The sequence below is a fragment of the Convolutriloba macropyga genome, chromosome 14 (genome assembly GCF_964194025.1).
Source record: "Convolutriloba macropyga chromosome 14, txConMacr16.3, whole genome shotgun sequence".
Taxonomy (NCBI): Eukaryota; Metazoa; Xenacoelomorpha; order Acoela; family Convolutidae; genus Convolutriloba; species Convolutriloba macropyga.
The window spans coordinates 33,138,480-33,210,568 of NC_134481.1; the positions used below are offsets into that span (position 1 = coordinate 33,138,480).

Sequence of the window (72,089 nt, forward strand, 5' to 3'; positions counted from 1 at the left end):
TTGTCGTCAGTCGGATTTTTTTAAAAAAAACATTAGAACTTTTTTATATTAATTAAATAACAAAACATTTCAAATCAAAGCTCACTAGTGATAGGTCCTATTGGCTTCCTAATTATCTTGAAATTAATTTCTCTAGTTGACTGCTTGAAAGCTTATGGTCGTTTTGACTTTTAAAATATTTGATTTTTAAATAAAAAATGGCTTATTGAACTTTGCCTCCATTTTTCTCTTAATTTGGTCAACTTGTAGCTTAGTGTCAGCAATCAAAGAGTGCTCATTGATTCTGCTGAATTCAAATTTATTCTTTATTGCGGTTTTACGCCTTAAGTTATGTTGTTCTGGCTTTGATACTACTAGTTTTCACATTTTTTTAAAATTTTTAGGTATTTGCCCATTTTTCATGCTTTTTAGTGTTGTCAACTTATCACGTTATTGTCGGTTCATATATCGCATTTTTTGCGTTCAAAATAACAAACAATTGATAATACTTAAATCCTTAAAGATATAGATTGTGGTTCAAAATATCTATATCAATGACTTTCCAAAACTTAATTATTCCTAATGGACAATAAGCATTAGCAGGACTAGTTCTGTACCAACATTGGTCCGTTACAATCCCAAAATAATTCTGATTGTCGTCAGTCGGATTTTTTTAAAAAAAACATTAGAACTTTTTTATATTAATTAAATAACAAAACATTTCAAATCAAAGCTCACTAGTGATAGGTCCTATTGGCTTCCTAATTATCTTGAAATTAATTTCTCTAGTTGACTGCTTGAAAGCTTATGGTCGTTTTGACTTTTAAAATATTTGATTTTTAAATAAAAAACGGCTTATTGAACTTTGCCTCCATTTTTCTCTTAATTTGGTCAACTTGTAGCTTAGTGTCAGCAAGCAAAGAGTGCTCATTGATTCTGCTGAATTCAAATTTAGTCTTTATTGCGGTTTTACGCCTTAAGTTATGTTGTTCTGGCTTTGATACTACTAGTTTTCACATTTTTTAAAAATTTTTAGGTATTTGCCCATTTTTCATGCTTTTTAGTGTTGTCAACTTATCACGTTATTGTCGGTTCATATATCGCATTTTTTGCGTTCAAAATAACAAACAATTGATAATACTTAAATCCTTAAAGATATAGATTGTGGTTCAAAATATCTATATCAATGACTTTCCAAAACTTAATTATTCCTAATGGACAATAAGCATTAGCAGGACTAGTTCTGTACCAACATTGGTCCGTTACAATCCCAAAAAAATTCTGATTGTCGTCAGTCGGTTTTTTATAAAAAGAACATTAGAACTTTTTTATATTAATTAAATAACAGAACATTTCAAATCAAAGCTCACTAGTGATAGGTCCTATTGGCTTCCTAATTATCTTGAAATTAATTTCTCTAGTTGACTGCTTGAAAGCTTATGGTCGTTTTGACTTTTAAAATATTTGATTTTTAAATAAAAAACGGCTTATTGAACTTTGCCTCCATTTTTCTCTTAATTTGGTCAACTTGTAGCTTAGTGTCAGCAAGCAAAGAGTGCTCATTGATTCTGCTGAATTCAAATTTAGTCTTTATTGCGGTTTTACGCCTTAAGTTATGTTGTTCTGGCTTTGATACTACTAGTTTTCACATTTTTTTTTTAAATTTTTAGGTATTTGCGCATTTTTTATGCTTTTTAGTGTTGTCAACTTATCACGTTATTGTCGGTTCATATATCACATTTTTTGCGTTCAAAATAACAAACAATTGATAATACTTAAATCCTTAAAGATATAGATTGTGGTTCAAAATATCTATATCAATGACTTTCCAAAACTTAATTATTCCTAATGGACAATAAGCATTAGCAGGACTAGTTCTGTACCAACATTGGTCCGTTACAATCCCAAAATAATTCTGATTGTCGTCAGTCGGATTTTTATAAAAAAAAACATTAGAAGTTTTTTATATTAATTAAATAACAGAACATTTCAAATCAAAGCTCACTAGTGATAGGTCCTATTGGCTTCCTAATTATCTTGAAATTAATTTCTCTAGTTGACTGCTTGAAAGCTTATGGTCGTTTTGGCTTTTAAAATATTTGATTTTTAAATAAAAAGTGGCTTATTGAACTTTGCCTCCTTTTTTCTCTTAATTTGGTCAACTTGTAGCTTAGTGTCAGCAATCAAAGAGTGCTCATTGATTCTGCTGAATTCAAATTTAGTCTTTATTGCGGTTTTACGCCTTAAGTTATGTTGTTCTGGCTTTGATACTACTAGTTTTCACATTTTTTTTTATTTTTTAGGTATTTGCCCATTTTTCATGCTTTTTAGTGTTGTCAACTTATCACGTTATTGTCGGTTCATATATCACATTTTTTGCGTTCAAAATAACAAACAATTGATAATACTTAAATCCTTAAAGATATAGATTGTGGTTCAAAATATCTATATCAATGACTTTCCAAAACTTAATTATTCCTAATGGACAAAAAGCATTAGCAGGACTAGTTCTGTACCAACATTGGTCCGTTACAATCCCAAAATAATTCTGATTGTCGTCAGTCGGTTTTTTATAAAAAAAACATTAGAACTTTTTTATATTAATTAAATAACAGAACATTTCAAATCAAAGCTCACTAGTGATAGGTCCTATTGGCTTCCTAATTATCTTGAAATTAATTTCTCTAGTTGACTGCTTGAAAGCTTATGGTCGTTTTGACTTTTAAAATGTTTGATTTTTAATTAAAAAATGGCTTATTGAACTTTGCCTCCATTTTTCTCTTAATTTGGTCAACTTGTAGCTTAGTTTCAGCAACCAAAGAGTGCTCATTGATTCTGCTGAATTCAAATTTAGTCTTTATTGCGGTTTTACGCCTTAAGTTATGTTGTTCTGGCTTTGATACTAATAGTTTTCACTTTTTTTTTAATTTTTAGGTATTTGCCCATTTTTCATGCTTTTTAGTGTTGTCAACTTATCACGTTATTGTCGGTTCATATATCACATTTTTTGCGTTCAAAATAACAAACAATTGATAATACTTAAATCCTTAAAGATATAGGTTGTGGTTCTTTACCGCTTCGACAGTACTTTCTCGAAGAATTTAATTGAATTTTTTAATTTTATCTTTAACTGTCGTTTTTACTTGGTCTTTTTAGTCGTACTTAATTTCCTGTACGATGACCCGGTTTGATTGGCTTTTCCTGGAAGAGTAGATGAGCCCATCTTCTGATATTAGAAGATAGATAATAGCTTTCATGACTTTGAAAACAATTGTTTTCCAAAATGAAAAAAAAAACATTTCAACTTCGCCATTTTATTCCTTTTCTTGTCTGCTTGTTACCTGGTCTCGTTATTTAAAGGTTAAAGATGAAAATAATTTTGACAAGGGAAGGTGTCAAAAGGAATTGGTGTCATAAAATCTAATGTTTTTAAAGAATTCGTTATGACTTTACTGGCTTTGACACGGGTTTTTCACACAAAAAAAGTAAATTAATTTTTGATTTTTGTCATATTTGACGTTCTTTTTGTAGACGTAAGACTTGTTCTGGATAATTGCAGGTCTTGAGGGCTTCCTTGGGAAGAATAAACGAACCCCTTCAATTTTTTTATTTTGTAATTAATGGCTTTCATGTCGTTGGAAACAAACTTTTTTCGATGAAAACAAGTATTACAAAATCTTGCTTTTTTTGTTTTTGGTCTAATTGTTACCTGGTTTCATTAATGATAGGTCACATAATACATTTCAAGGGAAGGTGTAAAAAGAGATTGGTGTCACAAAATCTAACGTTTTAATAGAATTCGTTATGACTTTACTGGCTTCCACAAGGGTTTTTCACAATAAAAAGTAAATGAATTTTTGATTTTTGTCATATTTGACGTTCTTTTTGTAGACGTAGGACATATTCTGGATAATTGCAGGTCTCATGGGCTTTCTTTGGAAGAACGGACGAACGTGTTGAAATTTTTCATTTTGTAATTGATGGCTTTTATTCTTTGGAAATAAATTTTTTTCGGAAAAAAAACAAATATTACATAATAATGCATTTATTTTTTCTTTTCTGTCTAATTGTTGCTTATTTTCATTAAAAGCGGCCACATAATACAATTTTGGTGTTCGACGAAGGTGCAATCGAACATACTTTGGGGGCCAAAGTATGGCTTTACGGCTTCCAAATCGTTTTCTGGCAAGTTTTAATTTATTTTTTTTTGTCTATTTGTTGTTCTTTTTGTAACTACATAAAACATGAATACCAAGAGTTCTTAATTCCCTTCTATAGAAGCATTGGTAATTGTAAACCTATGGTTAATTTTTAGTTAATTCCTATTGGTTTTCATTACTTTGAAATTAATTGTTTTTTTTTTTAAAAAAATGCAGCGAATTTTCTAATTTTAAAGTTTTTGTTCTTTTTTGTCTAATGGTTACCATGCTTTATTATGAACTGGTGAATAACTATTTTCTTCTGATGAATTAAAATTTATTTTTTTTATTTCCAGTTTTATCTGACGCTATTTTGACTTTGTTATTAAGTTTTGTTTTTTAAAACGGACATAAATTTTTTGATGTAATTCAGGGATCTTTTCGTTCATACGCCAGTTTTTTTGAAAATTACCTGAATTTTTGTGTTTTTCCATCTGTTCCTCATCTGGTAGACAATTATACCAAAATTGTGGATGAGCGGGGTCGGAACCTTATGCGCGATCCGCCTTGTTTATTCTGAAAGATCTTTGAAGCGTCTGCACTTTTTACTTCTTCGAACAGAACTTTGCTTGGCTATCCTTTTGACAACATACTCAACTTTTTCACAATTTCTTCTACTTCTCTAGGCTTGTTTTTCTCGTTTCTCATTCTTTTCGACACGCTGTTAAACAGAAACCGCTCAATAAAACAACATAAAATGAAATGAACGAAAGAACAACATCAACGATGTAAACAGGATAAAACCATATTGCTTAATTTTTGATGCCGGCTATTTGAAGTTTGTTCTAATCAGTCGTAGTTGCCATCCCTAAGGATTATTGTTGTTAATACTAGCCTTTTGTATCTTCTCTTTAAAAATCAGGATTATGTCCAACAATAAAATGACATCAAAATAGTTGGCAGTAGTATCGTATATATACAAAAAGATCGGGGGCGGTATATATACAGGAAGATCGGGAAGATCTCCCCTGATCCCTTAGGGGAGATCTTTAGAGATCCTTTCGGCAGAGGGAGATCACTGACACCTCATGGGAGATCTTTTATGTTAAGAAAGTGGTAATTGCGCTGCATGTATTTGTCTGGCGGCTTATTGTTGGTATATATATTTCGCGAGTGTGAGAGAGGGAAGATCCTTCATGTTAGTGGTATTTTCGCTACATGTGTTTGGTCACATCACGGGATTGGCTTTTTGTTTGTTTGTGAAGACTTTCAAAAACAATTTGTTCACTTTGTTGGAATGCTGAAACAAGAAATAGTGATATTAGATTTTGAAGGTTTTCGTTTCAAGTAAACTGATTTTATAAAAAGAGTTATCGCTTTGGTCAAATAGTTATTCGGACTTAATTCGGTTTCTTCCGCCAGTGTCCTACAACTCACTTTCCGCTAGTGACAGGAGATCTCATAAATTTTGACATGGTTTGTCTTGGAACAGCGGTACTTAACTGGTTTCTATTACAAGTTTTTGGCGCCATTAAACTTCGATTTCCGTTAGGGAAATTTTATGCCAAAGGGAAAGAGAAAACAGAATCACTCCGAACTCTCTTGCAGAAAGAGGTAATAGATTTGGAAACTCTTCTTTGTCCAAAAGTTGAAGATATTAAATCGCCAATTGATAATATTACTTGCGCTCTGCACTCTTTCTACCTACCGGAAAAGCAAAAGAGGAAACATTGTGCTAAAAGGAAAGCACAGTTGTATTTATATTGGATCTCTCTGCCATCTAATGAGCCATCGAGTGGAGAAAGCAGCTCCGTCAGTTCTTCAAGTGAATTTATCTCCAAGTTTGACAGTATGCAGTTACATAACGAATGATAATCAGTTGACCTTGACTTTATTAAAAGAAGAGAAAATTGAATCACGGGACACAATATTTTGCGAAAACAACAGATTCTCTGCAACACTAAAGAAATTGAGACGCTGAAGAAAAGTTTTTCATTACTTGAATATTTTCAAATGTACCATGTCGTTACAACAGAAAATGAGAAAACTGAACTAACCCCTTTACCTACGCCCAAATGGCAAGCACCAGTTCAAGTATCTCTGGACGATGACAATCTCCCTGATTAAAATAAAGTGTTGGTCAGTGAAGGCAACGTAGAGAAAATCAAGAGAGGCGTTCGTGGAAGTTTTTTAATTCCCGGCTACCACGTTCCTAAGTCGTCTCTTTTACTCAAATTTTAATAATACCTTTTCTTATCGTAGTGTCTTTAACCAAGCTTGTGTTTTCCCAACTTGATTGTGAAGAATCAACATTTTGGTTTTCATTGCTTTCGTGCGCAGTTGGCTACGCTCTTCCAAATCCAAAGCTTTGAACAAAATAATGTCCACGAGCGATAGGCATTTATGGCTGTTTGTGATCCGTCGTGTTGTGGAAAAACAGAACTTATATTTCAAATGTTATTGAGAAACACTTTCTATCCAAACTTTAGTTCTATTTACTACTTCTATCAACACGAGCAGCCAAAGTTCAGCACAATAGAGCGTAAAGTGAACATTTTTTCACTAAGTTTTCTGGATTCCAATTCATTTCTCAGCTGGAAAATTGTCTGCTTGTGTTTGACGATTCATGTGAAGAAATTTTCAATGTCATAGAATTTTCAAAACTTGCAACTGCCGGACGCCATAGAAACATTAGTGTGATTTATGTTAAGCATAACTTATTTCAACAGAGTAAAAGGTCGCGAACAATTGATCGGAACACAACCCATATCATTTTGTTCAAATCACCTACAGACATACAACAGATCACCTATGTTGGAAAATAGTTGAACAATATAATTTTTTTGAAAGAAAGCTATGAACTTGCGACGAAACAACCTTTTGGACACTTACTCATTTAGTTAAATCCAAAACATCAGACTCTTTGCGCTATTGTTCAAATATTGTACAACCATTTCGAACATTTTTTTATCTAACGTCCTCCAAAGGGTTTATCACTACTTTGAGAGATGAGAGAGAAAGATTTATGTATGCTAAAGCAAATGCTCGAGCTGCCCGAGAGCAATTTGACAAAGTTCCTCAGACAAGCACCAAATAGCTTTATAAACTTTCTCAGTGAGTGCTAAATGTGATCAATGGCAACGTTCCAGTGAACATGCAGTTACTTAAAAATCAGCAGAAATCATTTCAACAGTTATTATCAAAGGAAACAAGTTTGGAGAAAAAGCGAAACGTTTTAGCCAAAAACCCGAACTTATTCGAGCGTTGGGATTGTCGTGCTATATTTACTTGAAGGTCGAATAATGCATGTAGAAGAGTTTTTTGATCCCCAAAAGAATGTTCATTTCAAAAAACCCAACCAAGGAAGAAATATTTGATAATCCAATGTATCAGCAAAAAGCAACTCAGTTAGCACTCCTACAGAGGACTAATCCGAATTTTGAACGAAATAATGAGAAAAAAGTACAAGATGCGGACACTAACACTGATAGGCCGGTCAAGAGAACAAAGAGTAGCGGTGATACAAGAAGTGATGCAGACGATGTAAGAACCGAATCGTATTTTAGTGATGACATTGAAATAGAGTCAATAGTGAAAAAAAGGAGGGATTCAGCATTCGACTCAATAATGTTAGAACTGAAACTAGTGGACAAAAACAAAACCAAAAGAGCTGCACTTATAATAAATATAATTTTCAATTCAAATAGTGTTTCTATTAGTGAAGAGACTATCAATCTGCACATCAACGATGAGCCCTAAGGAGTAGATGTAACAAGAAGCTTTTTGTACAATTTACAACAACCCACAAAAATTGACTTGAGTGAAGATGAAAGGGAAACTGCATCAAGACAACCGAAGCAAAAAACAAAAAAAGGAAGAAGGAAGACAATCTGAATCAAAGGAAAAAAAACGCAAAGCCAAGAGTCGATGAAAGTGAAGAGAAGACAGAGGAAAAGGCGCGTAGAAAGGAGTGGATTATCTATTGACGATGTGCGGAAACTTGACAAGCTCTATTTGAACGGTCCTGCGTCATTTGGAAGCGCAAAGAGATTTCAAAATTTGAGTAAATTATCAATGAAGAAAATTAAAATGTATCTGGAAACGAAACCATCTTTCAGCAAATACCGTTCACGTTGCCTCAGGTTTCCAAGGCTTAAAGATGTTGATAACGACATAAATGAGATCTGGTCCGTAGATCTAGATTATGTTGATAAACTTGCAAAATACAACCGTGGTGTAAAATATCTGCTTGTGGTTGTTGACTGTTTGTCAAGATATCTCAGGGTTGAGCCACTGAAAACGAAATATACCACAGAGACAGCACAGGTCTTCAAAAAGATGATCAAGCGTAAACAACCTGAGAAAGTTTGGGTTGATCATGGTACAGAGTTCCTAGGTGCCTTCAAAGCCCTATGCACTGAACGCCGAATTCATTTATACAGTACTTTCAGTGAGAAAAAGTCTGCTTTTGCGGAAAGAAATACACGCTCTTTGAAAATTACAATCTACAGATTTTTAGAAGAAAAGTGGACTCTTTCATATCTAGATAAATTAGATGCGTTTGTTAAAACAATAACTTCTAGAGTAAATCGAACGATAAAGCTCGCTCCGAACAAAGTCACAAAGAAAGACGTTCCAAGGCTTGTGTCTTTGACTGCAAATTCTCAAAACCCCAAATTCTATATTGGTGATTTTGTGCGCACTGTGAAAAAAGGGCTCTTTCGAGAAGGGCTACAAACAGTCGTTTACTGGCGAGGTATTTGAAATCGCATCTATCCCGACTTTGCATCCTCCCACGTATTCTCTTATTGATGGGGATAAAGAAGTTATCCAGGGTAAATTCTATCAACGCAAACTTCAACTAGTACGAGAGTCTTCTAAAAAATGGGAAGTAAACGATTCGAAGACGAGTTTACGGTACATGTTATTTCTAGCGCTTCGATGGAGATCTTCGATCAAAACACACTAGCTTCGTTCAGAAACTTTTTTAACGATGAAATTCAACTATCTGGCGATTGGAGGGTAGCTCTAAGTGAAATTATTTTTCCGACCAAAATTCAGCATGTTGTGAATGGAGATATGATAGCATATAGTTTTAAGGGTTACGAGGACTCACAAAGAATCTCATCTGATGCCAATGTCATTTCTCGACCTTACAGTGGAGAACAGTTCTCTTTCATGACTGGAAACTTTGACACTGTTGCTCAACTTTTATTTACTATCAAGCGAACAGTTGGACTTCCCAATTTTTTGTTTCGCGAAATCAAGAGTGCTGGAAAATACGAAATAGTTTTTGGTAAAAATGAGGGAATCACTTTTCCTATTGAAGAAATACCCATTATTGTGGGTTTTACAGAAATTCCAGATAAACATGATGTACGTATTGGGTACCAAATGAATACAGCTACATCAAATAAATTAATAAAGAGCGATGAGACGAAGGCTTATTATGGAGAATTCCCTGCTGATCTGTGCGCGGGAAAGCTAATATTCATTTACACAAACATTATCGGGTATCAGTATGTTGGTGATGCTAGGGCACCGTTATAACAAGTAATTGATTCAAAACAACGTGTAAAAACGATAGCGTGTGTGAACTTGAACCAACACATAGATAAGTTTTTTCAAATTTGGACTATAAACAACTACTTTCAAAAACGATTCAATCAATTTCCATAGAGTTACGTACCGAAACAGGTCAATTAGTCCCCTTTTCAGGGACCGGTAAAGTAATATTGACGTTACAGTTCAGAAAATTTGGTGATCAAAACAATGGAATCGTACTATACCAATCAAGCATCTTCGTTGCCTTATTTTTCTGGACACTATAGACAAAGAGGAAGCGGCTTTGGAGCTTTAGCAAGTGACCTAGGTCGAATCGCCTTACCGCTTGCACGAAAATTCATTCTACCCGCAGCAAAACGTGTCGGAAAAGAGCTTCTCTTACAAAGTGTATCAGAGTTAGTGGATGTTATCGCAAAAAAATCCGCAAAGCAGGCGTTGAAAAACACTATTTCGAATACAGTCAAAAAGCAAACAGGAGGATTATTAGCACTGCGAATGACACGACAAGATCGAATGAATCGGAGACGGTCTAAACGTTCTGGTTCAAAAGCTAGAAAAAGTAAAAATATGAGAAAGACAGTCATTTCAAAAAACAAACAGCCAAAAAGAAGTCGGTCGGATTTTTTGCTAGAGTTAAAGATGATCGGTAACATGTTACCAACAGAGGCAAGACATAGTTCCCTGGATTTGTTTGAAAAAACAGCGCTTCTTGTAATTTTGATGGTAGGTTTTGTCAAAAAGTAGTGCCGGTGTACAGCCCTAACGGACCCATGCTCGAAATTGAGGTGGCTGGAGACAGAAATAATTTTATTGACTTACAAAAAATATTCCTGGAAATCAAATGCAAAGTAGTTCAAGGTTCTGAAGCCGATTTGAAATATGACGCTGGAGCAGCAGCAGACGTAACCAAAACAGATGCCCCTTACTTCTGCAATAATGTTTTACATTCGCTCTTTTCTGACTGCACAGTATCTGCCAACTGATTAAAAATTTCAAATGCAAATGGAAATTATGCTCACAAAAGTTTCATTGAAACTGAATTTTCTCATAACAAAGATGCTAAAGCAACTTGGTTGGCATGTCAAGGTTATTCATACGAAGAGAACCCCGGGGCAATTCCGGCAGCTGAAGTTAACAGACGAAAAGCTTTGGTTAGACAATTTGCCGAATGTACTTTTTATGGACAAGTAGCTGTAGATTTTTTTCTTTGCGATCGACATCTTTTGTGTGGTGTGACGCTGCGAGTTTCTTTTCGACGATCAATAGATGATTCTGTCACATAAAGCTGGAAACAAGAGGATGTTTTCAGCAGGGAGCCAATTCGACGTCTAGCTATATGTCTTAACACAAATGAAGCATTTTCAGGAAGCAAACAACTCAAACATTTCCACTTTCGTAAATTCAATCTGGAGCAGATTTGTATTTACCGAAATGGACTTCCTGTTGCTGACAGTCCAATTATAACATCTGATGAAAAACGCTTATATTTCAACACAATGTCAGACTTAGCCTATATTGACAATGGTCATGGAATTAAATTGTCCGAGTACCCGATCCATTTTATTATGGTGTTTGATCTCACTAGCACTCAGCAGGTGTCGCATGATTTTATTCACCCTAAACTCACCAATTGTTCGATTTCAATCGCACTCAAGTTTTCAGCTGCCTTGCCAAGTAATACAGAAATTTTCATTATTGGTGAGAAAGCGAGTACCATTTTCATCGATTCGGCTCGGAAAGTTTCGAAAAATCATATTCTGACAAACTAATGGATAAAGACGAAATAAACAGCCTGATTCAAGCATGTAAACTTCTAAAGTACTAATTTTGTGGTGTCTTTGCAGCTGATAATTTTCCCTTGAAAATATCACAGAACAGATTCATTATTGTGAATGTATCCAGCTCTGATTCTATTGGAACACATTGGACACTTTTGTGTAGGAAGAATGGCAATTATTTTTTTGCTGATCCGCTTGGACAGAAACTAACATCATACAAATGTTTGTACAACAGACTGGCCTCTGCTGCGCTTGATATTCAAACTGTGTATGAATTGCTTAGAAATCAACATATACAAACACAAAACTCCATTTTGTGTGTTTTTTTGTATTTATGTTGCTCATTACATTTGTAACAAAACAAAAATTGTAAAAATGAGGTTTGTTGATTTGATTCGATTTGCTCTTGATATGATGCTTTAACTCACTCTACTGAAACTCTGCTTAATTGAATAAAGTTTTCTTCAAAATTTTATTTTCTCTTCATACACTATGCGTACAAACAAAACATCAGTATCAACAAGCAAATTACCATATCCGCTCAAAAAAATGTCCATTATTTGGCAGAAAGCACCTAAGTGTGGCCCAGACGAGATACTTTTAAGTCTCTTTAGAGATTCACTTGCAAATCTATCGGTTTGAATTTGTCGGTTATTGGACTTTGTAATACAATTTTGCAAAGACTTTTGATGGAGTTGAAACTGCGCTGCTTCTTTGCTGTAGTCGTCGTTGATTGTCGTTATTCAGGTTCACGTGGCTGCTGTTGTTGAGCTTTTGGTTAGCAGCTACGTTAGAGAAGTTTGGCAACAGTTTCTGAATTGAGTGGGAGTCTATGCTCAAATTTTTGTTGTATTCAACCGCCAAAACAAGCTTTTGAAAAATTTCTCCGTTCAGCTCTAGGGTATTTGAGCTGGCAAACAAAATCTTGAATGTGATGTAGAGACAAGGCACTGTATAGCTTTTTTTAACTTTGATTTGTCTGAAGACTTTGTCACGTCTGATGTATCCACCAAAACATGGTGATGGTTAGTTTTCAAAGTGCAAAAGAGGTTTTCAGAATGAGCACACAAAGCAAAATTTTTTACACCATTTAACTTCGGTTTTTCTTCATAAACTGAGAATTTGAACGCCTTCTGAAATTGTTTGAAGTAAACTGGTGATCGTTCAAACATTGCTTCAACCATTGTGATTAATCTGCGGAAGCAATCAAGGATGAGGACGCGGATTCGTATCCAAAATCTTTTTCCGCTAGTTTAGAATTTTTAGCGACTGGTCTTTTAGCAACAGAAGTCTTTTTTCCCCTTCTGACTCTGGCACCGAGTTTTGTATGCTGCCACTTTTTTTTTCATAAGTTTGTCAAATTCCTCTGTTGTAAGGGATATTCTCTGTTCAAATTCATATTCATTGTCTTTTCTGTTAAAAAGTTGCAAAAAGACATACGTCCCGGTGTTTTCATAGGTTTTGAGAGTAGCTCTTATCAACCTCTTTTCTGTTATAGATATATCGAAATAGCAATCACCGTACTCTTTGACTTTGCTTGCAATGAAAGGCATTTGTATCAAATTAGCTTCGAAGTTTATGTTGTAGAACTTAGTCAACTGTTAGCGAAAGGTTAAGTTATTCAAATGTTCACCATTCATTCCAAATCGGTACTGATAAGGGTGTTTCAAGTGATTTATATATATCAATGTCTTCAGAGGTCCGTGTATTTCCCTTATAATTCATATATCGCGGAGTTATATTTAGAACAACACGATGAATTTCCTGGCATAGCCTTGATACGCCCCCCCCCACACACACACGCACACACACACACACAAATACACACTTGTAGTAGTCCCTGACACCACGAGTTTCAAAGAAACTGACTGATAAGAGGGGAATACGTGTTAGGTGTTGTAATTCCCGCGTAATAAGGAACCAAAGTGTGGTTTCAATTACAAGCAACGTGCTCCCCACCTCAGGCGCGCGGCATGCGTGGGTCACACGTCTGTGGTCTACTTATCCAACTTGGTCCAAATTAATGAGAAACAATTAAATTTGAGAAAACAACCTGACAATCAATTAAATTTTGTAAATACATGTGCAGTTTTAAGGCGTGTGCCTAAATCTGTTATAGACAAAGCAATAAAGCACATATGTTTTCAATCGAAATTCCGGGTCAAAATGGTTGGCCTTTGGGTGTGCAGGGGGCAGATAAGAGAGGCCACTGGAACCATTGTTAACTAACATAAACTATATGGGGGTAAATTCCCGCTACATTTTATTTCATTTCAGTTTCGAAACAGCAACTCTTTAAATTTGTTGAAAATCTACTGTCTGAGCAGAAGTCAAAATTTGTGAACTAAATATCCTCTCGCTTAAAATGCCTTCACAACTTTTTCTTGTTCAATTATCAAAAACTTTCAATTTGCTTATCTTCTATTCAAAGCAATCCGAAATTCTTTAACACATTTTTATCTCTTCAAACTTTGCGAATAATTGGAGCGAACAATTGTCTACCAAACTTTTTGCAAAAACTTTGTGGTTTTTATCCAACAAAAAAGAACAAACGAGACAGAGGAGAATTGGACAACGACGCTTGAACACCTTACGATACCCAAAATATTCATTAACTTCATTGCAACCTTGCCGGACAAAAAGGAGAGTTAAGGTTGCGGTCAAAACTTTATCACTTCAGGCGGGTTCATTCCACCTTTGTCGTTAACACATCGTCTTTACCCGTATGACATTGTGACACTGCCAAAAGAAACTCGAACTTTTCTATACAAATACGATTGTGACTGCGTGCCCTTTTTTGAAAACCAGTTGGGAGTAGTTCGAGCCTGCAATGACCTAGCCGATTTATGGGGCCTTCCACACTCTCTCGAGTCACCACCACCAACACGAGGGTGTGTTTCAACGCCAACTTCTGATCCTAGTGCCACTGTGACTCCGGGGAGCTCACCGTCTCTTTTTTCCCCGGTTACAGAGGAGAAAATTGCATGGAATTTCGGTTCACTACCAACTGCAAGTCAGTTGCTGCAGAATTTGTCTGCGACCGACTTCAGAACACCGTTTGGCTCGACGACATCAACAACAATTTTGGAAAACATGCATGAAACAAAGGCAGAAAATGAAAACAGAAGAACAGAAAAAGAAGGTCCATTGGACCCTGTGAAATAACCAAAAATTGTGTTTTATAAAAAGGTTGGGTCAGTTTCTATGATTAATTTGTTTCGATTTTGTAAAGAAGATTGAATATTTCTTGTGTACAAAATAAAAATTTAGTATTAGTTTGGTTTTTGAAAATTGAAAAAAAATTTCGAACGACTGAAGCCAAATAGAAAAAAGTTTTTTTTTTCGAAAACCTGTAAATGTGACTATATTTGCCAAATGAATAAACATGTATAAACATGGTTTTATAGAGCGCAATATGGTCTACAAAATAGGACTCGAACAACTTTATTGAAAAGTGGTGTCTTTGCCCATTTTCAAACCATTTTTGAACAAATTGCTCGAAAAATTGACAAATTTTTGAAGAAAAACGAATAGAAAAACAATGAAAACGAAAAAGTTGGATAATTCTGTAAGGAGACATTTTGCTGAGCACAAAGTGTTCTACAATAAACGTCTTAACAAAAATTTTGGAGGAGCACAATATCCGGGTCACAGAGATCAAAATCTATGTTCAGTCATATATTTTGTCCTCAACTTATCCCCTACAAGTGGAAGACTGATAAGGAAACTACTGAGAAGTATCTCATATGATTGAAAAAACAACACGCTCTAAATTTTCGGTCCCCATAAACTTTTTCATATCTGTGACAGAAAAAAACGTTATTTGTAAAAAAGCAAAAATTTTGTGAAAACTATAAATTTTGAAAAAACTTTTTTCTTTCAGATAAATTGAAAACATGCGATTTTTTAACGTTTTAATGTTATCCCTATGTGTTGCTTATCCCTAAATTTTGAAACTGTTGCTTTAGAAATGCCTCATAAAAATTTTTAGAGGAAAAACACTTTTTTTTCTTAAAAAGGTCAATTTCTCAGACAAATTGAAAAAAATTGATGATGTGGTTGTTTTGCTGAAAGAAACTCAGAATGAGTTTTTCTTGCGGCCTTGTGACAGAAATGAAAGATTATGAAAATCATGGCCAAAAAACCCCGGAAACACGGTTTTTGCAAACACCTGTTTTCTTTCAATTGGAAACATGTGGCTGCCAGATGTTTTAAAAAATCGTGTTGCCGAGGTTTTTTCACAGTTCTGTAAAAACTGGTCTTCATAAAATCTCACGCTGTGATACTTAACTTTGACCATAAGCTAGCTCTTCGCCAAGTATGATTTCCATTATAAATTGCAAAAAAAACAAAAAAAAAATCATTTTTAAAAACATTTTTTCTTACTTTTACAAAATTTTTCAACCCTAAACAGATTCTGCTACTGCCTCCAGTAATCAATGATGAGACTTGTTATACTAAAATTCAAAACTATTTTCAAAAACGTTTTTCTTTCAATGTTTTTGGTTAAAAAACGGTATTAATCAAGTTTTTTTATCTCTAAAAAGAGATATGCAGTTGCACTAGAACACCAATAAAGCTATTTAACCATATAGGGCTTGCTAAAACACGTCCTTGCATAGAAATTACGCATCTATTGCATAGAAGTTACGTATATGATGCCGAATTTTATGGCAAAACATTGGTTTTCGCATTTTAATTCAACTCTGCATAAGACATGATTCTAGCCTTCTTTGGCCAGAATACCAATCAAATATGCAAATGGATTTGCATACAACATGATCGACGCCCTCACTGGCGAATGATGGAATTTGCATAAAACAGGGACTAAATTTGCATAAAATGCTAAACACTCTCATACGGGATTAAAAATGTTGTTTCTAAAGCTTCATCCATGTCCTAAATTAATTAATTGGGCTGTGAACCTTGCACAATGATATTATTCACTCCTGTGTAATCCTTTAGTTATCTAATTGATAAGAAACTTTGTCCCTAGAATTTTCCTTTTGAACATTTTTTCAAATTCAACCAATCAGGACGTTTGTTTTTTTTTAGAATGTTGAAGGTTTGGTTTAGCTCGAACTCAAAACCATTTTTTCTTCAAATTGATACAACTATGAGTTTCTCGTGCAAATTTCGTAACGCCAAATTCACATTTCGCACCAACCGCAATCGTCACCAAAGGAACTTGCATCCAGATGAAGTCGGAGTGCCAGTGTACCGCTGTGAACACTGTGATTTCACTTCAAGAGATCTACGAACTCTTGAACGACATTTTGGAAACCTACATAACCCGTTAGTACAATGTTGTCTCTACTGCTACATTGGCTTCGATTCTGTTGATCCCTTTGCCACACACATGAGAGATCAACATGGACTGCCCTCGAGAACTAGTGAAACAAGCAGAAGACCAACAGAATCCTCCTTTCAAGGAGAACTTCATGTTTTCACTATTGATGGAACAGAGGACGACCAAAATCTCATGGAGTTCATGCTGAACAATAGAGACATCATGACTGACCTTATAAACAGCGAATTTTCGAATGCAGCCATAAAAGTTCAGTTTGTTGTGCCTCTGGATCTCTACAAAGAAAGAAACGAAAATGACAACGAACAACAAGCTATAAAAATCTTTGCTAGCTCTGAAATGACTACAGTGTACTTGGACGGACTCTCAAACGAAGATTTTTTCAAGATGTTGAGTAAGATGTTGAATATTCTCTTCATGTTTTCGTCACAAGGCAGTGGATGGATTCTACGCAAAGTAAACAGACTGGAAATCAAGATAGCCGCCTTTGCCCCCATGCATGCATCGTCATATATAGCTCTACCTGGATTCCTGAACGGATGCCGTTCCTTGCTCAACATACGAAATCATTTTGACCATAACTGCATTGCCACGTATCACATCAAAAATCGAATCAATTTACTGACAGAAGGTCGATCGGGAATTGAAAAGACGAATCCAGATACGTACAAGAATGCGCAACGACAGCCAGTTGGAGACTATCAGATGCCCATGCCCATTAACAGGATCCCATAATTTGAAGACGCCAACGAAGTTCGCGTCGATGTTTTCGGATAAGTGTTTCTTTAATAATATCAATAAAAATCAAATATTCCCGCTAAACGAATCAAAATGTTAAAGCTGTATTGGTCTTCATGAATCTGTTTTGTTTACAGAATCGAGGGAACACGTTTGGTGATGATTTAGGTCTCCAAAAAGCCAAACAAATCCTTCGCAATGGACCTTCTTCTCCTCCACGATGAGAATGTCCATCACTACGTTCTCATCTTGAATCTGGAACGATTTGTCGCATACTTCAAAGGTATAGCGCACCGTGCAGCGCAGCGTATCTGTCGAAATTGTTTTCATTTGTGTACAAACAGAGAAACTTATCAAAACTATGTTAAAACATGCAGTGAACAAGCGGCAGCATAAATTGTTATGCCAAAAGAAAGCAACACTTCCCTACAGTTCCCAAACTGGAAAGCACGCTGGTTTCTTCCTATCGTTCTATACTTTGACACAGAATCTTATCTTGTTCCAATTGCTACAGCACAACCCTCACCTTCTACTTCCTACACAGTTGCAATTGAAAAACATGAACATTGTGGTTATGCTATAGCAGCCATAGAACACGGTAAAGCAAGTACTGTCTGATTTGAACTCAAAAGAGGTGACAACTGTTTGAATGAATTTGTAAAATCTTTGCACGTACTGGCGCGTGACATCTACAACCGAAAACGAGCTTTCTGCGGACCCTACCGAGGATCTGTTCCAACACGTGAAATTAACACAAAATTTTGGATCTGTGAAAACGAAATTAACGATGAGGCTGAGCTTGTTCTTGACCATTGTCACTACGATGGTCATTTTCGAGGGTGGCCGCACCAACTCTGTAACACTCGTCGCAGAACCTCTAATTTTACACCAATGATTGGTCATAATATCAAAAAGTATGATATTCATCATATATGTCCCGCACTAGCAGAGTGTGAGCCGGAAACGAAGTTTGAAGTTATACCTTCTACGGACGAAAACTGTATATCATTCTGTCGGAGTGTTCATAAAAAATTTTGAGTCGAAGGCCAGACAACAAGTACCCACCCATCTTCGAATACATAAGGTTAATTGACTCGTTTAACTTTATGCCCCAATCACTCGAGTCCTTGGTAGCTGGTCTGCCTGACAATCGCTTTGACATTCTACGCTCTAAGTATGAATCTTACTCCAATAGCGATTTTCAAATTCTCTGCCAAAAAGGTTTTTTTTGTTATTCCTACATCACATCAGAGCATGTGTTTGAAGAAAAAGTCTTGTCTCCATCATCGGAACGCAAAAAAATACCTTGCATGGCAGTGAAGTCACTACCAGCGAAACCGACTACAATCAAGCTCAAACAGTGTTTTCAAAATTTGGTTGTCAAAACATCGGCGACTACCATGACCTTTATCTAACCTGTGACACTTTGCTCTTGGCGTGCGTCTTTGAGGCTTTCAAAGATATCTGCTATGACACGTACGGTTTAGATTGCGCACGGTACTATGGAGCATCAAAATTATCAGGAGATGCCTTCCTCAAGGTGTGCAAACCCGATTGGCATTCGCTAACCGAGAGAGAACAACTTGAACTTGTAGAGAACATGATGTGCGGAGGAGTGTCTTCAATCTATGAGCAACGACTCTTTCAAGCAAACAACTGCCATCTGCCGAACCAAGATGCTTCTAAGCCGTCTACATGTGCGTTGATGCTAGACGCAAATAACCTTTACGGCGGCGTAATGCAGAACGATCATTTGCCCTTGAAGGATTTTGCGCTAGATGCTCACATCACGTTCGATGAAGTACTCAAAATTTCGTCAACGGCACAGCATGGATATATCGTTGAAGTTGATATTGATTATCCACCAAAATTTCATGAAGCTCATCCAGATTGCCCTCTGGCGCCATCCAAATTGAAAATCAAACATTCTTGGCTGAGCAGTTACCAGAAAAATTTGAAGGTACAGATGCACTTACCTGGAAACTCATCTGGGCCAAAATTCGTTCAAACGCTGTTGCCTAAAAACCGTTACACGCTACATTATCGGCTTGCACAATTTTACAATTTAATGGGGCTCAAAATCACAAAACTTCATCTGGCATTAAAATTTGAGTAAGCGAACTGGATGCGACCTTACATGTAGCTAAGTACAAGTCTCCGGATTGCTGCCAGTACTGCTTTTGGCAAAAAGTTCTATAAAGGCATGTCTAATTCAGCGTTCGGAGAAACGTGCGAGTTGAAAAGAAACCGTGATCAAGTCTTTATTGTTCAAAATGCTCAAAGTGTGCAACAAAGAGCGCAAAATTTTCTTTTTAAATCGTTCAAAATCTTTGGATTAAGCATGGCTGCGATGACAATTGCAAAAAAAAACGGTTTTATTGGAACAAACCTACTAAAGTTGGGGCATGTGTACTTGATCTGGCCAAATTACACATGTTCCACTTCCATTATACAGTGATGAAGCCAAATTTTGATTGCAAAGTTCTCTACTCGGATACTGATTCACTGCTATATCGAATAAATACAATAGACGTTTATGAAGATATACGCTGAAAAGTTCATATTTTGCAACATTTCGACTTCTCTAATTATCCACCACAGCACCCGCTCTTCTCCAAAGTGAACGAATATATAGTCCTGATGTTTAAGGACGAGTTTGCCAGCGTGCCAGTTGCAATTGGTAAGTTAGTTTTCGTCACACTCACACGTATCAATATACAGCTTGTTAGTTGGGACTGTTCCTAATGTTCAATATTTTAAATTAGATGGCGGGGAAAAGAAATCAGCTATAGGCGTCACAAAATTAGCACAACGACAACTGACGCATGACAGATTCGAAGAAACTCTCTCCTCTGGTCGTTTGATCCGCACGCAAAACCATAAAATAGTTTCTAGCAGCTACCAGCTCCACACAGTAACCATTAATCAAGTGTCGCTCAACGCTTTCGACGATAAAAGATACATTCTTGACAATGGGACCGATACGCTGCCGTTTGGTCACATAAATATAGTCCACGATCATTTCTTCGACGAAGACGACCATTTCGATAATGAATCGTTGAGTTCCTGGTCGTCTGGAGAGTTGCACGAAATTGAATACCAGAAGGAAATTGAAACCACTGTTGAAACGAATACTGACAACGCTAAAATTCCTGTCCCCGGCTTCGTAAGAACCGCCGCAATCACAGAGTCTGATATTGATTCTGATGAAATTGTTGATGAAAATGAAATAGAAGAAGAACGTCCAGTGTATAACCCATTTATTGATTTTGAAGCGATAGAATCAGACTCTTAATTAACAAATCAAAGCGCTATTTTCTATTCAATTTGATGCTTTTGTACGTGTTTAATTCTCTTATCTATAACAGTTTCTATAACAATTCTATTCTATATGTTGTAACGTATAAATTCATCTTTAATTCAAATCTACTTTTCTAGGTTTTGCCACAAATAAGCAAGAAAAGTTGAAACTGGAATGTCTTTCCAATAGCGCAATACCAACAATAAGCCGCCAGAAAAATACATGTAGCACAATTACCACTTTCCTAACATAAAAGATCTCCCCTAAGGGATCAGGGATCCCCCTCTGCCGAACGGATCTCGAAGGGGTCCCCCCGATCTTCCTGTATATATACGATACTACTGTTGGCACTGGAAAAAAATTTTTGTAAAGAAATTAATTTTTTTTCTGTTCACTCAATCCCAATCAGTGTTATGGGAATTAATGGCGGCTACTTTACGGCCAGCTGTCGGCATGTTTTGGGTTGCCATATAGGTACAAACTAATTAATATTATCGCGACAATCAGAAGAGGTCTTGTCATCAAAGCCCCATTCTTACTCAATTCTCTACACTCTCGTTACTCCTATACTAGCATGGCTGTATCCGAAGATGTCTAGCCTTGAAGCCAAAATTTTTGTCACTCCGCTTGTCACTCCAGTTGTCCTCACCTTTAGACCTCCGATGTTTCGCCAAATGTTGTCAGTTTGTTTGAGAAACTACACCTTCTGGACAGATTACCCTCTCTCGACAAAATAACTTTCACTATTTCCATCATGTTATCCTTCTTTACCGGTTTATTGTGTAACTATTTAACAACCTCAGGAGAAAGTAGCCCCGAGTCATAAAATGTTTTACCCACATTGGGAATCCCAATCTTAGTGTTTTTCCACCTCAGAAAAATAAACAACTCACTTTGCATCATTCTCCACATTGCAGCGTTACTCTTACATTGTTGTTCTACTCCCTTAAGTTATTGCCAGGAGTTAATTTATTGGACAACTTCTGTTGCAGGCCACACCGTCGTCGAAGTTGGTGAAGGGGTTAGTTCAAAACCGCTCTCCCTCCCCCTCCCCCTACCCCATTGCATTCTATTGCAACCCTTAAATCAAAATTTTGGCTTCGTGTATTTCCTCTGAAGTGTTTTCATTGCGGCCCATTGAAGGTCAATTTCAAACCATTTTTGAATAAACCAAACTTTACTCATACATGAAATTTTGCTTACGGGATAATCCCGCAAAAGTCCTCCCATCACAGTGCCACTCTCTTATGATTTGACCCTCTTTGATCTGCTGGACATCTCACTCTAATATCATGTACCACTTTTAGACAAAGTACCCTAACTCATACAAAATACGAGGAAGTGACAAGGACAATTGTCCCAGGAAGGCGAGCAACTGGAGGAAGAGCGGATACTGAAGATAGTAGTTTTAGAGCACACATTACAATTCAGTTTTACAGTACAAATTACAATTCAACCCATTATCTGTATTGAAACTGGAGCTAATTAGGTCAGAGTTTTTTTTAATGTTTTTGAGTTAATTGGATGATCGATTTTTGTGGAAACGTATACATGTTAATTTATTCCGTTAATATTTCTTTTAATCCGTTTTTTTAGTGGAATCGACTTCTTTTTTTGAGCGACAGATTACGAGGAGTTTTTGGTAGCTTGTTGAACTGTTCGTTTTGGATGGGGACGTCTGTATGCTGGAACGGGAACGTCCCTGCATCAGTTACTTCGATCAACAATGGTGGTGGTCATTGAGGAGGTGAAAGTAAAAATGGTTTGGCTTAGTGTAGTATCTGTTCTTTTTACAATTCAAACAAATTGAGTTGTATTGGGGCGCCGGTATATTGTTACGACTCGAATAGATGATTGAAAGGTCTTTAGCTATCGAATTTTGGGGATTCTAGTTCCGCTGTATTCTGAATTTTTTGAAATTATTTCCATCTGCGAAAGAGGTAATTTTCTGAGAGCAAACTTTTGGCCCAAAAGAATATAGGTAGCTGTAAACAATTATGACTCGTGTTATCTGTAATATCTTGTCATATTTATTTGGCTGGACAATTGATAGTCACTCTCATAAAAAGACTATAGTTTATTCAGAAAACATTCTGCACAAGGTTATATTCACGCATTTCGATTCACAATTTTGAAATTGGTTGAATCACTTTGTACTCCCTACTAAAGTCCACTACTGTCGAGCCATGCTGTTTGAAAAACCTCGTCAACTTTGAATGTTTATTTGACCTTTTCATTTCAAGTGTGATTTCAAAATTTCATCAGCTTTCATTACGGTTTAAGTTTGTTACTCAAACAAACAATAAAGTACAATGAGTTCATTCAGCTACGTTTTATTTAGTTTTGTACTACTTTTCAAAAGTGAAACAGAGTTACTTGTAATTAAAAATCAAAATGTTAAGAGTAACTTAGTTAATAATCCAGGCCTATTCGCCCCTTCTAGAATTAATCGACTGCCGTATACTACTGCAATAATCAACGGAGTTACAGTTGGAACGCGACCTTTTTTCGTCAGGGTGTCATTACACTACTCAAAGAGGTTTTGCGGAGGAACAGTGATTGATGATCATTGGGTTATCACAGCTGCTACCTGTGTCAATCATCATCGAGGTCAGTATCAAAATCCAGATTGAGGTGCCCCACCCAAGCCAGCCCTGATCAGATCGACTTAGGTCGCGCACGGGGGGGGGGGGGGTGTGAAACGCAAGCCTATGACAGAGTCTTGATTCCACCCTATGGTGTGGATATAGCCTGATCCGGGTCCAGACCTTAGTTGGTAGATCAGAAGGGGCAACTAACGCAAGGTTGATGAGGTCATAAAGACCGAAATGACCTCTGCCTCTGGTGACACTTAGGAGTACACCGTGTGTGTGTTTTTGTGTATTTGTGTGTGTGTGTGTGTGTGTGTGTGTGTGTGTGTGTGTGTGTGTGTGTGTGTGGGGTGTTTGTGTGAAATGAAAAACATAGCAAGCAGGACATGTCCTGAACTACAAGCCAAAGAATTGAATTAACTAATGACTCATTACTTTTCATTAGCAATCGATAGAAATTTGTCACTATTTAGACTAAATGAGACGGCAGCAAAAAAAGAACATTTTGCAAAAACTGAAAAAAACAATTACATTTTTTTTAAACAATTAAGACCTAACTCACGGAAAACAAATGCTTCGTTCCAAAACATTTATTTTGATTAACTAAATCCTGCTACTAACATCTGTACATAAAAAGATTAGGTCATAAGGCAGCAATACATATTTCAAATGCCAGCAAAACTCTAAGTTTAGTTTTAATTTTTAAAAATAAACAGCGTTTACGCCTTAAGGAGCAGTAGCCATGAACAAAAGCGATTAATCCAGATAATTAAAGCGTTTCTAGTAACCGAGCAAAGTGAATGAAGATTGATTACATTTTCTGAAAACACAATTATTATCAATGTCATTGAAAGCATTTGTTTAGATTAGAGATTTTTAATTCGATGAACCGAATTCCCAATACCAACGTTTGAGATCCATAGCCAATGACATTAATTGAAAGGACAACAAAAATCTGTAGATATCAGGTTGACCTAATAAAAATATATATTTCTGCACTGATTCTAAGTGATAAAACTAATATACCAAAAAGGGCAAATAACAAAATTTAATTTCTGTGACCACAAATAGTGTCAAATTGATAGCAAAACATTAAGTACGGCAATGACGTTTAGCAGTTTTAATTAATTGCATTAAATTCGACGTATGCATTAAATTGGAAATCTTTAAAAAGAAAGGTTAAAAACAACAAAGATTGTTCACTCTAAAACCAAATGATTACTCAAACACCTGTTTATACTCCACTTTAAAGGTGGTGGTGGTATTATATAGAACATGCCTCATAACTATTTGGCGTTTCCTTCCCGTCACCACTTTAACATGAACTAAATCATTAATCTAATTTGACGTTTCACTGATGTGAATAAGCATGAAAAAGAATAAATCTCAAAAGCATATCAGGACATGTCCTAGACTCAAATAATTTTCACTGACTAGACAAACACTAAACGCAGAACGGACCAAATTTGAATAGGCAAATCAAACGTCTAAAAACCTTTCAAAATATTGAAGAAAAACCTTAAGTCAAATTGCAGCTTGTGAACAAAAAAAATCAAAATCGAGACAGCCAAGTTTTGTTCAAACAACGTTTTGTTACTATACTTTGAAAATGAAGTCAAATTAATTAACGACAAAAAAATCACAGGATTTTTTGCACTACTGGTTTTTTCCTCTACTCCATATTGTAGTGTGACCGGATTCCGTTCTCCAATTTGTCTTCAAATATCCTGAAAATGTGTGATCAGATCTTAACAAAAAAAGATAGCCGAAAGTTTTCCATATCGTCTCGAAGTAGATCTCTCTTCAGATCACAATTAACTGGTTGCTGAATCAAAACATCACTTCACATTTTTAGTTATCGTTTCAAAACAAAACTTTAAAATTATCATTCTGAGTAAAAATTGACATGGAAAAGTCAAATGTGTTAAGAAATTATAAAATTTTTATGTAATGTCGTCCCCATATGCAACCCCACAGCAATGTTTTGGCAGACAACTAGCCGAAAGACATGACATTGATGAGGTTGAGAGATAAGACAGCAAAATGAACAAAGTTGGAAGATTCGATAACATTCTCTGAAAACAACTATTGTCAATATCATTGAAAGCATTAGCTTAGATTAGAAATTTTTAATGAACCTAATTCCCATTACAAACTTTTGAGATTGGCAGCCAATGAGGTTAACTGAAAGGACAACAACAATCACTAGATTTTAGTTTGAACCAATGAAAATATTGTTTTTCCGCACTGATACTAAGTGATAAGACACCGAATATGTTAAAAAGGGCAAAAATCAAATATTTATTTCTTTTACCACAAATAGTGTCAAAGCTATGAAAAAGCCTCAAATGCGGCAATGATTTCCAGAAGTTTTATGTAGGTGCAAAACAAACATGTATGCATTAATTTGGAAATATTTCATAATAGATACTAAAAACAGAACAAAGCCTGTTCACTCTAAAAACCAAAAGATTTCACAAACTTTTATGTTTAGATCATTTTAAAGATGGTGGTATGAAAAAGAACACGACTCGTATATATTTAACTTTTCGCTCCCTTCATTACTTCACTATGAACAAAATCACTAATCTACTTTGATATTTCGTTTATGTGAATAAGCATAAAAAACTAACAAGTCTCGAAAAGATAGCAGGACTAGTTTTAACAAGGCTCAAAGAATTTTCACTGACTAGACAAATAACTAGACGTAGAATGGATCAAACATGTATCAGGAAAAAAAATCTATCAAAAAATAAAAAAAATCAAAATTTACACTCGAATTGCAGCTTTTGAGCAAGAATCCAAAATCGAAACAGCGAATTTAAGTTCTAACAACCTTTTGTTACCACACTTTAAAATTGAAGTAAAAACAGTTCGCGACAAAAAAATTACCTGAGTTTTTGCACATACCTGCGTTTTTGCTCCCTTTTCTGTTTTTGTATGACCAAATTCACTTCTCCAATTTGTGTTCAAGGATCCTGAAATTGTGTGGTCAGTTGTTAACAAATTAAAATAGCCGAAAGACTCATGAATCAACTTGAATTAGATATTCATTCAGATCCCATCTATCTAATTGCGGAATCAAACATTACTACACGTTTTTAGTTATCGTTTCAAAACAAAACTTTAAAATTATCATTCTGAGTAAAAATTGACATGGAAAAATCAAATCTGTTAAGAAATGATAAAAATTTTATTTAATATCGTCACCATATGAAACCCCACAGCAATGTTTTGGCAGAATACTTGCCAAAAGACATGACATTGATGAGGTTGAGAGCTAAGACAGCAAAGTGAACAAAGTTGGAAGATTCGATAACATTCTCTGAAAACAACTATTGTCAATAACATTGAGAGCATTTGCTTAGATTAGAAATTTTTAATCAACCTAATTTCCATTACAAACTTTTGAGATTGGCAGCCAATGAGGTTAACTGAAAGTACAACAACATTCACTAGGTTTTAGTTTGAACCAATGAAAATTTTTTTTCCGCACTGATACTAAGTGGTAAGACAACGAATATGTTAAAAAGGGCAAAAATCAAATATTTATTTCTTTAAACACAAATAGTGTCAAAGCTATGAAAAAGCCTCAAATGCGGCAATGATTTCCAGAAGTTTTATGTAGGTGCAAAACAAACATGTATGCATTAATTTGGAAATATTTCATAATAGATACTAAAAACAGAACAAAGCCTGTTCACTCTAAAAACCAAAAGATTTCACAAACTTTTATGTCTAGATGATTTTAAAGATGGTGGTATGAAAAAGAACACGACTCGTATATATTTAACTTTTCGCTCCCTTCATTACTTCACTATGAACAAAATCACTAATCTACTTTGATATTTCGTTTATGTGAATAAGCATAAAAAATTAACAAATCTCGAAAAGATAGCAGGACTAGTTTTAACAAGGCTCAAAGAATTTTCACTGACTAGACAAATAACTAGACGTAGAATGGATCAAACATGTATCAGGAAAAAAAATCTATCAAAAAATAAAAAAAATCAAAATTTACACTCGAATTGCAGCTTTTGAGCAAGAATCCAAAATCGAAACAGCGAATTTAAGTTCTAACAACCTTTTGTTACCACACTTTAAAATTGAAGTAAAAACAGTTCGCGACAAAAAAATTACCTGAGTTTTTGCACATACCTGCGTTTTTGCTCCCTTTTCTGTTTTTGTATGACCAAATTCACTTCTCCAATTTGTGTTCAAGGATCCTAAAATTGTGTGGTCAGTTGTTAACAAATTAAAATAGCCGAAAGACTCATGAATCAACTTGAATTAGATATTCATTCAGATCCCATCTATCTAATTGCGGAATCAAACATTACTACACGTTTTTAGTTATCGTTTCAAAACAAAACTTTAAAATTATCATTCTGAGTAAAAATTGACATGGAAAAATCAAATCTGCTAAGAAATGATAAAAATGTTATTTAATGTCGTCACCATATGCAACCCCACATTATTCGCAGTCTGCGTAAAAAACGACATGCAAAAAATCAAAGCAGTTAAAATATGATAAATACTTGTGATATAAGGTCGTCACAATGTGCGACCCCAACACAATGTTTGGTGGAAAACTGACAAAAATAGCATTGATTCAATAAACGATTGCCAATTGCGCGAGTAGACGCTGGGAAATCCGAGAATCGAAAAAGAATAAAAAAATACTAACAAAGTACTCCATGCTGCTTCCCAAAAATTTTTCAGAGAACTCTGCATGTTTTTCTACCCTCGATTTGCGACCGACCCACTCAATGCTAGTCAGAGGCATTCTAAGCAACGGTTTAAAAATACAAGAAACAAAGTGTAAAAAATTACGAAGTTGTATCATTTTTTAGGTTTAAATACCTGCACTATAAAACCTCGTAAGATTAGCTGAAAAACAGAAAAAAAAACTACTTCAAAAAACTCAAAATACTCAGAAATAGGAAAATTTTTTTAAAACAGACTAAATTGAAACAAAATTTGATCAAAGTTACTCCATGTTTTTAACAAACTCAACTCGAAGTCAATATGAATGAAATCAGTAGTCCAGCAAATATGGTAAAGCAACTAAACACAACCAAAGAAAGACCCCAATTGTTGTAAAGAATTAAAGAGGAATGCAAAAAGTGCTAAAATTTGGTAAAAGTGTAAAATGGCATAGTTGCTCAAAATATCATCTTTAAGTCTAATATATGCCTCAGATGGTCACCAAAGGTTCCAAACATACTAAAGCGGCTCTTTATCAAAAAATATTGCTCGCTTAGCAAAAATTTTTAACATTTACACTTATAGCTCTCTCTTAGAACACTGGATGAACAAAAACCACTCCCTCTTTCGCTCTGATTTTCGTTTTGTTCAACAGAATGCACTAAATACTTAAATGGACCGGGGAGTGCACATTGAAACCGCTAGTTATTGTAAAAATCATAGTTAATATACCTATAGCCAAAGTGGTACTACCCAATTGGTGGAAAGCAGCAGACTTGATTTTCAAATTTAGCCTTTCCCAAAATACAGAACTTTTCCCTAACCTCACACCGTTTAGTTTTTCCGAAGTTGAGTGCTAAAAAAATAGAGAAGCTTTCAAAACTTTCTCTACGACAATTTTATTTTGATCTCAAGGACTATCATTTATTTTGATGCGAGGAATCGTCTGAATGTTCTGCACCAATACTGATCTGCGTAAACAACGGCAATTTACGATTGGCAGAGAATTTTGAGCCGCAAAAACTTTAACTTCTGCTGAAGAAAATTCTCAAGCAAATTATGATATCTTCTGAAAATTGTTAAAATTAATGCATTAGTTTTATTCCTTGATTTTTCTATTAGCCAACTGTAAAACTTTTCAATTCGCAAAATTCAGCGCAAAATGTTAAATAATTAAACGTTAACAGCTTTTATGCCAATTGTTGTTTTTTGATCGATATAGATATTTTCGGATGTGCAACGTTTCTTTAAGAAAACTGCCCTTCTGATAAACAGCAGTTGGTTGAACTGAAGAACTTTTTGCTACCCATACATATGAAATGACTTAATTTGAGAACACGCCTATTATTAGACTCCGGTTTAACTTTGTTTAAAAAACGGCTGTGTTTAGTGAGTTTAAAAACTCATCTAGGTAAATATCTGTGCCCATAATTTTTTTGTATGTGAAACGAAGACGGCTAGAGACGTCACCGCACTCGGAGGTTGGTGGAAGAGCAAATCAGCGCTGAATCACTCCAGAGACACTCCGTTTTTTAGGATGACCAGTACTCTGTTCATGACACAATTTATACTGGCCGGTCATTTTTTTAAGTAAAATGGTCTTCATGAAGAATTGTTCAGCTTAACTCCCACCAACAAGGTTTGCTTTATATGAGATTCGATTTTCTGCGTGGGTACTGGTAACATTTGATTTGCGTAACAAGTCGTAACCACTAAGCTAATTGGGCTTTGCTGTAATTGCCTAAAAACTATCTTATGTATAAGTTGTGTGTACTACTTTAGTAATTACCAGTTATAAGCTACACAAGTATGACATTGTTCTGCTCAGACTTAATTTTGGGGTATGAGTATTCTTCAGACTATATAGGACAAATTTAGCTTTGGCGAACTCTTTTTACTCTTGAAATGTGCTTATTTAGCGCTGGAATGCTCTGAGACTCAAGTCTGGGCACTTTTTTTTAAAAAACATTTTACTGAAAGGCTAAAACATGAAGAAGATCTAGTCAAATGGACAACAACTTTGGCGACCCTGAAAAGGCAAAAAACGTCAATGAGGACTTTTGCAGTTCATTGTTTTGTTATCTTCAAAATGTTTGAAAGCGATTGCCATGCGCGACAAATATAGCGCACATCGGATTCAATTTTTTCTAGTAAGTTTGGAAAACTGTGAGAGTATTCACTCTAGAAAGTAAATTGCGATTTCACTGTTGCCTTACCGTACCAATTCAGTGACTTGTTTATATGACTTCATTAGCTGGTCAGACTTGGATGAAGTCTGATTTTAAAATCATCAGACTTGACTGAACACTTTTTCAGCCTTAAGGATATAAAACAACATCGTTGTACGTGGCTTGCACCTTGCATGGTTAGGATCAAAGACCTCTGCGGCATCGTCTGCACAGTGCCACTTCGATCTCCTTCTTTTGAGCCGCTGAATGTCCTGAAAATAGCGAATTTCAAGCTACAACGGAAACAAACAATACTTGCATTTGCAACTGTCCAGTAATGGCTTTCACTTTGCGTCACTTCTGGTTTTTTCAGCGCTCGACGTTGAACTTAGTTCATCTTAATATTCAGTTGTCTGATTTCCGGATATTTTTTACTGTATTGGAACCTGTTTTTGAGAAAGTATATTGAGATAGACTTGTTTTAGTCAAGGACTTTATTGTGGAAACCCGCGATTTCTCATCCCCACTTCAGGTTTCTATCGAACATATTCTTTCTATCAGAAAACTTGTTCTCTCCATCTTTTGTATAATCAAATGGTTATAGATTGAACGCTTATCGTAATCAATTTTGATTGATTTAATTCTTGAAATAGAGTAAATTTAACAAAAACATCTGATTTGATTTTTTTATTTTCTTGTTTTTATTTTATTATATTTGATTTGATTGTTTTGATTTGATTTTATTATTTACAAATTAATAGATATGCGAGTCGAGGATTCAACTGGGATTTAGAGGCGTGGTCCCGTTGATTACGATTGAAAATTGAATGAATTAATTAATTCCTTGTAGTGAAAATATTATCTAAATAAATAGAGAAACAATTAATAAGAAAACATGGGACAGACAAGACACAACAAGAAGGTTCAGCTTAAACTTACCAAAAATGATCGATTCATCGTATTCCATTATATGAGAATCTTTAGAGCATGTCAGCGTATAAGTTGATGAAATAATTTCACCGCGTCTCTGCGCATTTTGTACACAATATTTAGAAGAATTATCGTATGCGGATAAAACACATAAAATATCAGTACCCAAAAAGGGGTTTTTAATAAAATTTGGTTAAAAATACCTGAAGTGTGGTTGTCGAATGTGGTAGAAGAAAAGGTTTTACAGTTTGGAGAAACGAATCATAGCCAAGGACTTCTTTAACAACTCAGAAAAACCCATGAACAACTTTGCTCTGCTCAAGACTGCGATGAAACTGAAGAAGGTGAGGCCATTGTTTTTATGCAGTGAAGAGCCAGAGTTGGGAAGTACTCTTGCAAGTTGTGGAGTTGGATCTATGAACCAGATGACCAATATATTCCCTCATTTGCTAAGAGGCGAGCCTTTTCAACATAATACATAATATCCACCCCTGTGCAAGGAATATGCTCAGGATAATCGGAATTCCTGTTAACTGTTTATTTTGTAACAATTTTGGTAACAAAGTTTTAGTTTTCGATACCAGGTTATATGTGGTTGTCAGGTATGGATTATCAATCAATTTAAGGATATTGGATTTTACTTAGAAAAATGCATTTTTGTTTCTTAAATGTCTTAAACCCATATATATATACCTCGTATATACCTTACAAATTACTTAAAAGTAATATTCTTAACTCCCTTTTCTGGAAATAATTGATCAAAAGATGCGAAAATAAATGTTCAAGTTAAATCTACGGCATGTATTAGGATTTAAAAAACTCACTATGACTATTCCGCGTGAAAATTACGCCTACATATGCTAATTAAACACTGAAAATCGTCTGTAATGCATATGAGTCAAGAGCCTCATGCAAATCCTTTTTAAAATCGTTATGAAGGTTTACAACACATCAATAACAGATTTTTACATTCCTCTGTGGTAACCCAAGATGAAGTCCTCCACCCAAGACCCAAGACAGGTATTCACCAGCCCGACTTGGTTCGTCGAGGACACAACTCAACGGTCTGTTCCATCTCTTCGATCTGGCTACTACGCACAGTTCGATCGCTTCGATCATGCCACTATTCACATTTGGATTTATTGGTTCTGGCCAATACCCACATTTCCATCTCTTCGATCTGGCCTCTACCCAAATTTCGATCTCTTCGATCTAGCCAATACCCATATTTCGATCTGGCCGATGCCCACTCTTCGGTTTGTTTGATCTGGCCACTACCCGCATCTCGATCTGTTCGCTCTAGCCTCTACCACTTTTTGATCTTTTCAATCGGGCCACTATTTGCATTTCGATCTCTTCGATGGGTCCACTATCGGCATTTCAATTTGATCGATCTAGCCACTACGCACATTTTGATCTCTTCGATCTAACCACTGCCCTTTTTTAAATCTCTTCGATGTGGCCGCTACGCACAGTTCGATCGCTTCGATCTGGCAACTATTCACATTGGATCTCTTCGTTCTGGCGTCTACACAAACTCCGATCTCTTTGATCTGGCTACCACCCAATTTTCGATCTCATCGATCTGACCAATGCCTGCTCCCTTGTCTATTCCATCTGGCCAGTGCCACATTTTCACCTGTTTGATATGGCCAATACCCTTTCTTCGGTCTGTTCCTTCAGGTTACTACCCACATTTCAATCTGTTCGACTTGGCCACTACCCTCATGCTGGTCTCTGAGATCTGGCCACTACCCACATTTATATATCCTCGATCTGGCCCATGCCCACTCTTCTAACTGTTCTATTTGGCCCCTACCCACATTTCGAACTGTTCGATACGGCCACTATCCACATTTCGATCTCCTCGATCTGGCCACTACCCACACTTCGATCTCTTCGGTCTGGGCACTACCCAAATTTCGATCTTTCGATCTGGCCAATGCCCACTGTTCGGTCTGTTCCATCTGGCCAATACCCACATTTCGATCTGTTCGATATGGCCACTACACAAACTTCGATCTCTTCAATCTGGCGACTACCTACATTTCGATCTCTTCTATTTGGCCACTAGCCACATTTCGATCTAATCGATCTGGCCGCTACGCACATTTCGATCTCTTCGATCTAGCCACTACCCGCATTTCGGTCTCATCGATCTGGTCAAAGCCCATTGTTCGCTCTGTTCCACCAGGCCACTACCCACAATTCGATCTGTTCGATGTGACCGCTACCCAGATTTTGATCTCTTCGATCTAGCCACTACCCTTATTTCGATCTTATCGATCTGGCCACTTCCCACATTTTGATCTCATTGATCTGGCCACCACCCATATTTCGATCTGTTCGATCTGGCCAATGCCCACTCTTCCATCTCTTCGATCTGGTCACTACCCGCATTTTGATCTGTTCAATCTAGCCACTACAATTTTTCGATCTCTTCAATCTGGCCTCTACCTACATTTCGATCTCTTCGATCTAGCCGTTACCCACATTTCCATCTAATCGATCCGGCCACTACGCGCATTTCGATCTCTTCGATTTAGCCACTACCCGCATTTCGGTCTCATCGATCTGGCCAATGCTCACTGTTCGGTCTGTTCCATCTGGCCACTACCCACATTTCGATCTGTTCGAAATGGCCACAACCCAATTTTCGACCTCTCAAATCTGACCACTACCCACATTTCGATCTTTTTGATTTCGCCACTTCACACTTTTTGATCTCATTGATCTGGCCAACACCCAATTTTGGATCTCTTCGATCTGGACAGTATCCACTCTTCGGTCTGTTCTCGGTGGCCACTGACCACATTTCGATCTCTTCGATCTGGCTATTACTCAAACTTGGATCTCTACAATCTGGCCACCGCCTACATTTCCATCTTTTCAATCTGGCCACTACTATATTTCGATCTCTTCGATCTGGCCACTGCCCACATTTCAATCTCTTCGATCTGGCCACAACCCACATTTCGATTTCTTCGATCTGGCCATCACCCGCATTTCAATCTGTTCGATCTAGCCGCTACCACATTTCGATCTCTTCAATGTGGCCACTACCTACATTTCGACCTCTCCTATTCGGCCACTAGCCACATTTCGATCTAATCGATCTGGCCGCTACGCACATTTCGATCTCTTCGATCTAGCCACTACCCGCATTTCGGTCTCATTGATCTGGTCAATGCCCACTTTTCGGTCTGTTCCATCTGGCCACTACCCACATTTCGATCTGTTCTATATGGCCACTACACAAATTTCGATCTCTTCAATCTGACCACTACCCAAATTTCGATCTTTTCGATCTGGCCACTTCCCACATTTTTATCTCATTGATCTGGCCAACACCCAATTTTCGATCTCTTTGATCTGGCCAATGCCCACTGTTCGGTCTGTTCTATATGGCCGCTCCCCACATTTCGATCTGTTCGATATGGTCACTGCCCAAATATCGATCTCTTCAATCTGACGACTACCCACATTTCGACCTTTTCGATCTGGCCACTTCCCACATTTCGGTCTTTTGGATCTGGTCACTACAGCAATTTCAATCTCTTCGATCTGGCCAAAGCCCACTGTTCGCTCTGTTCCATCAGGCCACTACCCACATTTGGATCTGTTCGATGTGGCCACTACCCAGATTTTGATCTCTTCGATCTGGCCACTACCCACATTTCGATCTTATCGATCTGGCCACTTCCCACATTTTGATCTCATTGATCTGGCCACCACCCAATTTTCAATCTGTTCGATCTGGCCAATGCCCACTCTTAGATCTCTTCGATCTGGTCACTACCCGCATTTCGATCTGTTCAATCTAGCCACTACCATTTTTCGGTATCTTAAATCTGGCCTCTACCTACATTTCGATCTCTTCGATAAAGCCACTTTCCACATTTCCATCTAATCGATCCGGCCACTACGCGCATTTCGATCTCTTCGATTTAGCCGCTACCCGCATTTCGGTCTCATCGATCTGGCCAATGCTCAGTGTTGGGTCTGTTCCATCTGGCCACTACCCACATTTCGATCTGTTCGATATGGCCACTACACAAAGTTCGATCTCTTCAATCTGACCACTACCAACATTTCGATCATTTCGATCTGGCCACTTCCCACATTTTGATCTCATTGATTTGGCCAACGCCCAATTTTTGATCTTTTTGATCTGGCCGATGGCCACACTTCGGTCTGTTCTCTGTGGCCACTAAACACATTTCGATCTCTCCGATCTGGCTATTACTCAATTTTGGATCTCTCCAATCTGGCCTCTACCTACATTTCGATGTCTTCGATCTGGCCACTACCCAGATTTCAATCTCTTCAATCTGGCCACTACTCACACTCCGATTTCCTCGATCTGGCCATTACCCGCATTTCGTTCTCATCAATCTGGCCAAAGCCCACTGTTCGCTCTGTTCCATCAGGCCACTACCCACATTTCGATCTGTTCGATGTGGCCACTACCCAGATTTTGATCTCTTCGATCTGGCCACTACCCACATTTGATCTTATCGATCTGGCCACTTCCCACATTTTGATCTCATTGATCTGGCCACCACCCAATTTTCAATCTGTTCGATCTGGCCAATGCCCACTCTTAGATCTCTTCGATCTGGTCACTACCCGCATTTCGATCTGTTCAATCTAGCCACTACCATTTTTCGGTATCTTCAATCTGGGCTCTACCTACATTTCGATCTCTTCGATAAAGCCACTTTCCACATTTCCATCTAATCGATCCGGCCACTACGCGCATTTCAATCTCTTCGATTTAGCCACTACCCGCATTTCGGTCTCATCGATCTGGCCAATGCTCAGTGTTGGGTCTGTTCCATCTGGCCACTACCCACATTTCGATCTGTTCGATATGGCCACTACACAAAGTTCGATCTCTTCAATCTGACCACTACCAACATTTCGATCATTTCGATCTGGCCACTTCCCACATTTTGATCTCATTGATTTGGCCAACACCCAATTTTTGATCTTTTTGATCTGGCCGATGGCCACACTTCGGTCTGTTCTCTGTGGCCACTAAACACATTTCGATCTCTCCGATCTGGCTATTACTCAATTTTGGATCTCTCCAATCTGGCCTCTACCTACATTTCGATGTCTTCGATCTGGCCACTACCCAGATTTCAATCTCTTCAATCTGGCCACTACTCACACTTCGATTTCCTCGATCTGGCCATTACCCGCATTTCGTTCTCATCAATCTGGCCATTGCCCACTTTTCGGTCTGTTCCATGTGGCCACTACCCACATTTCGATGTGTTCGAAATGGCCACTACCCAAATTTCGATCTATTCAATCTGACCACTACCCACATTTCGATCTTTTCGATTTCCCCACTTCCCACTTTTTGATCTCATTGATCTGGCCAACACCCAATTTTTGATCTGTTCGATCTGGCCAATGCCCACTCTTCGATCTCTTCGATCTGTTCACTACCCGCATTTCGATCTGTTCAATCTAGCCACTACCATTTTTCGGTCTCTTCAATCTGGCCTCTACCTACATTTCGATCTCTTCGATATAGACACTTTCCACATTTCCATCTAATCGATCCGGCCACTACGCGCATTTCGATCTCTTCGATTTAGCCACTACCCGCATTTCGGTCTCATCGATCTGGCCAATGCTCAGTGTTGGGTCTGTTCCATCTGGCCACTACCCACATTTCGATCTGTTCGATATGGCCACTACACAAAGTTCGATCTCTTCAATCTGACCACTACCAACATTTCGATCATTTCGATCTGGCCACTTCCCACATTTTGATCTCATTGATCTGGCCAACACCCAACTTTTGATCTCTTTGATCTGGCCGATGGCCACACTTCGGTCTGTTCAATGTGGCCACTACCCAGATTTTGATCTCTTCGATCTGGCCACTACCCACATTTCGATCTCATCGATCTGGCCACTTCCCACATTTTGATCTCATTAGTCTGGCCACCACCCAATTTTCAATCTGTTCGATCTGGCCAATGCCCACTCTTCGATCTCTTCGATCTGGTCGCTACCCGCATTTCGAACTGTTCAATCTAGCCACTACCATTTTTCGGTCTCTTCAATCTGGCCTCTACCTACATTTCGATCTCCTCGATATAGCCACTTTCCACATTTCCATCTAATCGATCAGGCCACTACGCGCATTTCGATCTCTTCGATTTAGCCACTACCCGCATTTCGGTCTCATAGATCTGGCCAATGCTCAGTGTTGGGTCTGTTCCATCTGGCCACTACCCACATTTCCATCTGTTCGATATGGCCACTACACAAAGTTCGATCTCTTCAATCTGACCACTACCAACATTTCGATCATTTCGATCTGGCCACTTCCCACATTTTGATCTCATTGATCTGGCCAACAACCAATTTTTGATCTCTTTGATCTGGCCGATGGCCACACTTCGGTCTGTTCTCTGTGGCCACTAACCACGTTTCGATCTCTCCGATCTGACTATAACTCAATTTTGGATCTCTCCAATCTGGCCTCTACCTACATTTCGATGTCTTCGATCTGGCCACTACCCAGATTTCAATCTCTTCAATCTGGCCACTACTCACACTTCGATTTCCTCGATCTGGCCATTACCCGCATTTCGTTCTCATCGATCTGGCCAATGCCCACTGTTCGGTGTGTTCCATCTGGCCACTACCCACATTTCGATCTGTTCGAAATGGCCACTACCCAAATTTCGATCTCTTCAATCTGACCACTACCCACATTTCGATCTTTTCGATTTCGCCACTTCCCACTTTTTGATCTCATTGATCTGGCCAACACCCAATTTTTGATCTCTTCGATCTGGCCAATGCCCACTCTTTGGTCTGTTCTCGGTGGCCACTGACCACATTTCGATCTCTTCGATCTGGCTATAACTCAAATTTGGATCTCTAAAATCTAGCCACTACCTACATTTCTATCTTTTTAATCTGGCCACTACTATATTTCGATCTCTTCGATCTGGCCACAACCCACACTTCGATTTCTTCGATCTGGCCATCACCCGCATTTCAATCTGTTCGATCTAGCCGCTACCACATTTCGATCTTTTCAATCTGGCCACTACCTACTTTTCGATCTGTTCGATTGGGCCACTACCTACGTTTCGACCTAATCGATCTGGCCACTACCCACATTTCGATCTGTTCGATATGGCCACTACACAAATTTCGATCTCTTCAATCTGACCACTACCGAAATTTCGATCTTTCCGATCTGGCCACTTCCCATATTTTTATCTCATTGATCTGGCCAACACCCATTTTTTGATCTCTTCGATCTGGCTAATGCCCATTGTTCGGTCTGTTCCATCTGGCCACTACCCACATTTCGAACTGTTCGATATGGCCACTACCCAAATTTCGATCTCTTCAATCTGACCACTACCCACATTTCGATCTTTTCGATTTCGCCACTTCCCACATTTTGATCTCATTGATCTTGCCAACACCCAATTTTTGATCTCTTCGATCTGGCCAATGCCCACTCTTTTGTCTGTTCTCGGTGGCCACTGACCACATTTCGATCTCTTCGATCTGGCTATTACTCAAATTTGGATCTCTAAAATCTGGCCACAACCCACATTTCGATCTCTTCGATCTGGCCACTACCCAAACTTCGATTTCTTCGATCTGGCCATCATCCGCATTTCAATCTGTTCGATCTAGCCGCTACCACATTTCGATCTCTTCAATCTGGCCACTAACTACATTTCCATCTTTTCAATCTGGCCACTACCTACGTTTCGACCTAATTGATCTGGCCACTACCCGCAATTCGAACTGTTCGATATGGCCACTACCCAAATATCGATCTCTTCAATCTGACCACTACCCACATTTCGATCTTTTCGATCTGGCCACTTCCCACATTTCTGTCTTTTAGATCTGGCCACTACCCCAATTTCAGTCTCTTCGATCTGGCTAAAGCCCACTGTTCGCTCTGTTCCATCAGGCCACTACCCACATTTGGATCTGTTCGATATGGCCACTACCCAGACTTTGATCTCTTCGATCTGGCCACTACCCACATTTCGATCTTATCGATCTGGCCACTTCCAACAGTTTGATCTCATTGATCTGGCCACCACCCAATTTTTGATCTGTTCGATCTGGCCAATGCCCACTCTTCGATCTCTTCGATCTGGCCACTACCCGCATTTCGATTTGTTCAATCTAGCCGCTACCATATTTCGATCTCTTCAATCTGGCGACTACCTAAATTTCGATCTCTTCGATCTGGCCACTACCCACATTTCCATCTAACTGATCCGGCCACTACGCACACCTAGCCACTACCCGCTTTTCGTTCTCATCGATCTGGCCATTGCCCACTGTTCGGTCTGTTTCATCTGGCCACCACCCACAATTCGATCTGTCCGATATGGCCATTACCCAAATTTCGATCTCTTCAATCTGACCACTACCCACATTTCGATCATTTCGATCTGGCCACTTCCCACATTTTGATCTCATTGATCTGGCCAACACCCAATTTTTGATCTCTTCGATCTGGCCATTGCCCACTCTTCGGTCTGTTCTCTGTGGCCACTAACCACATTTCGATCTCTTCGATATGGCTATTAGTCAAATTTGGATCTCTCTAATCTGGGCACTACCTAAATTTCTATCTTTTCAATCTAGCCACTACCTACTTTTGGATCTCTTTAATCTGGCCACTACCCACATTTCGATCTCTTCGATCTGGCCACTACCCACAATTCGATTTCTTCGATCTGGCCATTACCCGCATTTCAATCTGTTAGATCTAGCCGCTACCACATTTCGATCTCTTCAGTCTGGCCACTACCTACATTTCGATCTTTTCAATCTGGCCACAACCTACTTTTCGATCTGTTCGATTGGGCCACTACCTACGTTTCGACCTAATCGATCTGGCCGCTACGCACATTTCGTGATTGGATACGCTAATATAAATTTAATTGTTAAAACGGAAGGTTGTTCATGGCCATGGTGCTCATGTGTTGTCACATGTAACCCGGAAATTGATAACCGGTTATTATGGCAAAGCAATTGAAGCAAGCAAAGCGCGTCTAACTTCCGCCAGTTAGATTTTTTGCTTGTTACTGCATTTCTGCTATTAATAAGTTGCATTATAATGGCTTGATTTTATTCTAATTTGCTCATGCTATCCCAGTTTCCCCATTCTTTTTAAAGTGTGTTGGGGAGTGGGGGAAAGATTTCTGAAAAGACACAAAAAAAGAAAATGTTTTTTGTCCGCCAGAAAATTTCCTTAATAAGAAAAGGGTGAAAAAATCAAACTGTTATCCGGGCCGAGGTATTTGTCCCCCACCAAACAAAAAACGGGAAAAGATTGTAAAGAGTGTAAAAATCAGATTTTTAACCGTTAGTGCCCCACTAGTAAACAGCCCTAAAAGACTGATGCTGATATATTTAAACGAGCTGGTGGGTGGGTTGTAAAATAAGTGTAAAATCTAAGTTTGCGGTTAGTTACGCTAGCAGATGCACAAGAAAAAAAATTCAGTGAGAGAGATGCCAAAGCAATTCAACGAATGAATTTTAGCTTATGCTATTAAAATACTACCGTTGTCGGCATGACAACGGTCACTGCGTAGCATAAAGCTAATGTCCGCTTCTAAGAAAACTTCTGATTTCCCTATTTTGTTTGAGAGTCAATTTTCAATCAGGAAAACCGGCGAATAATAAAAAATTATTATCATCTTCAATGGCTCTTGAAGTTTGTTAAATCTTCGAATAGGCTGACATTTTACTAAAAAGCAGTTTTCACGGTGTAGTCATGATACCACCTCGATGATCGGAACCGTTTGTCCTTCAAAAAATAATTTAGTATTTTTTTAAACCAAAATCTTCTTTTGTCTTTTACATCTTGAACCATTGGCAAACACTTGGCCAAAATTATCTCAATTTCTTGGTCCTCATTTGAAAAAAAAACACTATCGTAGACACGAGTTCTATAATTTAGTAAATAATACTCCTCACAAAACATCTAAATTACGAATCGCTACACGTAATGAACAAATTGAGTCCAATTATAGCCTCGCCTTCCACATTTGATTTAATAGCTCATCTTATTCATCAGAAAGATATAGTCTCTTACCATAGGTTTTTAATGAAACAAAAACAATCTTTCTCTGAAAAGGATTTTTTGAACACAACAATCTATTGGCAGTTACGTTTGATAGTGTTGTGATTTTGATTTCAGAGCTAATCGGGATTTTCGGTAAAAAAAAGTAAAGAGCTTAAAATCAAAAGAAAAAACGCATTACTTAAATGCGGTTAGAGAAAATGTCGCGCAAGAGAGGACAGAGCACTGCGGATTTGTTCTCCAAGTATAGATGTTGTACCTAACAATGTTTGTCCGAGACGTACTATCTTAGGGCTTAAAGCATTCAGTCATTGCAATCCTCAATCAGCCAAAATTGACTGAAAAAAACACCCACTTTAGCATTTAATTCCCCCACTGAAGTTGGCCGGAACAAATCGAGAATTCAAAGAAGGTCAGGTGTTTTTCAAATTCTTCATTATTGCAGCACAACCAACAGTTTTTAAATTAACTTTCTTATTTTTCGTGGTATTCTTACATATTTATTGCTTTCACACGAGTTTTGACCCAGGCAGGCTTTGCACGCAGTGAAAAGAAAGTAATAAAAGTGGACTAGACAGTGCAATTGTAGTGCATTTCTAAGAGTTTAATTTCCTTAATTTTACACCCTTCCACTCTTTTCTCTGCAAAAATTGATCTAAAGAGTGTAATCATAGGGAATTTTTAGTACTGTAATTTGAGTGGAGTAAACAGTTTAAAGAGTGTGAAGAGTGAAAAAAAAAGTAATTTCCTTGCACGGGCTCTCTAGTTGACTATTTTGCTTTTTGAGTGCTCGATCAATAGGAGGGGACATTCTTGATCCATTACTGTTGCGATCATTGTCGACATATATGATCAAAGGGTCTGCTTCAATGATTCTGAGTCCAGATTGGTCTTTTTATTATGAGCCGCCAAAATGTTTGCAGCAAACGGGAGCCTTATTAATGTGCAGTTCTACTATTTTTATTCTTACCTGACCAAAGTGGGGAGAATAAATACAAACACTTTACATCTGGAAAAATAAAAAAAAGTTGATGAATTGAGATTCACAAACTTCTGATCTGTTGTATTGATAAACACCGTTATGTTGACCAAGTTAATTGTCAATTAATTGTTTTTTTTACGCTTTTTGAGAGTGGAAATCACTTTAAACCCTTATTCTCGCTTAATAACGGTGGAATACGGGTGGACACCTCGGCCCGGGTAGGGAAAAGGAAACTAATCTCCTGTATGTTCAAATTGAATCGAATTTCAGAAAAAAAACAACTTTTGATTTGATCAATTTTTCTTATTGTATTTTCAAACAAAACACAAAAATACAAAAACACAAATTTTTTGTTAATTTTGGCTGTTTGTTGAAATGGCTCTACTAAAGAAACCTACTTCTATGAGTCAGTTTTTGAGAACCCGTACTCAATGGGTTTCGACGTCTGTCCAAAAAGTAACATCTGCACTGAACCCATTACGGAGGGCTCAAGTATTTGTTCAATGGATATCGGAGGCCCGTTATTTACTCTAAAATGTGGATCCAAAGAGGCTTCTTGTTTGTATGGAGTTGCCAGTTATTTCGACTCATTGCCACCTCCAAGTGGTTCAGCTGGTTCTAAGTTGATTTGCAACGGTGGAAGTATATTTGCAAATATTGTGGAGCATTTTGACTGGATAGCTACGACAATTGGGTTTAATTAACCTATAACTGCATTTTGTCCTGCCACGATTATGTATTCTTGTACATTGTTAAATTAATGTTTTCAATGATTTGTGAATTCAAACCTTCAGGTTTTTTTGCAAAAGGAAAAAATAATTTGATTTCTATACGATTATGAGACCCGTGTCGAGGAATGATTCAAAGAACGGGTCGTGCATTATATTTTAATCCAACATACAGATCTATTTTGTTGAAGAAAGCGCTTCAACTGAATAAAGTGAACTTACAATCAGCCTAAAAAAAACTGATGATCCAAAATGTAAAGATTCCGCATTTTAGACCTATCAGAATTCTATAAAGATCCCACTTGAACATCTGGGTCACAAAGTGCAGGTAATTCTTTTGCGTGATGTTATCCTAAGGCGGTTGATTTGTAAAAAAACTAAACTAGCCAACTGCAAGTCTGTTTAAAAGTTTCAAATTGAAAAAGCTCGTCTACTGTTTCAACTTGAGAAGCGAACAAATTCGATGCATTATCGAAAAATTGGCCCAAAATTGTTCTCAAAAAGTTTTCCGAATAGGGTGAATTTTCTAAAATTGGTTTTTGGTGTTATGGTGTTTTTCTCCTAATTGGTTTTTAGGCAACCAAAGACTAACAATCATCTACATAGCTGATTTGGATTAACAACCATAATTTATACAACCACAGCATAACTTTTTGTAGGAGGAAGCTTCTTACTTGAAGCAAAAATAACTGTTAACTTGAGCTAATTTTCTTCAAACATCTCCTCCAAACTAGTATGGTTCCAATTGATTACCATTAATGGAGTTTAAATTTTTAAATAATTTTGTTCCTAAATGGCACCTTTTTCATTTATTTTTTAAACCAAATTCATTAATAACATTTTATTCCGTGTTAATGGTAGGCATACTATATTTCAGTCATGTATCCAAAGCACCAGCAAAATTCATACCCAGGTCTAGGTACAAACTTATGAAAAGGCAGTGCTCTACTAAAATATACTTCAAAAAGACCATACTCGACTCATTTGAGATATGAAAAGATTTCATCAAGACTTTAAGACATGCAGGACTTTAGCTCGACTCAGCCGTTTCACAAAAGACATTAGTTGGACCCAAAATGTTACAAAAAAACTTGAGCTCGACCCAAAAAAAGGGTTGGACTTTTGCTCGACGCAATGTTCGCAAAAAATATAGTACATCTAAGTACTGTTTATGGATCCAAGTCGAGTTTGTCATAACCAATTAGAGTCGAGCAAGGTCTTTTCAGGGGTCAATCATACACAACAAAGTTAAGTTAAGAAGGCTTTTTCATAGGTCCACCATTAGACTTTTCATAACCAACAAAGTCGAGTTAAGGTCTTTCTATGTGTCGATCATTAGTCTATTCATAAGTCTGCATTTTGGCACGAAAATCTTACGTGGCACTTGCGCAGTTGCAAAGTTTTACTTGCGCAGTGTTGCTTGTAATGTAGTCAGCAAATATGTTCTTTCATCTGATGAACAGTTCTGAGGAACCTCAAATCCCTCAATAACCTTCATTGTTTTTATAACAGGTCAAAATTTTGGAAAGGAAAACATTCTTAATAAAGCCACAATTTTGCCATGTCTAAGAGGAGTAGGATCATCAAACTTAGGCTACCTTGTTTCATTCAATCAACAAATATGGTCATGTACTCCAGATGCCATCACTGCTTTATCTTAAGAACTGACCAAATTTTTAAGTCTTTTGGCAGTTTTCCAATTGTTTTTTAAAGTTAGACTGTTCTGGTGCAAAGCTGTTTAGTCTTGCTCCCTTGTTGCTTCTGTATGTACAGAAGCCGAAAAAATGTAAAAAGTTCCGAATTCTCAAAAAGTAGACTTAGGAAAAGATTAATGGCGGGCGCATGAAAGGACCTTGCTCGACTCTAAATTGTTTATGAAAAGACTTTCGCTGGACCCATGAATAGATCTTAGTTGGACAGTAACTAGTGTATAATTATAGTCCATTTTGACCCCCATCACTAGACATTTAAAGTCTTCACGAGTCTACACCTACACTAGAGTAAAAGAATCATGACATTTTTTTTCGTTCGTTATTTTGAACTGGTAGTGTCAACAGCACCCGCACCTTAGATATTGTTAAAAATTCAATTTTAGGTCTCTTTTCTTATCAAAAAATCATCCCACAGAAACCTTGTCTTCCCGCAAACTATTTTCACTCGTTTTCTAGGTTCCATATTTCTTAGTTCAAAGTTTACGACTCACAGCACAAACAATTTTAATGAATTACAATCAGACTCATGTAATGAAATTTTAAGTATGAAGCGCGCAGCTGTCTGAAGTGAAATCGGGCATTATATTAGTGAAAACTTATGAGCTACAACGATGCTGATTCATTGATAAATTAGCTAAAGTCCTTCATATTGAGTGTCTTGTTGAGCCAAAAGCAGTTTAGCCCTCGTTTCAATTTAGCCAAAGTCATTGTTGAAATTAGCCAAAATCTTTAACATACAGTTTTATTTGGAGCCCAAATTAAGTTGGCTCGATACTTTATTTAGCCAAAATCATATTTTTCCGGATTTTTGTGCCGAAAACAGGTTAAATCATTTTTTAAAATATGTTTCAAATGTTTTATTTTCAGAACTGTTTCGAGTCAAAACTAAGTTGAATTGTTTTTCAAATAAACCAAAAATGCGTATTTCGTTTACGATCTATCAAACAGTCTGATCAAAAAAATATTCGCCCAACGTCGATCTACAATTGATCGCAACTTCCAGTCCAATTCGGTAGAGAGGGAAATGGTCATATATAATTTCATCGAACAATTAAAGCTTTAAAAGACCAGAAAAACTGTTTACTTTTCATGGTTTTAGCAATAAGAGCACCTCTCAGTGAATGCAGGATTTTTAAGCGGCCATAAGCAAATAAACTTAGATCATTCAGCAGATTTCGTAATAAATTTGCGTTGAAATGACGTGCACTCGGCCTACAGTCGGCTCTGTGATGTGGGTGCTGATAGAGTACTGAAAGGGTACTGATTCTGGCGTATGACCTGCTTCCTGCTTCCTCTGATGTCGCCTGAAAGTGACTCAGTCTGGCGTACGATCTGCTCAAAAGTGGATAAAAGGGGGTAGCGACCAACCACCCGACTTGTCCCATTTCCCCATGCACTATCCATGTATGGGGAAACGGGCCAAATCGAGCGTGTAATCGGTACCCCCTTTTAACCACTACCACACACACAAATTTAATCATCACAAAACGCAGACATTTTTCATTTTTTAAAAATAAATAAATATAGCCAAATATAATAATTAAATCCTTCTATTAAATTGAATACTTTGTATAACTTAATATGAATTGAATAGAAATATAAACATTACTTAAACTTGCAAACTAAAATTTGAAGACATTTTAAATTCGAAATTTTCACTTATTGGTATCACTCTGTTAATGGTGGCGGCATCTTTGTTAATGGAGGCGGCCATTTTAGCACCTGCACTTTTTCATTTTCATCATTTCTATTTATAGACTGCACAAAATTGTACACATAGTGGTGGATATATCCGCGATGCTAACGTACGAAAGCGGTGAATTAAATTTTTCTGTGTTTTGTGATGAAATATATTTGTGTATGTAGTAGTGGATAGGAGGGAATACCAATTAGACGCGCAATTTGGCCTGTTTTCCCGTACGCGGATAGCGTATGGGGAAACGGGCCAATTCGCGCGTCTAATCGGTACCCCCATTTAACCACTACTACATACACAAATTTATTCATCACAAAACGCAGACATTTTCCTTTTTTTAAAAAAAAATTATACCCAAATATAACAATTTTTACCTCAACTGTTAGATTTTTTAACCTGCTCTTTAAATCCATCACTAGTACGGCTAAATAATCATGAGGTTTTTCTCTACATTTATAACAACGTTCTTTCCTGTGTTTATCTCTACAATTAAGACATTTTGAAACCTTTGTTATATTTTGCAAATTCTTTGTTCTCCCAAGGAAATGGATATCAACAAAAGCAAATAGTGTATCATCTGCAATTTATCTGTCAATTCAAAGAATGAATTTCTCAAACACACTTTAAAAAGCGAACACTAAGAAAAACAAGAGAGCTGATGGATGATGAAGATGAAGACTCTCTTATTGATAAAGTTGAACCTAAAATTGTATCTAAAGCTAAAACCGTAACTACAGCTAAAACTGTGACTAGGGCTAATATTGTAACTGATGATAATATCTAGAATGGAATTAAGTACAAATGTAAAGAATGTAATAAAATATTTAGAAGAAAAGTAGCCCTTAATACCCACTCATAGTCATAATAGAAATTATCTAGAGGATACTGAAGACTATGATATAAACTCTAGTTTGAAAAGGAGAGGATTTTCTATTACTGATAGAACAAGAAATTACCTTGAAGATATAAATGAAGCAATTATTTACTCGCTAGAAGAATATAAAAACTGTTACCAGTTGAAAAAAGTTAAGAGTTTTAAATAAAAGATTACAGTTGATTGTGAGCATAAAAAGAGAACTAAAGAAAAATTTAAAATCAGGAAAACATTTTTCAACGCTTACTATCTTATTAATAGGGCTATATATGGTTACGGTGACTTCAAACAATGGCTAGATTTGGAAGAAGAAGTATATGAAGGTTATGGTTATGTCTTCTAATTTTTTTGGAGTAAGAAGTATTCAGTTGAATATTGAACCAAATAAAGCATCTATTTGTAGCTATATAGATTTACTACCAGATCTAATAATTCTAAATCAATATTAATTATACGCAATTACAAATATAACTGTATACAATTAACTATTACCGCTTGGCTACATCCAGCTAAAGACCACGCAATTCGTGAAAATAATTATGCAAAAAACCTAAATGTACCAAGACAACATGGAAGTGATTTTGTTATATATTTAGAATACAGAAATTATAAAATAATAATTTTTGGTTATACACTCCTTGTGATTATGGTAAAGTAGAGCTATGTAAACCAGCTGTTGACTTTGATAAAAGCAGAAAAGACGTCAGAATATTAGTTTGGGAAAATGGTGAATTAAAACACTGCGCAATATAAAAACATAAAAACATTGATAGACAGACCAAATAACAGTCAATGTTATTTTAATAGCTATATAAATCAAACTATATCATTATTACAGTTGGTCACTATTATTGTAATAGATGTACATATTGTTTTGATTCACAAATTAATTATAATAATCACACATGTAGTCATTAATTTAATCCAGAGGTTGTTTGCTCTAAGAAGAAACATAGTACTTTTATAAATGAACAAAAACGTCAACAAATAAAAAAAAATCATAACTGCCGATAAAGAATGTTATGTTATCAACATCAAAAAACACACTTAGTAATACTTACTAATATGAATTAGCTGAACACATACCAATATGTGTACGCTACATTTGACGAAGCACCGGCGAAGACTTTGCGAATACCGCGAACGAAGTCCCGTTCAATGGAAACTTCAAATACTACTTCAGTCTTGACTGTATCAAAAGATTTGCTTGTATCTAAAGATCTATTAGAAAAACAAAGTGAGAATAATTCCAAGTACAACAAAAAGCTGAAATTTATTAAAGAAGAAAGACTGTATCATGAAACCAATAACACTTGTCATATATGTAGTAAAACTTGTATTAATAAATTAAGAGATCACTGTCATGAAACTGGTAAATATAGAGGGCCAGTATGTAAATTATGTAAAACAAGATATAAACAAGGAAAATTCAATCCCGTTCTATTCCATAATGGCCTCGGCTATGTTTTCAATCTACTATATAGTGAACTTTTTAAACAGAATAATGACAAAAGAAAAGAAGATAACGTCCCACTAGCTGCTGGTAAGTCTAAGATGTTTAGTATTGATTTTCTTAAATTCTTAGATAGCTCTAACTTCTTAGCTATGCCAATAGATGAAATGGCAAAGATATACGGGTGTAAAACTAAAACACAATATCCTTATGATTACTTTAGTTTAGACTCGTGGGGAACAACGAAGAAGTCGTAACAAGAAGTTATCGGCGATCTAAAAATAGAAGACTCTAAATCCTCTCTCTATTAAATTACCAACACAAGAAGAAGTAGGTATTTTTAAAAATAAAAACAGACATAGAACTGGTAAAGATCTAATCATAGAGCATTTACAGAAATATGTGGAAATATTGGACTATTGCTTGAATAAATATGTTGAACTAAGTATGGATGTATTCAAGCCCAGACCTCTTCACTATATTAGTCTCACTGGTTATATTTTTGATTGCTGGTTAATGTCAAGTAGTACTACATTAGATAAATTAAAAATAAAAAAGTGTTAGATGTTTTTATTGCAGCAAAAGAAGGTGGTATTTGCGGTATAAAGGGTGATAGATTGGTCAACAGTAGTGAAAGTATCAAGAACATGTGGTGCCTAGACGCAAACAATCTATATGGTTAGCAATGATGCAAAAGTTATTTTACAAAGACTTCAAGTACCAGGAAAATTGCTTGGGGAACCACCGGCAGAGCCGCTTCGCAGATTATATCACATCTTCAAATAATATATTAAATAGTCTAGATGATAGTGATTATGGTTAATACATAGTTTGTGATATTGATTACAATGATGACTGTAAAGATAAAACAGAGCAACTCTCTCCTATGCCTAATACAAGAAAGATGAATGATAATGAAAAGGGCCGTAGAGAAAGAGAAAAAGGCAGAGTAAGAACACAGAAACTAATCTTAGACCAAAATAAAAAAAATATGATTAAATGGTTCATTATAGAATGTAAAAGTTTTATGTTAAGATCGGTGCAAATGTAACGAAAATATGCAGAATAGTTAAATTCAATCAAGGTCATATATGTGAAGATAATATTGAAATCAATGCAGAAGATTAACAGCTAAAGCTGATACAGATAAGGATGTAAACAAATTAATGGTCAACTCATTACAAGGAAGAATGTGCATGAATCATCTACACTTCCTTCAAAGTACGTTCTTACAAGATGAAAAAAAGGTAATGTAAATTATGGGTAAACGGAGTTTTAAGAAAATAACTAGATATAAGGATTATAGCCAACTTGAATAATACCATGAAAAAAATAGCATATGATTCACCAATATATGCAGGTATTTCAATATTAGAGTTATATAAACTACACATGTATGATGTTTTTTTTATGAAATCTAACACCATCACTAAAGGAATTACAACTACATTACATGGATACTGATAACTTTGTACTGAGTGTCTCTGAAATTAAAGTTTTTGATGTGCATATGGACCTAACCAATCTAGACACACCAGACAAAACCATCGAAAAAGTACCAGGTATACTCAAACATTAATTTGGAAGTAAACCTATAGAGGAATTTGTAACTCTATCGCACAAGACATATAGCTTTAAATATTGTGGTAAGAAAACAACGAGAATGGAATAATGGAATGTAACAATGCTTAGCATGAGGACTAATATAATGCAATAATGTTTGACACAGAGAGAACCGTAGAGGAGCGTAGAATACAAAAAGTGGGAGATAATACGACAACAACAAAAACAAGTAAGACTAGTCTAAACTCTTTCGATGATAAAAGATTTTTTGTAAATAGTAATAAAAACTGTCCTCACGATGAATATCTATATCTAATTAAAAAGGTTTAATAAATAAATTGAAAATTGATACAATATATTTATTTTTAAAACTAGGTCTTGGTTTAGACAAAGACAAATATCCGCTAAGCGGCTCTGCAGATTAGGTAACCCGCTTCGCAGATTAAGATTGATTAATAAAGGATATTAAAGAGTTAACTGTTAATATTGAGCGTGAACGAATCCTAGCTTCTATAACACTATATAATGATTTATCTAACTATTAATATTAATTTTTAACTGAAAATTAACTTTCAGCTTAATACTAATTTTTTTCTGAGTTTTAATTTTTCTTTTAACACTGGTTACAGATTAATACTAATTTTTATCTGAAAACTAGTTATTGTAATAATATTATTTATAGTGTTAACTAAAACTAAAACTAAAACTAAAACCATGCTATACTATAAACATCAAAATGACTTAGCTTGAAACACTTATAGAATAAACTAAACAACAAAAACTCAGCAGAAGAATTAGATTAGATAATAAATTAAAAAGCAAGAATAATATAATGAATTGGAGGAGTTATTTGATCCACTAACTGAAACTTTAAATACTAATAATGACTAGGCTGCAAGTAATCAAACAATAAGAGCCTTAAATTTGCAAAATCAGTCAGATGAACAAACAAGGGCTATCGACGAAGTCGATTCCCGGATCGGTGAAGCTGATTCCTGGATCGGTGAAACATTAATGACCTCTTTTTAAGCATAAATGAAGTCTAATGAAGCCGCTGTGGAAACTCGAGATATACCGCAATTTATAATTGATACAGACACAGCCAATATTATTCTTTTAATGCGTGCTCAATCTAATCTATAATTACAATTACATCTCAAGAATATAGGTAATAGGGAATATGAAATGAATGGTGTTGATATAACTCTAGAGCAGAGTGCATTTTTAGTTAAGGATAGTACATATTAATTTTCTTATGGCTTTATTAATTTTCATACCAATCCAAATATAACACATGAGGACATCGAGGATGAAAAAGATGAAATAAAATTAAATTTTTTTAACGTGTAATTAGATATGACACAGAAACAGGTGATAAGAGAAGCAATGGATGAAAAACACTTGCTTGATTTGAGAAGAAAACGCTATTTAGGTAAAAGTTTTACTAAGGCCTGCAAGCTCTGTGGGTCTCCGACCAGCCAGTCGCGGTTGGGCCTTTGGCCAGCCAATCCGTGGGTTGTAGAACCAACAGATTTGCCCCTTCTCAAACCCGACAAATCAATAGAAAGACGAGAATTACTTATATGAGAAACAAAAGCTGGTCATGATCGATTGTTTGATGAAATGTTAAATATATCAAACAAATATTATCAACGAGTGTTATCAACCTATTAACAAAGAACGAATGAACTTTTGTTTTAATTTTAAATTTTGGTAAATGAGCTACGTCCATGAACAAAGTTCCTGCGAAGCATTTAGGTGAAACCATGACTATGTCCATAAAAAAAACAAAACAGCAACCACAACTATTACTACTACTACTACTGGCTAAAGAAGTATTCAGTCTTCAAAGAAAAAAGTTTAGAAGAGAAAGAAAAATAATACCATTATATAAAGATGGAACTTGGTCAGCCGATTTAATTGATAAGTCATCTTTAAGTAATAATAAAAATAATTATAAGTTTATATTAACTGTTATAGATACATTCACAAAATATGCCTGGGATATACCATTAAAGAATACATCTGATATATCTATAACAAATGGTTTTCAAATAGTATTAGGTGAAATAAGAAAACCAGAAAAGTTATATGTAGATAGAGGTAGCGAGTTTTACAAAACATTCGAACCCTTACAAAAAGAATATAGAACTGAGTTATATTCAACATATAGTAATGTATAGGTTGTATTTATAGAGAAGTTCAACAGAACATCATTAAACATAATTAATAAATCAATACTCATCAATGGTGATGGTATTTGTGTAGTTCATTTGAATGATGCTATCACAACATAAAACAATAAGATTCATTCAACAATTAATATGACACCCTCTGATGCTTCTAATCATCCTGATAAAGTTATATTTATTAAGGAACTTGCTTCGCAGATAATTAATTTTAGTGAACTCAGTTGCACCCAATCAAAACTTAAAGTCATTGATCACGTTAGGAATGCTGACAAACGCAACATTTTCTCTAAGGATGTACATCTATTTGGAATTGAGAATTATTTAAAATTAACAAAGTTTTAAATTCAACTGCCAACATATAAAATAGAAGATATTAATGGTGAAATACTAAAAGATAAATATTATGAACAGCAATTATCAAAGTTTATCTTCGATTGTTAATCTAATAATAATGGTTCAGAAGCTTCAACTAAAGACCTCCGGTCAGCAACCGAAGGTCCGTCCGTGGAAGGACTCTTGGTCTTGGTCCCGTAACGGCTTCGGCAATCTGCGAAGCATGTTCCCTGATGGTGAAACATGACCAAAGGTCAAAAAGCTAGCAAGCTGGATAGACTTCCTGTTATCTACAAAGTAGATTTAATTCTTACTGTAAAAAAATACAAAGATGACAAAAAACAAATTCAATCAGGCTAAACAACAAACAGTAATCAGCTCCGCTGACCGTAGAAATAACGTAACACTAATTAAAGCCCATCAACTAATATTAGAAGATAAAAGTAAGATAAAAGAAGATAAAAGTAAGATAAAAGTAAGGCTTACATCCACCTCTTAATATGAAAATGCAGTTAATGCGGAATTTTGTTTTAATAAATTTTTATCGTCTAATAATAAGACAGATATATAAGATAAAAGAAACCTGAGTTAAGAAAAGTTGAATTTGATGAAGTTACAATTGGTCAACTCAATGCAAACATTATTTGACTACCATTATCTACAACCAATGGAGGTGCTGTATGCATTGATGATCAGACATTTGAACAAATATTTCCTAACTCAAATAATATATCCACGTTAGACAATAAGTTAACTGAAATGTTAACTAATACTGTCCAATTTGGCGACAAAGGTTCCGCGGATACCATTTCTAGTTATAATTAATTAAAACAAGAACTTGATAATTATAAGTTTAATCAGACAATTGCTAATATTCAATTAGGTGATGCATGTGTTGATAGATGGAGAGGTTTAAAAGATAAACACATATTAATGTTAAGGGCTGTTATAAAATATGTAATTGCTATATTACATGAAATTAATTTTGCTGATAACAAGTACAAGCAAGACTAGAGATGCATTATGAATTGAATCAAGAAGATATAATGAATGAAATTGATAGTTATTTTTACTGAAAATGAGTACAGTTACAACAGAGTCTACATTACCATCAGCACCGAGTGAGAGATTACTATATCCAGGTTTGATATCCCTACCAAACCAAAGCTTAAAGTCGTTGATTACGTTAGGAATGCTGACAAACGCAACAAATTTTCTAAAGGATATACATCTAGTTGGAATAGAGAACTATTTAAAATTAACAAAGTTTTAAAAACTCAACCACCAACATATAAAATAGAAGATATTAATGGTGAAATAACAGAAAGTAAAAACTATAAACAGAAATTATTAAAATTTAATTTGGATTTTGAATCTAATAGTAATGTTTCAGAATCCTCAAATATAGACCTCCGGTCAGCTACGAAGTAGATCAATATATTTGCGGGTTCCCGATACAACCCCGGTCATCTGCGATGGGGCTTTGCCCTTGGTTCCCCAAGCAGGTTCTTTGATGGTGAAATATGACCAAAGGTTCATCCGTAAAAGGACCTTGGGTCTTGGTTCCCCAACGGATTCGCCGATCTACGAAGCAGGTTTCCTGATGGTGAAACATGACCGAAGGTCAAAAAACTAGCAAGCTGGATAGACTTCCTGTTATCTAAAAAGTAGATTTAATTCTTACTGTAAACAAATACAAAGATGACAAAACAGATTCAATCAGGCTAAACAACAAAAAGTAGTCAGCTCCACTGGCTGACCGTAGAAATAACGTAACACTAATTAAAGCCCATCATTTATTCTTAGAAGAAAATAATATTATTGATATGGAAAGTTATTACATCATCAAAAACTCACATCCACCTCTTGATATGAAGCTGCAGTTAATACGGACTTTTGTATTAATAATTTGTTATCGTCTAATAATAAGACAGATATATTAGATAAAAGAAAACTGAGTTAAGAAAAGGTGAATTTGATGAAGTTACAATTGGTCAACTCAATGCAAACAATTTTTGACTACCATCATCTACAACCAATGGAGGTGCTGTATGCAGTGATGATCAGACATTTGAATTAGTATCTCCTAACTCAAATAATATATCCACATTAGCCATTAAAATAACTGAAATTAAAACTAGTTTTGTTCGATTTGGCAACAAAGTTTCCCTGGATACCATTTTTGAATGTAATGAATTAAAACAAGAGTTTGATAGTAATAAGTTTAATCAGACAATGACTAATACTCATTTAGGTGATGCATGTGTTGATAGATGGAGAGGTTTAAGAGATAATCACATACTAATGGTAAAGGCTGTTATAAAATATATAATTGCTGTTTTACTTGAAAGTAAACTGGTTGATAAAAAAGAACAATCAAGACTACAGATGCATTATGAATTTAATCAACAAGATATAATGAAAGAAATTGATTGTTAGTTTACTGAATATGAGAGTATTACAAGAGTCTGCTTTATTATCAGCACCGAGTGAGATTACTATATCCGGATTTGACTTCAGTATGAGAGAGACTAATCTGCGAAACGGCAACTCCGGTGGTCCGAGAAGCGGCTGCCGTAAATGAACTGCAGATTAATTAAAAGATTTAAACTAATAATAAATTTAATAATATTATTTATATTGTAAAAGATATTAGAAATTATTGTGAAACTGAAACTAATAACTATCACAAAAAGTTAGAGAATTATAAAACATAGATTAACAAGGCTGAGATTTTGAAATTGCTCTATCATCAATAGCAACAGCAACAAAAAAATCAGTTGCATTAACAGGTATAGAATTACCTTATTCTATACCAACAGCTTTTGCTACAGCAACGGCTTGTGGCTCATTATCAAAAACAAATAACATTATACTAAGAAACAAAAAAAGCATACTGAAATGTATATTTTAAGTAAACAGTTTAGTGCCAAGTTTAATAAACCACATACTAAATCAATAAATCAATGAATGATAATTAAATAGATAATGATGAGTATAAAGACTTAGTTTAAGTATATGAAGATTATAAGAAGAACAAAAAAAATTGAGTATTATTTTAAACTTAAGTTAATTGTGATTAGTAAAACTAATTTATTTATTAAAAATAATATTAGTACTAATATTTACCGATAGTTTAATGTTTTTACTATATCTAGAATTAGATATAGATCTATATCTATAGCTATAGCTTTAGTTATAGATATAGCTTTAGCTATGGCTATAGTTATAAATATAGTTATAGATATAGTTACAGTTATAGCTATAGTTATAGCTATAGTTATAGTTATAGATATAGTTACAGTTATAGTCATAGTTACAGCTATAGCTATATTTATAGTTAAGCTATCTTTTCTTATTACCTAAGTGAAACCGTCTTCTTTTTTGTACTACTCTTATAACTTGACCGATAGTTGCAAATTCAAACAAATCTGGTGTAGCCGCTAAAGCTGCTCTAGGGTTTTTAGTTGCAGCTGCACTTCCTATTTTACTTGCTATTTCTATTTCTCTTATTGGATTATTAGCAACTTTAATTCCAAAGTTAACTGTAGCTTTACCAACACTTCTGCAGAAGTCTTTTACTCCTTCAGCTTCTAATGTTGCATCATTGACAGTCATTGACTTATTTCTTCTACAAGTAGTACAATTACCCTTTATCATTTTAGTGCCTTTTTATGATCCGTGAAAGAGGCTCTGGCCTTGGTTCCTCAACGGTTTTGCCAATAAAACACCCTTAATGTTTTCAGTACCACTTTAGTGTCTACCACCAACACAAAATGGTTTATTTTTGAACTTCTGTAAAAGACTCCTTTCTATATATAAAAATAATGGAAGTTAAAAACTATGATCCTTTTTCAAATAAACCTAGGCTCAAGCCTAGACTTTTGCCTAGGGCTAAGCCTAAACCTAAATCTAGAGGTAAACTTGAAGCTATGGGTTTAAATTTAGAGAATAAAAAGAATTTAGATTTTATTTATGCTATGGGATTTGTTGGGACAACTAGGAAATAGTTTAGTTATAGAGCTAGAGTTAGAGCTAGCGCTAGAGTTAGAGCTAGAACTAGAATTGAAGTTAGAGCTAGAGTTAGAGTTAGAGCTAGAGTTAGAGCTAGAGCTAGAGATAGAGCTAGAGCTATGATAAAATTGACCTATGGTCATTAGTCTCTATGAAACTGTCGGCAAAACCGCCTTGTCTACGACACAATATCAACCATCTTATTACCATCCCTTTTGTCACTAATAACTTTTCTATTTCATACAAATGCATGACATATAATATCTGCAACAGCAACAGCAAATATTAAACTCAGCTGTATCGGTTGTGGACCTATATGATCATTTTGACATCTAGTATCAAATACATATATTCCATAACTACTTTTGAAGGTTCTATGATTTATATAGTTTAAAATTATTAGGTAATCCATTAAAATCCTTATTAAAACTAACAATCTCTTTGAAAGCCTCATCTTAACTATTAGTACTGTAATTAAGATTCATTCTGTTCTTGGGGTAAAACTCACTAACAATCTTACGGTGACATTAAGTAGCATTCATTATATCAAAAATACTTGCATCATCACTTTGCTCATTAACATTATTATTCCCAAAGTCAACTATCATCTATTGAGCTCTTTCCACACCACTTTCCATACCTAGATCAAATAGGAAGTTAGTAGCATTAGGCACATTTTTACAAAATATCTTTCTTGCGTAATAACGAAAATCTACATTAACCTTTTTATTCAATCCTTCCTGTACAAAAATTCTATTGTCATTTCTAGGATCAATACTAGGGATACACCATGATATCTCAGTAATTTATCTTTTACCATCAGTAGCTACTACACCAGGATTAGCATCAACTCTAAATAGAGTTCTATCATAATTATTTCTTTTTAATATTAGTTTAAATCGTAAACCATATTTAATCTTCATTAAATCACTTACAAAACCCATATGTATATGACCGTCGGGAGACTACATTCAGCAGCAAAGTGATCTCTTTTGAGCTGACTATTTCTATTACCTTGATTTCTAACAAAACTACTCTCATATGCATCATTAGTACTAGTTAATAACATATACATCAAAAATTTAAGATGACGATGATCGTAATATTCAATAGTCCTACCACCACTAGTTTCCAGTTTAACTCAACTAAGCAATGCCATCATACCATAAATAAATAGTCTGATATTAACATCATCTGCAAAAACACCACCAGCATTATCTTTTACAGTAAACTCTATCTCTGCATACGAACCGCGTGCATTTAAATGATTTTCTTCTCTATCGATAATTTTATTAATATTAGTAATAACTGTATTCCTTGATGCTAGGTTATCATATTTACTTTTTGATCTTAATCTTGTGTATATCATTATTAAAAGAGTATCAAATTAAAGTCCATTTTTGTAGATAAAATTTTAAGGTAAAGTTATAGTTATAGTTAAAGCTAGTTCTAAAGCTACAGTCAAAGCCATAGTTATAGTTATAGTTAAAGCTTTAGTTAAATTTATAGTTAGAGTTAAAGGTATAGTTAAGTTAAAGCTAGAGTGAGTTAGATAGGGAGCTGGATATAGGGCTAAGCTAAAGCTTAAATTTATCCTACTAAAATGACTAACAGCAACCTTGTACTATGGGAACTACCGAAGATAACTAAAGAGTTAACGAAAACTAAAGATGAACTTACATTTAGCTTTAGAATGACAAAAACAAACGAAGTATTTCCTTTTAATAGCCCTATAGTTAACCCATCAAAGTTAATTTTATTAGATTATCTGTTTTTAATTCGGTGTTAAATATAACTGAAAGAAAAAGTCAGTTCATATATGTCAGTATGATAAGTACTATAACACCAGCATCATATGAATTAACTGACAAAGTAGATATAATACAACGAAAATTAAAACGGAAGTGAAAAAAGGTGTAATTAATTTTGATGTAGAAAACTCAGTAGGATTATAACTAGGATTTGATAAACAAATATATTCAACAGGTATGCATACAGCAAATAAGATTGTTGATATCAAGGGTTTCAATATAATTAATACTTTTTGTAATATTATATCTAGAGGCAAAAAAATGTTAAAGATCGAGATTTATTTAAGCTTTTAGTCTAACAGAACCATCCAGTTATATGATAACTAATATTACTAAAAATACATTATATCAAGGTTTAGCAAAAGAAGGAATAGAATTTAAAGGCTTTTATATAAGAGATGAGCACGGAGGACCAATTCACTTTAATGGAGAAATTTTATAATTTTCTTTACATCTAACATAAAAAAAGATATAGTTTAATCTCTATCTAAGATAATATATATAGATACAGTTTGTTCTCTAACTATAGTATTTAGTTTTAGCCTATAATGATTTCAAATCTCAATTAATTCTTAGATTACAATTATTAGTTTTTTTAGATATATCAACGACAATGTAGTTATAGGGCTGTCTCCACACCTCATTTCATAAACTAATAAAATTTTTATAATTAAGTTCAACATCATTAAAGAAATCTTGATATATAGACATGGGGGCTTTATCTCTTTGTTCAAATAAAATAAAAAGATTACTAGTCTATCTATGATTCTTTCTCTCCAAAGAGAAGAGATTTGGTTAAGATATATCATATTATAATTATTATGTCTACCTCTACAGAAGTATTCATTAGTAAATTATTCTTTTGCTTTAACATCATCAAATATCAAAAGTTTCCTTAACTCTTTTGGTAATTGATCAAGTGAGGGTGAATCTTTTATATCTTTAATGAATTCAACATCTGTTTTTTCATGAATACTTCCGAGATATTCATTTTGATTATTTATAGGATCGATTATGTATACCTTGTCAAAACATAATCTTTTCATAGTTAGATTCCTTATAACCATGTTTTACAGATTTGTTTAGTCTTGATATTACACATCTGATGGTTTTTAGGAAAGATACAATATGAGCTCGACAAGTTTCAACATCTGCAAAGCGGGTTCCCTGATTAGCTAAGCTGTCGTAGATCAACCGAAGGTCGCGGGCGAAGCCTGTTAAGTCTATCCTTATCATTAACATTATCATTATCAATATCATTGACATTGACATTTAGGAAAGATACAATATGAGCTCGCCAGGTTTTATTAACCTCGGCGAAGCGGGTTCTCTGATTAGCTGAGCTGTCGTAGATCGAAGGAAGGTCGCGGGCGAAGCCCGTTAAGTCTATCCTTATCATTAACATTATCATTGTCAATATCATTGACATTGACATTGAAATTGTCATCGGACAAAGCCCGCGGGCGAAGCCCGCTGACATTGACATTTTCCTTGACATTATCATTATCATCGGGCAAAGCCCGCGGGTGAAGCCTGATATCATTATCATAATCATTAATCTTATATTTAATACTACAAACTAAACAAAAACCTCATTATGTATTTCATGATATTTATATTAATTAATTAGAATATTAAGAGCACTCTTGATTTTAAATCAACTATCAATAAGATAGATCATGGATAGACAATATACAACAAAATAAGATTCATCATGTTCTTGTTTTCTCTCATCTGACCCTAGAGCAATTTATTCTTCTAAGAAAAATGTTTTTGTCTCAACACCAAAACTATCAAAATAACAAGTCTCACCACCGTCTCTCCTTATATCAATAACACAATGAGTACCATCAGTTGGATGTAAATTAACAATAATGTTGAAGTTGCTGTCATTAATGCTATCCGGTGTCTGATCTCTGATTAATATTTGAATTGGTTTTAAATTTATATCTCTACCCATATTCCTCGTTTCGATATTACTCGTAGCTTTATTATGAATAATAAAATTTGTATTAAATTCCTCAAAAGTTAAAACAATCATTTTAGATATATATATATATATATATATATATATATATATATATATATATATTTGACTAGGTCTTTGACTAGGTCTTAGACTAGGCCTTAGGCTAGTTCTTAGACTGGGTCTTAGGACTAGATCTTAAACAAAGTCTGTGGCCAGGGGCCGCCATTGAAGCCCGTAGGCTAGGTCTTAGACTAGAGTAAACTAAACTGTTACCCTACAAAAAGTGGTAATATATTTTCGATAAATATTTTGGTGTTTGTTCCTGCCTTTAATATTTATGATAGCGTGCCTGGTAAGAATGATGCATTAGAATAAACTGTTAAAGGACATGAAGAAAAAGAAGTCAAGGAATTTAAATATGAAGAGTCCCCATTACAAACAATTGTTTATGGCGGTACTGGTACTGGCAATACATATTTTGTTAATTAGTATTTGGAGGTTTACAAAGATGAAGAAAGACCCATTATTGTGGTATGTCAAGATAAATCAGATTGGGACGGATATACAACAGTTGGCATTGAAGAGGTTACGGAAAATAGTATGCAAGATTTCAAACATGCTATATTAGTACTTGATGATACGAGTTGTAAAATAAATAAATAAAACAATCATTTTACAAATGGGAGCCACCATAATATTCAAATGATTACCATTTGTCATAAGCCAGCACAAATACATAATACATGTAGACTTAGTGCAGATACTATAATTTTTGCCATATATAAAAACACTCACTGCATTCTTTGACAACCTAAAAAATACTTTTAAATCTAAACATAATTTCAATGACGTGTTCGAAAAAATTTTATCAGCATAAAACCAAGAGATTTTATATTCAGAAAACGAAAAAAGATGAGAATGTGGCAAACCATGGGATTGTACTTAGCCTTGATTTTCAATACAGAATCATAAAATATAACCCTAATAATTTAATAATAACCCTTTAACAAAAGAACCAATTAGAGCTAAATGGTTAAATTGGACATCTAATGGTTTTAGTTTTCTGGGTAGTGGATTAATAAGCTATAATTGTATTGTCGAAGCAACTTTGTCAATCTCACCAAGTAATGGAATAAGGGCTGCTGGTTTAGCGGCTACTGCTGCTAGTCATGCAATAAATAGAACTAAAATGTTAGTTAACAATCTGCGAAGCAGGGTCCCTGAAAGAAATTACGTTTATGTTGAAGACTTAGAAATTATAAGTGCACATAGAGATACTTACGAACAGATTTATGACGCGGACTTGGTTAGGTTATTATCCAAGATAGAGAAGAGTCTCCATATATGGTCCCTAACGTTGACGATGTCCTATTTAAACGATAAGTATATTAATTAATTTACTAAGTGTTTGAATATAGGTGGTGTTGTAGCTATGAGCAAAGAGCTTTCTATATATGGGAAAATTACTACGGCTGATATCAACTATCTATCAAAAATCTATGCAAAAGAGGGAGAACCACTTATAGATAGAAGTCATGAGAAGAATTATTTAAATTCTAGTGCTAACAATTTTATCTCAGAGTTATATAACTCTAAAGTTCGTGTTATGGAATTAATTGAAATTTTTGCCCGTAGTAAATAATGGTTGATAATTGTGTTGAGTGTAATGAAGAAATTGGGGGATATTATTCCATCAAGTGTCATTATGCTGGACTTCATGATGATAAGAAATGTGTGTGTAAATGTGGATATGATGTATTTAATGGTGTTTGTATTAAGAATGGTTGTATTAAGAGTATGACTGAAGACGAGAATGCAGATAAGATCGCAGACGAGATTAATGACTTGGTTAAAGATATAGTTAAAGATAAAACCCATAAGTTTCATAAGGATGAAGATAAAGATAAAGATGAAGATGAAGATTATATTTTTAATAATGGTAAAGAGATCAGACATGAGCCAAGAAGAGCTTGTAATAAATGTAAGGTTAATACACATAGAACAGACTTTGATGTAAATAAGTATACATGTAAGGATTGTAAGGCTGGTAAAGTTGAATGTGAACACTGTAGTTCTATTGTTAATTTTAGCGGTTTGAGGGGTCATATAAAAAGAGTACACCCAAAGGTGGTTTTACCTAGAGGTGGTTATTTTAATAAAGAGCCCGGTTGCTCTTGGAAAGATTATTTTCTATATCTAAACTTGAAGCTAGTGGTATTGATATTGATGACTTAATAGAAATTTCGACAAAAATTAGACATCAGCTCAATAAGCATAAAAAGCATAATAAGCTTGAAATCATGATTTTAGGTAGAGGTCTATGCTTATCTATGCGGGAGTATTTATTCTATTGATTTGTGATAATGTCCTACATATTTCCTATTTTGGATATAAAACAGAAAAAATAAGCAAAACTGTAGAGTTGAGCTCGTATATATAAGTTTGGAAAGATTAAATTTTTGAAAAATAAGAAAAACGTAAAAGTTAACTTTCTTACATATTTATCAACCCTCAATATTACAAAGTCAAACTATACCGCAAATGCGAATTACCGTCACTATCTGCAAATCAGTTTGCCAATTATGCAACGAAAACAACTGAAAAAATTCGCGTGAAATGCTTAAAATAGCTTTAGTTTTTCTCAACCCGAATCTAGCGAATAACCAATTGCAAAATTTCGGAGTTTACAATACTATCGCCAACAAGTATGACTATTGCACTGAAGTCATAGAAATTCTATTGGAAGATTTTTTCGGAAGAAAAGGCGAAATTCATCAATAAATTGCATCAGAATCTTTACGATTGGTTGTCATTCAATCTGTTGTTGGTTCAGAATAATCGACAAACGTTTGCGTGGTTAACCAAATCTCATGACATCGACTGTACAATTCATGAAAAGTTGACGTTATGAATAACTATTCACATTCTGTCGACATCCTTATCTACAGCCAATCTGAGAAGCAATTTTGATATGTAGAGCAGCATAAATTGAGCTTGAAAAACTACCAGAAATTAGTTGAATCTCAGAAAAATGGTGATATTATATTCATTGAAGCATAATTCTTGAGCAGTAAATTACTTGTTTCTGTAAATCATATTATTGATTGTAAGTTTAATTTAACTTTAACTTGTGAAAAAAGAATTAACTTTGATATTCTCAATAATTCCATCTGAGGAACAATAATCCTAATTGATAGAAATTTTGTGCGAAGCACATAGTCAGTTGCTCTTACCGGTTTTAACGAAATCTTAACCTAGTTTGAACATTGGTGTTATTGAAACCAATAGAGAAACTTGCTAACATTGAAGTTAGAAAACATTATTATTATTATTGGATTTAAACATTGCAAATATTACCTAATAACAACCTCTAACTGTAGCAGAATGAATTCTTGCTGCAACATAGCCAAGTTGTAGGCCTACAATTTGTTGGCATTAGAATTCTGAATTTCGGTTTACCAATTGGGTGACTAACAAAACCCGAGCAAATTTTTATTCAGTAGCGGGATATTAATTTTAATGTTATATATATATATATATATATATATATATATATATATATATATATATATATATTATATTTTTATATATAATTCCCGATAAGCTATCATTTTTATCAGTTAAGAAAATTGCAATTCTGTCATACTCCTAGATTGTAGCTGACCTTCTCAACTTCTGCTATGAAAATTGTCAGAAAAATTTTTGTTAACTTGTATAGTTATGCTTTTGTTTGTTTTCCGTTCTTGATTGTGTGTTCAGCGGGTTCGTCAGGTATGCATTTGTTCTCCTTATGAAATATAGTCCATTGAGTTGTAAAATTAGTCAACTCGCTCAGATTTTCAGCAGATAAAGAAGAATTTGATAAAGCTCCAGTTATTAAAGTCTCGTCAAATGAAGAAAATTGTTTAAAATTTTTCGCTACTCTTTTTTGTGAAGTGAAACTCATGATGAATTGCCACAAGGTATCATGTTGAAATAAAGGTCTACTCATATAGAATAACTCTCAAACATTCTTCTTCTGGAATATTCCAACCTCTTTGATAACTTAAAATTTGTTATGCTTTCCCAAGTAATTACCTGTTTTAAAGTAAAAAATAATTAAATCCATCCATTAAATTGAATAATTTGTATAACTTTATAAGAATTGAATAGAAATTTAAATAGAACTTAAACTTACAAAGTAAATTTTAAAGACATTTTATATTCGAAATTTTCAATTGTTTGGTATCATTCTGTTAATGGTGGCGGCATCTTTGTTAATGGAGGCGCCATTTTAGCAAAAAATGCACTTTTTCATTTTCATCATTGCTATTTTTAGACTGTGAAAAACTGTACACGTAGTGGTGGATATATCCGCAATGCTAACGTACGCACGCGGTGAATTATATTATTCTGCGTTTTGTGTTGAAATAAAATTGTGCTTGTAGTAGTGGATAAAAGGGAGTACCAATTTGGCCCGTTTCCACGTACGCGGAGAGCGTGTGGGGAAATGGGACAAGTTGGGTGGCTGGCCGGTACCCCATTTTCACCCATTACTTTTGCTTCTGGTTTACGTAAATAAATCTGTGTGGGAATCAGAAAGCAAGAGAAGAAAAGATGATTGAACGGAGATGACGAGTTGTTTCACATTATTTGTTTATATTTAATTTAAATTTATTTTTACTGGCGAGAGATTAATCAATATTCTTTGCTTTATAATATACTATATTATAGATTTGAATTAGGTTTTACTTATTTTTAAATTGTAAGAAGAATCAATTCTAATGGATTTATTCGTCAGTTTTACTCTGCGACAGAGAAAAGGAATTATCACTATTTAAAAGATAGACCAATGTTCTAGAACTGACTATTGAGGAATGCAACTAAAAATTTTGGAACTATGCGTTGTATCTCGTTTATGTTGGCCATGCCGTGACCTGAAATAAACAATTCAAGCGTTCTGAGTTAATTTTAACACGAAAATTATTATTTTTTTTATTATTTTAACTGGAAAATCTATTTTTTTATTGTCCAACTGTTTTCTTTATTTGAAATCATCAAAATATGTGTTAATATTGCTTCATTTCGTTTTCCTTTTCTCTGGCATTAATGCGATCTGAACCAAAAGAAGTTTGTTGATGAATTATAGATTGCTTAATTTGTTGCATGAAAATTGTTTCAATACCAAAGAGTAGGTTTGTTGCTATGTTTTGAGGCTTATCAGGGTCAGTTTGTAATGCGCTTTTGATAGCAAAAAATCGTATAGGTGACAAAAATCAAACGTCAGGAGGTAATATCCTCTTTTCAAGAATTGTCTTCTCCAGGATTTTTCAGTATACTCAATTCGTTGTGGTTTTGCCACTTGGAAGCTTTGTACAATTAGAAGGCAAATTATTACGTTTTTACTATTATTTTTGAGCTGTGTCATCTTATATGGAGCCAACACACTTTTCAATTTAGAAGTTGAACTATATTAGCGAGATTTTTATCAGAAGCAGAGACTAATTAGTTTGAGGAATTGACAATGTCAATAATGAAATTATCACACAGATGGAAAACGGCCTTGCTTTTTCCACGTTACTATAAACATTTTTATAATTACAGAAAAATTTTATTTCCTCATACCGGCTGGTCTGTACTCAGCCAATTTTTTTGGTTAACTCTTTCAAATGTGTAGATTAATTGTTCCTAACAACTCAACAAAAGGTTTTTGCTCTAAGCTCATTATTTTTCAGCACCTTATACAGGAACAACACTTTTCATACCGTTTATTCTTCGTGTTTCTAAAGCTTGGTATCCAGTAATTTTTTATTGGATCGTTGTCCGAAGCCATGTTTTGCGTATTGATTGAAGGCCTCGTTCGGCGTTTTTTTCGTTCTTAATATTTAATCGTCGTAACGGCGCTGCAGTAAGTGCACTTTGTGAATAAATATTCAATTTGTTTTTGCTGCTCTCCTATCAAAGACAAAGAAAGCATCACAATCACAACATCCAGTTTATGTCAGTGGTTTCAAAACTGTCCTGAAATCACTAATTTGCAGTTAAATTTTGTAATCTGTGTTTTCTGCTATACGATAGGTTACCGTTGCGTTACTTGATACTCAATTAGTCCCATCAACTAGTCGTCCAGCTTGGCTGAATAACAAGCAACCTTGATAAAAAAATCTATTAACTCATGTTTTCAAGATACTAATCAGTTGCAAATTAATTCCTTTTGCCAATCTTTGTGTTGAAATAAAATTGTGTTTGTAGTAGTGGATAAAAGGGAGTACCGATTAGACGCGCAATTTGGCCCGTTTCCACGTACGCGGAGAGCGTGTGGGGAAATGGGACAAGTTGGGTGGCTGGTCGGTACCCCATTTTCACCCATTACTTTTGCTTCTGGTTTACGTAAATAAATCTGTGTGGGAATCAGAAAGCAAGAGAAGAAAAGATGATTGAACGGAGATGACGAGTTGTTTCACATTATTTGTTTATATTTAATTTAAATTTATTTTTACTGGCGAGAGATTAATCAATATTCTTTGCTTTATAATATACTATATTATAGATTTGAATTAGGTTTTACTTATTTTTAAATTGTAAGAAGAATCAATTCTAATGGATTTATTCGTCAGTTTTACTCTGCGACAGAGAAAAGGAATTATCACTATTTAAAAGATAGACCAATGTTCTAGAACTGACTATTGAGGAATGCAACTAAAAATTTTGGAACTATGCGTTGTATCTCGTTTATGTTGGCCATGCCGTGACCTGAAATAAACAATTCAAGCGTTCTGAGTTAATTTTAACACGAAAATTATTATTTTTTTTATTATTTTAACTGGAAAATCTATTTTTTTATTGTCCAACTGTTTTCTTTATTTGAAATCATCAAAATATGTGTTAATATTGCTTCATTTCGTTTTCCTTTTCTCTGGCATTAATGCGATCTGAACCAAAAGAAGTTTGTTGATGAATTATAGATTGCTTAATTTGTTGCATGAAAATTGTTTCAATACCAAAGAGTAGGTTTCTTGCTATGTTTTGAGGCTTATCAGGATCAGTTTGTAATGCGCTTTTGATAGCAAAAAATCGTATAGGTGACAAAAATCAAACGTCAGGAGGTAATATCCTCTTTTCAAGAATTGTCTTCTCCAGGATTTTTCAGTATACTCAATTCGTTGTGGTTTTGCCACTTGGAAGCTTTGTACAATTAGAAGGCAAATTATTACGTTTTTACTATTATTTTTGAGCTGTGTCATCTTATATGGAGCCAACACACTTTTCAATTTAGAAGTTGAACTATATTAGCGAGATTTTTATCAGAAGCAGAGACTAATTAGTTTGAGGAATTGACAATGTCAATAATGAAATTATCACACAGATGGAAAACGGCCTTGCTTTTTCCACGTTACTATAAACATTTTTATAATTACAGAAAAATTTTATTTCCTCATACCGGCTGGTCTGTACTCAGCCAATTTTTTTGGTTAACTCTTTCAAATGTGTAGATTAATTGTTCCTAACAACTCAACAAAAGGTTTTTGCTCTAAGCTCATTATTTTTCAGCACCTTATACAGGAACAACACTTTTCATACCGTTTATTCTTCGTGTTTCTAAAGCTTGGTATCCAGTAATTTTTTATTGGATCGTTGTCCGAAGCCATGTTTTGCGTATTGATTGAAGGCCTCGTTCGGCGTTTTTTTCGTTCTTAATATTTAATCGTCGTAACGGCGCTGCAGTAAGTGCACTTTGTGAATAAATATTCAATTTGTTTTTGCTGCTCTCCTATCAAAGACAAAGAAAGCATCACAATCACAACATCCAGTTTATGTCAGTGGTTTCAAAACTGTCCTGAAATCACTAATTTGCAGTTAAATTTTGTAATCTGTGTTTTCTGCTATACGATAGGTTACCGTTGCGTTACTTGATACTCAATTAGTCCCATCAACTAGTCGTCCAGCTTGGCTGAATAACAAGCAACCTTGATAAAAAAATCTATTAACTCATGTTTTCAAGATACTAATCAGTTGCAAATTAATTCCTTTTGCCAATCTTTGTGTTGAAATAAAATTGTGTTTGTAGTAGTGGATAAAAGGGAGTACCGATTAGACGCGCAATTTGGCCCGTTTCCACGTACGCGGAGAGCGTGTGGGGAAATGGGACAAGTTGGGTGGCTGGTCGGTACCCCATTTTCACCCATTACTTTTGCTTCTGGTTTACGTAAATAAATCTGTGTGGGAATCAGAAAGCAAGAGAAGAAAAGATGATTGAACGGAGATGACGAGTTGTTTCACATTATTTGTTTATATTTAATTTAAATTTATTTTTACTGGCGAGAGATTAATCAATATTCTTTGCTTTATAATATACTATATTATAGATTTGAATTAGGTTTTACTTATTTTTAAATTGTAAGAAGAATCAACTCTAATGGATTTATTCGTCAGTTTTACTCTGCGACAGAGAAAAGGAATTATCACTATTTAAGAGATAGACCAATGTTCTAGAACTGACTATTGAGGAATGCAACTAAAAATTTTGGAACTATGCGTTGTATCTCGTTTATGTTGGCCATGCCGTGACCTGAAATAAACAATTCAAGCGTTCTGAGTTAATTTTAACACGAAAATTATTATTATTTTTTATTATTTTAACTGGAAAATCTATTTTTTTTTGTCCAACTGTTTTCTTTATTTGAAATCATCAAAATATGTGTTAATATTGCTTCATTTCGTTTTCCTTTTCTCTGGCATTAATGCGATCTGAACCAAAAGAAGTTTGTTGATGAATTATAGATTGCTTAATTTGTTGCATGAAAATTGTTTCAATACCAAAGAGTAGGTTTGTTGCTATGTTTTGAGGCTTATCAGGATCAGTTTGTAATGCGCTTTTGATAGCAAAAAATCGTATAGGTGACAAAAATCAAACGTCAGGAGGTAATATCCTCTTTTCAAGAATTGTCTTCTCCAGGATTTTTCAGTATACTCAATTCGTTGTGGTTTTGCCACTTGGAAGCTTTGTACAATTAGAAGGCAAATTATTACGTTTTTACTATTATTTTTGAGCTGTGTCATCTTATATGGAGCCAACACACTTTTCAAATTAGAAGTTGAACTATATTAGCGAGATTTTTATCAGAAGCAGAGACTAATTAGTTTGAGGAATTGACAATGTCAATAATGAAATTATCACACAGATGGAAAACGGCTTTGCTTTTTCCACGTTACTATAAACATTTTTATAATTACAGAAAAATTTTATTTCCTCATACCGGCTGGTCTGTACTCAGCCAATTTTTTTGGTTAACTCTTTCAAATGTGTAGATTAATTGTTCCTAACAACTCAACAAAAGGTTTTTGCTCTAAGCTCATTATTTTTCAGCACCTTATTCAGGAACAACACTTTTCATACCGTTTAATCTTCGTGTTTCTAAAGCTTGGTATCCAGTAATTTTTTATTGGATCGTTGTCCGAAGCCATGTTTTGCGTATTGATTGAAGGCCTCGTTCGGCGTTTTTTTCGTTTTTAATATTTAATCGTCGTAACGGCGCTGCAGTAAGTGCACTTTGTGAATAAATATTCAATTTGTTTTTGCTGCTCTCCTATCAAAGACAAAGAAAGCATCACAATCACAACATCCAGTTTATGTCAGTGGTTTCAAAACTGTCCTGAAATCACTAATTTGCAGTTAAATTTTGTAATCTGTGTTTTCTGCTATACGATAGGTTACCGTTGCGTTACTTGATACTCAATTAGTCCCATCAACTAGTCGTCCAGCTTGGCTGAATAACAAGCAACCTTGATAAAAAAATCTATTAACTCATGTTTTCAAGATACTAATCAGTTGCAAATTAATTCCTTTTGCCAATCTATCCAAAACTGCATATGCTAATGCACTAATGATTCTTGCGGTTAGGAACCTCGTGTAAACCCAGATCATTAAGATGATTTACAGACACAGTAACAAGATTTCAAAAGTCATGAGGACATCTCAACGCAGGAAGACAATATCAGCTAGTTTCCAACGGATTTTCGGTGGTGTTTCAAGCTGTTTTTCTGCTGTTAGTTTCGTGTTTTTACATGTGAAATCTGAACCGTTGATTAGATAGAGATTACTATGTCGACAAATTTTCTGAATCCATTGCATTTGGGGTTCGCGATACCTCATATGGTGCCTCACGCTCTCTGAATTGGTACGATTGTCGCAAATTTCCTTGAAATTGGCATAACCATTGGAGTGTGAGTCTTTGAACTAAAGAATAGTTCTGTACTTTGTGAATACATGATAATACTGATTTGGCGATGGTGACGTACTTTGTGTCTTTCAGTTCTAGTTTGAGTTTCTTTTCTTGTTCTGTTAATTTTAATGTTTATCAGTGGTTTTGGCCATACAAATCTTTAGATTGTGAGAACTTCTATAAGATTAACGCGGATAAATCAATACTCAGTTTGAGGGGCGCCTTAGGTTTACAAAATGATAATGAAAGAGTCTCATTGAAGTTAAAAATGATTGCTAGTATCATATTATTGGTCCAATTTCTCATCAACTTAGCTTCTTTTGATATTCCCCTCCATTTGGGCGAGTATAAGGAAAAGCATAAAGAATGGATAGCATGATTCCTTTTATAATCAACTTCTAATTTATTGGGTTTAATTAGCTTATTGAGTCTAAATCTCCCATCGCGCTGAGTCAAAACAGACTATGTATTTTTGAACAGCATGTCATTGATATAATGTTTGGACAAATAAATCTATCTATCTATCCATCTTATCTGATTCACTCATAATCGGAAGCATAGGTTTAGCTCAAGAAATTACTATTATTTTCTTTAAAGAATTTTTGTAGCGAGCAGACGGAGAAAGCTGTGGAAAGAAGAATTTATTGATGACATTAAAATTCTGAAAGCAAATCAATTGCGAAATGGTAAATATTAAGGCACATAAAATCTGTAAAATTGTTTAAATTATAAATTAAGTAAAAGGCAAGATTAAGTAGCGTTGGTGCAAATTGTTTGTATTTGTATCCTTGTTTTTAATCTCACTTAACAGGTGGAAATTTAGCTGACGACGTTGACAGAGGTCGAGGCATCGGGCTTGAAGCTCTTGGTCGCAACTTAACCCCTGACCTTTCGGCATTCGAGATGTCTGCCGACCTTTCGGCGCCTCGCCTTGGACTTAAGGCACGCTTAGCTCGTTCTAGAGCGGAGATTCCGCCACTTCGTTGAGTTGGTGCAGATTCTGGCGTTTTCAGATCTTTAGAGTCTGTTTTGGAGGCCGAACGACGACTACTACTGGTTCCGGCAGTCGGGGTCTGTTCAGTTGTGACGTCGAAGTCGGAAGCTTCTGTTATGAGTGTTCCCAATTCTTGGGTCACTAATCTGGCTGCTTGTGCCAACGTCTCTTCCAAAGATCCTATGGTCAAAAATAAGGTCTGGTTTAGCGTTATATTATCCTTTCTATAAATACTGAAAGCTTTATAGTATTCA

The 72,089-nt window shown here is 35.2% G+C and overlaps 2 protein-coding genes across 4 annotated transcripts in view; one reads left to right on the top strand and one right to left on the bottom strand.

The window, feature by feature from the left end:
• Nucleotides 1–23,121: 23,121 nt before the first annotated feature.
• On the top strand, nt 23,122–43,057 carry LOC142353274 (uncharacterized). Its single transcript, XM_075405505.1, has 4 exons — nt 23,122–23,418; nt 30,760–30,806; nt 31,435–31,660; nt 42,685–43,057. Exons 3-4 carry the CDS (start codon nt 31,504–31,506, stop codon nt 42,996–42,998), a joined length of 471 nt encoding a protein of 156 aa, XP_075261620.1. The 5' UTR covers nt 23,122–23,418; nt 30,760–30,806; nt 31,435–31,503; the 3' UTR covers nt 42,999–43,057.
• Nucleotides 43,058–71,467: 28,410 nt separating this feature from the next.
• LOC142353338 (uncharacterized) overlaps nt 71,468–72,089 on the bottom strand; it is a 147,398-nt gene continuing 146,776 nt past the window's right edge. For all 3 annotated transcript variants that reach the window (XM_075405571.1, XM_075405572.1, XM_075405573.1), the window contains one exon: nt 71,468–72,015. In XM_075405571.1, the coding sequence (XP_075261686.1) occupies nt 71,642–72,015 (374 nt within the window). In that variant the 3' untranslated portion in view covers nt 71,468–71,641. The remainder of the gene's footprint in view (nt 72,016–72,089) is intronic.

Coding starts and splice junctions, on each gene's coding strand:
- LOC142353274 (XM_075405505.1), top strand. CDS start 31,504: ATGAACAACTTTGCTCTGCTCAAGACTGCGATGAAACTGAAGAAGGTG. Junction 31,661..42,684: donor ATTCCCTCATTTGCTAAGAG/GCGAGCCTTTTC, acceptor GCTCTACTAAAG/AAACCTACTTCTATGAGTCA.